The sequence below is a fragment of the Lagopus leucura genome, unplaced genomic scaffold, assembly GCF_019238085.1.
Source record: "Lagopus leucura isolate 7727_CA_CO unplaced genomic scaffold, USGS_WTPT01 Super-Scaffold_741, whole genome shotgun sequence".
Lineage (NCBI taxonomy): Eukaryota > Metazoa > Chordata > Aves > Galliformes > Phasianidae > Lagopus > Lagopus leucura.
In genome coordinates, this window is record NW_024962256.1 from 7,466,525 (window position 1) to 7,525,246 (window position 58,722).

A 58,722-nucleotide genomic window follows, 5' to 3' on the forward strand; every position below is an offset into this window, starting at 1 on the left:
CAAGGGATGGAAAGCCTCTTTGCAAGGACAGGCTGAGAGATGGGGAAGAGAAGGCTCTGGGGAGACCTGAGAGTGGCCTTTCAGTATCTAAGGGGAGCCTTTAAGGGGAAAGAGAACAGACTTTTTAGCAGGGTCTGTTGTGATAAGATGGGGGGGGGGGAAATGGTTTCAAACTAAAAAAGAGACAATTTAGATTGGATATAAGAAAGAAGTTTTTTCAGTAAGGGTGGTGGGGCAAAGGAACAGGTTGTGCAGAGATGTGGTGGATGCCCCATCCCTGGAGACATTCAAGGTCAGGCTGAACCAGGCTGTGAGCAACTTGATCCAGCTGTAATTGTCCCCGTTCATTTCAGGGGAGTTGGACTGGATGACCTTTTAGAATTCCTTTCCAACTGAAAATATTCTATGATTCTATGATTCTTCTTTCTCCCTCTTACATTTAATCATTCTGTTTTGTTGTGTTCACTTTTGAGTCAAGAGGTATTTGAACATGACTATGGCATCTGTTGACAAGTTTCTACAACATTTGCAAGCTAAAAAAAATTACATAACTATTTCATTGAAGTCAGTAAGGCCATTCTTGGCATGAAGTATTTCTTACGATTAAAACCAGCAGATGTCAGCTTTAAGTCACAGTCTCCTATTAAATACAGCACAAGAATACTGTTTATTGTAAATGTTACAAACTTCAATGTACTCCCATTTATTATGGGAGTATTAATACTTTTACAGTGGTAACCCCTCAACAACGTAAACAGTATATAGAGTACTAAGGGTTCAGTAATTAAAAGGTTGACTGTCTCATAAATAATACATATACATTTCATATGTACATAAACGTCATTACTTGGTCTTACCAAATTTCACCTAGAGGCTGCTTGATTGGTGCAAGAGTGTGCTGACTGCCACAGGCAAGCATAGTTCTAAAGGACTCATTTTGAACCAGCTAAGGCAGGGTTCAGGAGACAAAGCCTGCTGAAAACAGCTGAAGATGGGTGTGTGGGTCTCACTGCCTTGTTGGGGTGGGTTGCACAGGATGCAGATTTTCCCCATGTCCCTGACCAAGCAGGAGCCGCGTATTCATTGCAGTGTAGTTCTGGACCACGAGATGGCTCCAAGCACATACATTCAAACCTAATAAATTCTCAGATGATGTACTTGACACAATTTCGTTAAATGGCAGCTACACAGATGTGCTCGTACTTCCGTTTTAGAAGAAATGTTCAATTAGGCATAATCAGGAGCCAATGGTAGGCACTTGTATAGACAACTAACAGAACTAAACAGAAACATTACAATTTGCTTTTATAAATGTTTAAATACTACATTCAGGGCAATTAAAATGGGGACAACTACATTGTGCTGTCTGAAATTTATGATTCCTCTGAGCTCTGCTCTCTGAAGTTCATTTTGACCATCAGAATACCAACTTAGCAAAGAAACAATTGGCAGCACATTTGGCAGAGCAGACAAGCCCACTGATTCAGGGAACTTCCAGCTGCCATATGCATCTGTGCAGGCATGTGCTGAACAAATAAAATTTTCAGAAGATTCTTGATTCTGGTTGTCTTAAACAACTCCTCCAGGACTCTGGAGCTACGTGAATATAAAATTTACAACCAGGGTATATAGCATAGATCAAACTCTCCAAAGACCAGCAGCGGTACTGAGGTTTCTATCTCTCTCCTTGAGAGGTTGTTGTTGTTCCAGAACTAGAACATAGCCTGTCTCTTCATTGACACATGCTGATTTCTGAACCTTTGGTACCTTAAGACATTTGTCTCATATTAAGGAAAGATTGCTGCTTAGCCTTAGAAACAGGTTTTGTTTGTGCAAATTAAACTTCTAAATCTCATACAAAAGCCATGCCTAGCTTCAGGGCTCACTTCAAACACCTTGCATGGCTTTGTGTCACAGAATCACAGAATTGTAGAAGTTGGAAGGGACCTCTGGAGTTCACCTAGTCCAAACTCCACAAAGAGTCAATGCCCTGGCTTCTCTGTACCGTGAAGAATCCATATCACGTAGAGGTAGCACTAAATTAAAGCTATACAGTATGTCCCATCTAATATCTTTGTAAGATACTATTGCATGCCGGAGGCATAATTCTTACTTTCTGAGAGGAAAGTACACTTGTTACCTATTTCCTCGATGGGGCCATCATGAGGAAATATAAAAGAAAGTTATCTGCTCTTGCATACTCCTTTTTATATATAAGGTAATAATAACCAGTGATTAGCAGCGAGGTATTTACTCTGTAAAAAAAAACTCAGTAAAGTTATAAACAGTAAGGGTGTTTGGCCCACAGACAGTACAGTTGGTTCAGGAATTCTAGAAAAATTTATGTTATAACTTAAAATTCTGGGTTTGGCTTTCCTTTCTGGATAGTCTTTAAGATCTCCACCACAATCTCATTAGTGCATTCTGAGTGCACATAAAGGAATGGACGCTTTCCCCTGTTGAGTAACATGGTCCTGATGTGGTTGTGCAGACCTGACCTCCCAGTGCAGTACAAACTGTTCACATAACCTTGCCCTAGGCCACCAGTTGAGGCATTCTGGAGATGTGCTTTTTACCACAGAAATGAACACAAATAAATAAATAAATAAGGAGGCCAGTTGTTTCCAGAATAAGCTCTCGTAATTAAGAAATGACTTATGCAGATTTAAGAGTTTCCCATGAGGTACCCATACATATACATAGAGATTTTCTCAGAAATAAATGATGTGTTTATACATGCTCCAAATTTCTTATTCTTGTCATTCCTTGTCATTTGTGTTTAAGTAACAGAAAATGGCAACTGACAGAGAGAAGAGAGCTATGGAATGACTGACATTTGGTAGAAGTTCAGAGGAAAAAAGAAAAGGGACTCTTGTTGGTTGGTTGCACCTCTTTGCGTTAATCGAAGAGTTTCACACAGGTAATAATGGCAGATTTGTAGCTTGTCATTCAACAATGACATCCTAACACCCTGATCCAGAGGAAACACAGGCTTTAAATGGGGCTTTCATTGATACAATTCTATGATTCTAACTATGACTTTCATTCCGTTATATTTTGATATGAAAAACAAAGGTAGCTTAAAAAGCAGTAATCTGAATTCTGAAATAACATTGCTCTTCCTCTTTCTTTTTGTTTAAATAAATAAATAAGTAATGCTGTTATCCCTTCCCCTCCTCAAACCTACGGATCCTCCAACCTGTGGTATTCTATCAGATTCAAATGCGTTTCTTCAACATTTGAAATGCTCCAACTGTTTGTTCATAGACGAGCTTATCTTCACCTGGGCAGCCTGGGAATGCTTGTTTTAACATAGGTAATACTTGTCTCTGATACAAAACCATGAACAGATGTATAAATGGATTTGGTCTGACCGCATTTAGGCTGGGCCTGTGATTTTTCTCTGACTAACCAGGGCCTGTAGCCACATGAGACAAAAAAATTTAGTTTCACATCACCTTCTAAAGAATCCTTTATACAAAAGCAAAGCCCTGTGACCATCAGCCCACGAGGCTTTATGGACTTAAACGTATCTCCAACTGAAAAAAAAACAAAACGAACCCATCAAAAACAAGAAAGAATGAGCCAGACAGCATTATTTCAAGCTTGCTTTTCTTTTGTGCTTAAGATCCCAGAGGTGTCACAAGCTCTCTGGAAACAGAAAAAAAACCTTGCAGTTTCAGTTGTAACCACCACTTTGGGTTTTGTCATAACTCTTTTGCTGCAAGTATATTATTTTCCACGCACAGCTTTTTGGATGGGTAAAATTTACCTACCTTGATGCAAAGTCAGTCTTTTTTTTTTGAAGCTGAATTTAGCGTGGGCTGCAAGGTGTGGCACCAAGGCAGGTGAGATCAGTCATACATCATGCTGAACTGAAAGCTGTAGCCTCCAGAAACACAGGATGAGCCATGCAGCTGCTTATGCCACTGACCACCTCTCAGTGGACTGCAGGCGGCTCAGGCTTTCCTGCGAGTGCACAGCTGAGAAAAGGAAGAAGCTGCTTTCTCCATTCTGCTCCCAAACTGGAGCCAGTACACACAGGGAGTCTAACCCTGAATCGTAGAATGGCTTGGGTTGGAAGGGACCCCAAGGATCATCAAGCTCCAACCCCCTTGCTACAGGTAGGGCCACCAACCTCCACATTTAATACTAACCCTGGTGAGAGAAAACTGCTGGCAGCCCCAGCCAGCCATCTGAAAGGCTTGATAGTGGGACCAGCTCTCTCTCCTTCGCAGTAACAACTAAGTCAATTGCATTAAGCACATATGCTATGCCTATGGTAGGGGTGGGACGAATGGTAAGCTGAGTTGTTCCCACTGTGATTTGCTGTGAAAATCTGTAGCTGCAGCACAGTGACTCCACACTGCTCCTGCTGCAGGTTGTAGCCTGAAGTCTGTTGCCTGCCAGTTATCTCTCTACCTCCTATTTGGTTGAAAACTCAGAACAAGTTCTGTTCAGCAGCCAGATATAAGCTTAATCTAACTTCAGAAAATAAATCAGAAGTATTTAAGCTTCATAAATCACCATCAGCTAATGCATATTAGAGAATCAGAACGCTGCAAGTAGATAGCTGCAGCAGGATAACTTTTGTTTCATTTCTAATTTAGAACTGTTATTTATTAGCTCTGCTGATACGACTTGAATGATACCAAACTTACACCAATCTATCAGGAAAATCTGCTTTTCTGTAGTACTGCAAGTACTGTATCAAAGCCAAAGGGACTGGAGGATCCACAGCCTAGTGAAAAAAATATATATAATAGCAGGAAAAAAATGCAGAGGGGAAAAGATGTGACTGTTTTCCATTTAAACACCATATAGGTGGTGTCTAGATACTCAAGTGGGGAAAGCACAGCTGGCCCATTCTGCCACCTGCGTGCCCCATAGCTGGTGTGGATCTGGTAACTACAGAATCACAGCTCAGGTTGAAAAAGACCTTAAAGATCATCGAGTCCAACCACAACCTAACCATGCTACCCTAACTCTAACAACCCTCCACTAAATCACATTCCTCAGCACCACATGCAGATGGATCTTAAATCGTTCAGTGACGGTGACTGAACCAGTATCGCCTGACAGTCCCTGCAACTCCCAGGTTACATGGCTGGCTTGATTTACACCAAGCATGTGGCTATTCCCATAGATAAGGGCTGATTCTATAAACATTGATTTTTCTTATGCACACCTACCAACAACATATACATGAACTCACCAGTCATTTGGGGCAGGAACTAGAGAAAATACAAATATTCAATAATAGCATACAAACCAATTGCATGTTTTCTCAAAGGAAGGGGAGGTGTCCTTTAGCAACAACTTGTAGATTTGACATTTAGCTTTGTTTCTTGAAACAAATCGCTTTTTTTTCTTTTTGGTGAATTGAGACACGCATGGGAGGCAGATCTCTTTTAAGAAGCACAAACATTTGAAGTGCTGTCTCCAATGGCAGTCATGCACCTGTGTTTTCTAAGCTGCTGCCACTCTCATGGCTGTACTGCTTACATGATGTCAGTATGGAGCTCCTTCCACACAATGTTCCACGATAGTGGTAAGAAAGAGCTTTTCTGTGTGGCACTTGGAGTTCAGTGCCTCCATCTGATACATATAGCAGACAGGTTCAATAAAGCCCCTCCAGCGTATAACTCCTGAGCAATAATCATGCAGTAAAATGGATTGTTTCCCTAATGCAGTGCTGATGTTTGCTTTGTAACTATGTGCAATATTAATAGCTATGAAGGCTTTCCTGAAGCACTTGCCTTCAACAGCCACAGAAAAACAGATAATTAAAAGCACTCAGATGTGAATTAGTTTGATTTAGTGCGGTCAGCCTGCATTTTTCTTACAATAAAGTTGATTAGGATTCAATCCTAAGGTAGTTAAACTAACCTTCAGCAAACGTAGGCTAAGGCAACACAAAGATCATGGAATCATAGGATGGTCTGGGTTAAAAAGGACCACAATGATAATCTAGTTTCAACCCCCTGCTATATGCAGGTCACCAACCACCAGGCTGCCCAGAGCCATATCCAGCCTCCAGGGATGGGGCATCCACAACCTCTCAGTTTTGGGACCAGGTGGCTCCGAGCTTGCCGTGGGGATGGGGTGAAAATGTTGTTTTGTCACCTGTGTTCCATGCCAGCAATTTGCAGTCCCACATAGCCACTATTCTGCCTGCTCATTGAGCTGGACTGGTTCTGGGGATCAAGGAGGAGAGCTGATGTACTGCGTAGAGCCTGACCGGCTGAGGCAGAGTGCCACCCTGGGTTATTTGCATTAACAATAGGCAGTAGAGTTTAAAACAACATTGATACCTGAACGCGTGGAACTCCTGTTACACACACCCTGCAGGAAATGTTCAAACACTGCAAATCCTTTACACAAACATTATGTAAACACGCCAAGCTCGGTGCCGACATGGGAGGTCTCGGATGGAGCAGCCCGTCTCACAAACTAGCAGCAGTTATTAGGAACAGCAGCTGCTACCAGCACCCCACTATTTTGGGGGCGTCCATCTTTTCGGGAGTGCAGCGTTCCATCCGAAGTCACACTGTGACTCCTCATATGAGCTGTACTCTTCCGGGGGGGGGGACAGAGAGAGAGAATTTCGCAGCGGGCAAAGAGTTAATTTCTTTCAGCTGAGGCTTGGAGCGGAGGACTGCAGTAAACGAGGCAGAAGCAGCGCATCTCACTTCTCTTCCAGCCCGTCCAACAGCCTCGGGGCGCTCTCCTTGAGGCGGGGCATCGATCCCGGGAAATCCCCAGGAACCCCCCGGCCCCCGCGCGGGGAGACACCGCGTGAGTCACCGGGACCCTCCCCCCGTGCTGCCGCCCGCCTCTATCGCGGCGTCGGTGCCGTCAGCTGGCGGCAGCACCGTTCCTCGCCGCCCGCGCAGCCCGGCCGTGAGGATGGAGGGACGCGGACCGCACCTCGAGGGGCTCCGAGCGGCGGCCACGCTCCTTCGGACCGAGGGGGAGAGCTGCCGGACGGCGGCGTGAGGCGGCCGAGCCGCCCCGGGTGCTCCCCACCCCAAGCGGGGAATGAGAGGCGGCGGCGGCGGCGTGGGGCTGCCGGAGTCCGCCGGGACGCACCATGCGGGAGCTGGCGATCGAGATCGGCATACGGGTGCTGCTTTTCGGGGTCTTCGTGTGAGTAGCGGCCGGGCAGCGGGAGGGGGTAACGACACCAGCGGGTATCTCTGGTAGTGCCTCAACTTTACTTCCTTGCAGCCGAGAGGCGGAGGGGGCGAGGGGTTGGCAGCCCTTCAGCGCCGGGTAACAGCCGTCAGCCGCCCCGCAGCCGCTGTTGGAGCTTTGGGCGAGGGGAGATGTTGCTGTTCTCGTGGACAAAGTGAGGGGGAGTGCTGTGTCTGGGAGGGGGGTTTAGTCCCTGGAGGTACGGGAACACTGCTGACCCGGGATGATGCGCTGCAGGAGATTTTTAGAGAATTATGTTCCTTACGTTTTGTGGGAGAAGTGTGCAAAAATCAACCTGCCAAAAAAAAAAAAAAAAAAAAAAAAACACCAAAAAACAAAACAAAAAAAAAAACCCCAACAACAACAACAAAAACCCAACAAAACAAACCCTCTACCCTACTGCTGCTGTCGCTTTGACAATTATAGTTGCATTCACGTCTCGGCAGCGGGAGAGCTCTGGTTGGCACGGGGCAGGCTCCTGTCGTGGAGAGCCGCCGCCTGGAGCTGAGTGAGGTGTGTGTAGTGGGGCTAGAAAGGCACTGCCGCACACTGCTACGTGGGAACACAAGTCATGACAAGTATTGGTCTAATATTGAATGTGGAGTTTGGTGGCCCTGCATGTGGCAGGGGGGCTGGAAATTCATGATCCTTGAGGTCCCTTCCAACCCTGGCCATTCTCTGATGACAGTCTGCTTGCTGAAAGAGCAGAAAGCAGTTCCGTGTTATTTTGCTCCCTGCCCTCTCAGAGCTATACCCGTTTCTTTTTTTTTTTTTTTTTTTTTTTTTTTTTTTTCTGACGGTTCTCCATGCATTGGAGCAGTGAGATGTTCAGTTTTCATTTAAGCTGGCTTGATGTTGAAAGATGAATATCCAACATCTGAAGCGTCACAGACCAGGTTCTGCTGTTGCCTGTTTGCCTGCTTAGCAGTGGGTTCAGATTGTCACAGATGCGTACAGCAGTAGTGGGGCATCTGTTAAAGCGCAGCACTGACTTACAGCTGCAATGCTGGCATGCTTTGATCTGATTCCTTTCTGAGTCTCATGGTTAATGAATAACTTGCCCACTTCGCTACTAGTTGAATTGCTCCTTGTTGCTCATTTCTCTCTGATCTTCTTTTTTTGCATCAGTATATTTGCAATGTTTCTAATCAGTGTCATCCTCTTTTTCTAGGAAAGACTTTCTTTCAATAACCTGAGAGGTACCTTTGATACCTTTCGATTCAGTTGCATCTTTACCTTAAAAGTAGTCCTGCTCCTTTCAGCAGAACTCTAATCTGGAATGTGTGTGATTACAGGATGGGAGCAGACCTCAGGATGCAATGCCACATCAGGGTCATGCCTTTTGTTTTTGTAATTCAGCACTTATTTTGTAATTTTTGCTGTTCTTTATGCAGTTGTTTTAAAATTAACTGAATGGGTGGCTGAAGGAAATGCTTTTGGTGGAGTCACTGCAGTGCCGAATGGCTGATGCCTGTGGAAGCAATTGCCATGTTTCCTTGTGGCTCAACTCCTGCCTGCTTGGAATTTTGCTGAATAATTTAGATGTTGTAATAGGTCATTAGGAGCATTAATTGACATCTAAAACTAAACATTCCCATCCGGGTTGGCATTTAGTTTCATGAAGAACTGCACTTTATTTGTTGGCAGTGATTGCAAGAATATAAACTCTAAGTAAACAGAACCAATGACTTTTATAGTGAAATAATTTTAACATTAAGTATATTTTTGTTGTTGAAATTGCTACTGCTATTTGGTATTTCCCTCAGCTTTTCAAAGAGGCACTTATCCTTTGAAACCCCTTTGTGTTTGTTGTTTTCTGTGGCTTTATAGACAACAAGAGATGCATTTTTATGGAGTTCTGAGTTCATTGAAATATCTTTTCAAGAACGAACAAATACAGATGAAGTTGGAAGCCTTGGGACTGGGACCCAGGCAACAGCAGCGTAAGCTCTGCTGCAGAAACTGTTTCTAGGAATGAAAAGGCTGTGTGGTTCTGTCCTCCCTTGGAAAGGAGTGCCATTAGCACCAGTGAGTTGAGGCCAGGTCTGAGATGCTAACAGTGGCATTGGTGATTGTTGACCAGGAATTGGGCTGAAGGGAATTAGTTCATCCTGAGAAGATGTTGATCAATTGGTTGCTGCAAACCGGTGCTGGAAGTCTGAGCTTGAAGAGAATGGTTCCATAGTTATGGGGTGGTCATGTATGCCATATGTGCTTCCCAGATGTCTCTAGTTTCAACCTACTGACTAATACAACTCAGAATGATACATTGGCATATTTTGTACTATAAAAAGGAACAGGTGCATGTTATGTGTTATAGCTTTACTTGGTGATAAATGTGATTTCTTAAAAATGGAGGTGTCAAAACTTATGCTGATTTCTGAAAGTAAATGTATTGCCAGTTTGAATGTATTTTGCAGCAACAACAGCCATATTTTCTATCCTTGAGGCTGGCAACTTTTTTTTCTTTCCCCAGAAGCTAAAATTACCAACTTTGCTCGTGTCACTTGGGGCAAAAAAACCCAGTACTTCTCATTGATGTTCCCTTCTGTCACAAGAATGTACAGCATTACAAGTTATGCACGTTTTTGGTGGTTGTGTGTTTGTTTGGGTGAGTTCAGCAGGTTTTAATGATAACAACTGACTCAGTTCTACACGTTGTGTTCTTAGTAATTGTGAAGTGTTCACTTAGCAATTAAAGACTGGCTTAGGTATTGAAATTAAGCAGCTCAAGCTTCTGTGCATTAAAAGAGATCTGTACTGAAGGGCATTTTATCCCTCAGGATTTACTGCTGTTGAAGAAGAGATTAGTTAGGAGAGATTTATTTGAGGACCTACAGCTGCCTAAGATTCAGAAGCGGAATTTAAAAACAACTGGTTGCAGTCAAAAATGTACTTGATGCCTCCTTGGCTGGGAGGGTAACTAGATGTTGAGTTCCCTCCAGCAAAGCAGCTCTCCAGCCATAAGTCACAAACTGCAGAGAAATCAGCAATATTTCTGTTCTACCCTACAGCTTTTCCTCGTTCCTCAAGATGAGCAAATTCCCGTTTAGTTCCCAAGATACTCAGCCTTGCACCTTTTGACTGAACTGAACTGTTCCTAATGAGCATAGATGGTCTGCTGCATACCGGACAAAGAAAATCCTCGCAGTGTAATTCAACCAGTTATTACTTTATGCAGCTTCACATGTTTTTCAGTCAAGCTTTAATCAATTATCATTTCATATTTTTTGTTTTAGATTGTTGTTTGTTCAGAAGTATCTGAGAGTGCATAACTGGATTTTTGAAAGAGATTTTTTTCATGTAAGGCATGGGAAATAGAAGTAGTCTATTGACTATAAAAAATGTTACAAATACTGTGTTTATAGGAAAAAAAAACACAACACAGTAGTTTAAAGAATGATATATGAGCTTGCATCCCTGTTTTCTTCATTTTATTTATTCCTGTGACTTAGAGCACTTTATGATGCCTGACTGATGCTAAACCACATTAAATGTGATCAGTTTTTCTGCTCCATACAGATGATGGCATTATTGAATGTCTGAAGAAAGCAAATTGTTTTGACTGACTTGATTGTATTAAGACGACTGAAGAAAGTATTTGTGAGCCAGCACAAGGAGCAATGTCCTTAAAACGATGTTCATCTTCTCTAAAAATAAAGAACACACTGAGTGGTAGCTCTGTGTAAGCCTTAAATTGCCAGTAAGGCTGTTTCTATTTGAGTTGTTCACTTTTAGTTATCTTCTACAAGGAAAACTTTTTTCAGTCATTTCAAGACCACGATGTTGTCCTAATAGTAAGATGAAAGAATTTGTGTGTCTTGTGGTGTTTTTAGTGCAGTGACTTCTGGTGTCAACAGCATATTGCTTATGTTTCATGAGCTGTCTAAATGATGAAAAAGTCTTCCAAGGACTGCTTCATCAAACTGCAAGCTATTCAGTGAGTGTGATGTGATTAAAATATAAATGTCATTCAAAGTAATTGGATGTCTTCCCTCCAGCACAGTTTCATTAATAGACTCCCTTGGGGCAGTGTGTTTATCTGCAGGCTGATATGTGAATTTACACACACGTGAGTGTGCAGTGCTAACTAATACTGATGTCTTTTGAATGTGTGCTTTGTTCAGACTCTGGCTTAAGTAAATGCAAACTGATACAGTGTATGTTGGATCTCTTCAATTGTCGTTTTAGTTGAGTTATGAATGTGCGTGAAATGCTTTAGGCTGGGAGGCACTTTCAAGCAGCTTTCTTTGTCATGGGTGGGGATCTGGATAAGTTCCCTTCAGAAATGACACTGTATATTGTCTTGTTAACACAGACAAAAAAATCAATTAGCTGAGGCAGTTCACAGTGCTGCCTTCCTATTTTCCTGCAGTTGGGGTTTGCCTTTTCTATGTAATTTCTGTTGAGTTATGGAGCATAGACTAAGCTGGAACCACTGAGCACTTGGAGGTAGCATAAGCAGAACGGTACCGAGAAGCAAAACACCAGGCTGCGACATCAAGATGTTTCCTCATGTTGACACAAACTGCACAAATCATTTGGACCAAGAACGCAAAGGATGCTTCAAGGGTAGGATCTATAGGGGAGCATTTCAAAGAGAAATTGGTATTTGGCCACATGAGCTTGTTAGCCTGTTTGAGTCCTATTTTTTTTGACCTTAAGATTTGACTTGGTTTAGAACCTGGTTTTTGATCTCAAGTCATGGACTTCTCTGTACCTTAATGTCTCTTCTGTGAAGGGAGAATAATACTTTTTTCTGACCCTTGGTTCATTTAGATGATAAATTCTTTATTGAAATGCGTGTGGACAGTAGCCAGACCCACTGAGCAGTGAATTTTCTTGGAGCCTTTTCAGAGTTAGTTTCGCAAGTAGTAATGATGATGGGAAGTGAGAGTATCCACACGCTTGATTACTGCCTGTTTAAAAATAGGCACTCTACTGTAAACCATAATTGAAATCATGCTAAAGTGAGGGAATCAGTAGCCCGGGCTGAGCTCTCCTTCACTGAGTCTGGTTAATGCGCAGTTAAGGGAGAGACTGGCTTTAAAAAAAGACCTTAGCTTCTCTGGTGCCTGTGATCTGAGAGCATATATCAAAGGTTGCACATGGAGCTTCAGAGGCTGCATATGGAGCTTGAGCAGCAAGCAACAGGCTTGTTCTGTGCTCAGCAGAGTTCGGGATGCCTTTGAAGCCATAGGAGAATTAGAATGCCATGGAGCTTCTTTAACTCACTGATACACCACAAAGTAACCTGATTTTTTTTTTTTTAAAGCTTCTCTCAGCTATGTCTCCTTGAGAAGGTTATAGTAAAACAAAAGTTCATAGGTACCCGTTGTGCCTCATGTACTACAAAGCACACAATGCAATGGCTGTGTGCCTGTCCCAATATAAATGAAATATCACCAAGCTAACAGAGACAACTGCAGTTTGGTCCTCACAGAGCTGAAGCTTCTGTTTGCACTGTTTTCTTATTTTATTTATTGAAGCTAGAGTAGTATTGTACTGACTTTGATTTAAAAAAAAAAAAAAAAAAGTTATTCAGGAAAAAACTGTACCCATAACGTGGTTCTGTTGGGGTTTTTTTTGCTCTCTTTTTTTTTTGTGTGTGTGTGTGCAGACTTCTGTCAGTTCAAAAGATAAACGAAAGAAATACAAAACAATTTCAATACTTTCTTACTGATTATGCCATTGAGTTTGTTTGTCTTACCTGAGTACCAGGGAGCAAAATGGGATTTAATGTCAAGAATTCTAATTTTCCTGTGAATAGGGCAGGGTTCACAGTTTTGTCCACAGCTAAACTCTCACATGAATCCATGCTGAAAAAAGGTATTTTCTTAAATGCCAAAGCATCTGCTCCAGATTTTTGGGGAGTAACTGGTGACTGTGTGTCTTCACAATGAATCCTATGTACTCACTGGCTTTGGCACTTCACTCTCAGCCTTAGTTGAGGACTTTTTATAGCTAGAATTTTACTAAACCTGATGTGGTTCCGGTAAGGGAAAGCTTTCTTTAAAAAATGGAATTTTATACTTTGATCTAAGCACAGTCAAGCTGTACTTTCTATGAAAGCCACTGCTGTAAGGAATAGAGATGTGCTGCAGTCTTGTTGCTGAGAATGTGCTTGTGCATGGTTTGGAGTTACCATGCCACATCTTTGGTCTCCCAGTCTGATGATGATTTTGAAAAGTCAGTGCTCAGAAGCAGTTGGTAGAATCACTGACACTGACAGTGGATTAAAGACTAGATTTAGTGTATTTCCTGTGGGGTTTTTTCTTTCCTATAGTGGGCACTCTCCTGATGCTGAACAGATGTTTTGAGTACAGTATCTGTATTGCAAGGACTGATGGATCCAAAGAAAGTAAAGGCAACACATGCATCCTTTTTAAAGTATTGGTTGTGATTGGTTGATAAACATCAGGGATTTGCTTCTTGAATGACTAAAGAAAGACTCAATGGTTTCTGAATGAGAATAACAGCTTTACATATGATCCAATTGGATTATCCTCATAGAATAAACAAAATTGTCATCAAGTGTGGCACTTGAAATAAACTTTTTATAATTTCTTAACTTTTTAAGGTATTTTAATTCATGTTTTTCCTTCTCCTTGTGAATTTGAGATTGTTATGTTCAGTCATTACCGTGCAAGAAAATCTGTGACTAATCTATGGGATTCTGAAGAAAACCAGATCAGGAAAACTGTGCAGTTGTAAACTAAATTGCTGCAGTCCCTGTGTATTCTCTTAATTTGTAATGCAGAAAAATAAATTGTTTTTGGCCTTTACTACTACTAAATATCTCCCTAGTTTAAATACTGCTGACTTTTAATTAAACAGCTAAAATTGAATAAGTGTGATGTTGGGTGCTTTTTTTTTGTTGGTGGTGGGGTTTTTCATGGTGTTTTTTTTGTTTGTTTGTTTTGAGGTGGAGGTTAGCATAACAGGATTTGCAACTGGCGATTTCATAAGAAGTGGCTGATAACTCATGCAAGTAAATTTGAAAGCATCAGGGAGGACTGAGATCATAGAATCATAGAATCACTAAGGTTGGAAAAGACCTAAAAGATCACCCAGTCCAACCGTTCACCTATTCCCAATAGCTCCCACTAAACCATGTCCCTCAACGCAACATCCAGCCTTTCCTTGAACACCCCCAGGGTCGGTGATTCCACCACCTCCCTGGGCAGTCCATTCCAGTGCCTGACCACCCTTTCTGAAAAGTAATACTTCCTCATGTCCAGCCTGAATCTCCCCTGCCGTAGCTTGAAGCCATTCCCCCTGGTCCTATCACTAATGACACGAGAGAAGAGGCCGACCCCCAGCTCACTACAACCTCCCTTCAGGAAGTTATAGAGAGCAATAAGGTCTCCCCTGAGCCTCCTCTTCTCCAGGCTGAACATTCCCAGCTCCTTCAGCCTCTCCTCATCAGCCCTGTGTTCCAGACCCCTCACCAGCTTTGTTGCCCTTCTTTGAACACGTTCCAGGGCCTCAATATCTTTCTTGCAGTGAGGGGCCCAAAACTGGACACAGTACTCGAGGTGCGGCCTCACTAGTGCTGAATATAGGGGAACAATCACCTCTCTGCTCCTGCTTGCAACACTGTTTCTGATGCAAGCCAGGATGCCATTGGCCTTCTTGGCCACCTGGGCACACTGTCGGCTCCTGTTCAGCCGAGCATCAATCAATACCCCCAGGTCCATTTCCTGTACGCAGTCCTCCAGCCACACCGCCCCAAGCCTGCAGCGTCGCCTGGGGTTGTTGTGGCCGAAGTGCAGGACCCGGCATTTGGCCTTGTTGAAACTCATCCCATTGGCTCCAGCCCAGCTCTCCAGCCTGTCCAGATCCCTCTGTAGGGCCTCGCTACCCCCAGGCAGATCCACACTTCCAGCCAATTTGGTGTCATCTGCGAATTTACTGAGGGTGCACTCGATGCCCTCATCGAGGTCATCAATAAAGATATTGAAGAGGACAGGCCCCAGCACCGACCCCTGGGGAACACCACTCACGACCGGTCGCCAGCTGGATTTGACTCCATTCACCACCACTCTCTGTGCCCAGCCCTCCAGCCAGCTCCTTACCCAGCCAAGAGTGTACCCATCCAAGCCTCTGGCTGCCAGCTTCTGCAGGAGAATGATAGGAGATGATAGGAGGGTATAGAGAACTTTTTTTCTTGGGTGGAGGTGGGTGGGGGAAAAGGTGGAAATAATTGAGCTGTTGAGTCTAGAAATGACAGTAATTTCCTCCTTTAAGAGGCTGCTGTAGAGACATGTAAAGAGAGCAAACTGCTTTTCTTGTTCTTGGGGAACTTAAAGAAGGGAATGATGCAAGGAAACTTAGGTGGAGTGTGGAGATGTACAACCCGATTCTAAGGACATCTGAGTGCTGGGATGGATTACCTGAGGCACATGTGGAATCTGCACCACTGGAAACTTTTAAGAGTGACTTATTCTAAAATACATCAGGAGTGGTTGGTTGGTTTTTAATCTGAATTTGAAACTACGTTACTGGAAGGAGATAGACTTGATGGCCTTGTAGGCTGACATGAAGTAATAACTTAGCAGACTGCGACTTGTTCTGCCTGAGCATCTGTCCCAGCATGTGGGAGAAGTTGAGACATTCATGCAACGTTTTGTTTTTGGCTCATGCTGATGGGCAGAGAAGGGAATGGTATTACTAATACCAAGTTACCTGGAGAATACTTCGGCAAAGATAGAGCAGAAGCTGATGATCCCTCATGGCTGGTGGGCATTGCCATGTCAGATACCTTATTCTAAAGATTCTGCACCGATAAGACTGTGAGGAAAATGAAATTGTAGATTACATGAAATATTTCACATGCAATCATGCATTTCAATGTTTTGCTGTATTTTGAGTCAGATGTTTTACTGCTGACCTCAGAATTGATAACGGAGGACTGAATGTCAGCTCAGAAATATGTCAGCTTTGAAGGATTTGTGGCACCCTACCAAGTATTGTGAAACCTTACAAATTGAAAACAGCATGGAGAACATCATTTGATACAAAGTGTTATATATTTTCATTAGCTGCTCATTTCCCCTAATGGGAGAACAGATCTGAAAGCCTGACTGTACTCTCATGGGCAACGTAGAAGGTGTTAATAATTTTATTCCTCTCGTGTCCAAGGTGCTTTATAGGAGTGTAGCTCTTGCTATTGGACTTCAGTAATTGTCACAAAATGCTAAAAGTGATGTTCATATTCCTTGTTAATATATCTTTTTTGGATCATTATTAATGCTAGTCTCTGGAACATGTAATTATTCATACAAGTGTTTTTGGAGTGAGTGAGTTTACTACAGTTGGATTTAATTTTGATTTTTGAATATAGTTAGGCAGGTCTTTTTTCTTTTTTTCCCTTGGACAATAATGAAGTCATTGCATAAAACAACTTGAAAGGAAAAATGGGAATAAAATGATTTGTAAATTCGCATTAAGTTTAGTGAATATCTTGGCCCAGAAAGTATCTCTTGAATTATCCTGAAGTGTTTCATTTTATAATCTGCATTTTTAAAAATAAGATTAATGGGGTTTGATAGATTCCCAAACGAAACAATCTGTTGTGGTTAAAATGACACGTTCTTGCTTGACCAGGAATTGCTATAACACTGGGATAATTGTCTGAGGAACTGCTGAGAGTTGTTTGGCTAAAAAGCATTTGAGATGATAAAATCAATCATTAAAATGAATGGAAAGCAAAATTTTGATCGTCTGCAGTGTATTTTGATTCATTACTCAGATACTCGCTTGGGTGATTTTTAACCTGTAATATGAGTTCTACTCTTCCATTATTTACAACGGTGTAGCACTGCAGGCTTTGAAACTTCTGCTGGCTTTGTCAGTGTTTGAGCTACTGAAGGTTTTTCTTTTTCTCTCCACATCTCCCCCAAAACACACGCAAACACATGACTTCTGTGAAATAGCTTTTGTAATAGGAAATACGTAATAAAAATATCGTACGAGGGAACAATTAATACCCTAAATTGTGCTTTCATTAACAAAAAAAAAAAAAAAAAAAAAAAAAATAAGCAAAGAAAAGAGTATGCAGTGGGTTTAGTGGGTTTCACTTTGGTATCTATACCACTGTAAGGCTGTATCACTGTTGATTGTTTCTATTGCAAGTTGCAGTACTGCAGCTCTACTGCATTGACTTAAGTGTCGTGCTCTGTCAATAAGGAGCTGCTGTAACTTGCTTGCCTTGTGCTTGATCTGCATCCCTGTTGCTGTGGGAGCAGGGATCACAAGAACTGAGCTGCTTTTTCACCTCAAAAGCTGCTAAATGCTAGACCTTTTTCTTTTTTTTTTTTCTGTAGTATTCTTCTGAACGAGAAGGAAAAAGAGGCAAAGATCACTTTCCACGTTATGTGAAAGAAAACTTTAAAATATAAAAACAGCCTTAATATGCCAAAGTGACTCATTTTACAGTGCTTTCTTCCTGCTTCAATGTAACCACTTGTCTCTTCTGTTCAAAGCTGCAATGCAGCATGACCAGCTATTCCCAGTTTCTTTCACTGTGCTCATTTCCAAATATTCCACTTCTCTAAGGAAGAAATGATGGCAAAAAAGGTTGCATCTGAGCTGGTTAAGTATTCTAACTCCCTGATGCCCAACTTTTTCCTAAGCATGGAAAGTTTCCAGACTTAATTTCTTCGTTCTGGCAATAATGCTCAGCTGTGTTTAAGGCTAAACATGCAGGCAGTACACGAGCAAGGAGATTGTGGAGACTGGAAGCTCTCTCTGTTTGGTTCTGCTGGTGGCTTGTGGTGTTTGTGTAATCCTTTCTCTTACTTCGTAGGATTAGTGTGCCTGAGTTAATGTCACAAGGGAAATGTCCAGAGGTAGTTCAAATGCTATGGTAGAGAAAACAGTAGAGGTACAATTTAGGGACTAAGGAAATTCACATTAGATTCTTATACTCCAGGCTATTCTCTTTTCAGTGTTGTGAAAGAATTGCTGGCTCACTATTTTGTATTTTCTAAGAGCATTTACATATAATTTATATGTAGTCTCATAAGCAGTGAGACTCCTGTCATTTAATTCATATCATTTCTTGAATTTGGGCTAAGCTTGGGAGAGAAAATTTGAGCAGAAGTATTGGGTCTGGTTTTAATGCATTTCTTCCTTATATTCAGTTTGGGTGCACGTAGCTCAAGTCATGCTGCAGCAGACTTGGGCCTGATCCCAGGCACAGTTGGTGAAGCCTGAGTAAATACAGCCTCAAATAGCACATCAGAGAAGGGTCCAGCGGCTCAAAAATACTTAGAAACTCCGTTATCTTGTTAGGCACATTGTTGAAGAGCTCATCTCACACTGTAGTTGGTTTTGTTGGCCAAATTATAGTGAAGTTTGCTTTGACTGGGGTCCCATGCTAGCTGCAAGGAGAACAGAAAGCAGGCTGGCCATTTGGCTTTGGAAGGAGGTAGCACCCAGACGTACATCTGCTAAATCAATGGATATATGAAGCAAATCTATGCTTTGTTAGTATGATTAAAGAAAAATGCTGGAAACTCTTTCACCATCACATCTGGAAAATACGACAGCCGTGATTTCATACATTTATATCTATTATATTAATCTGCATCAGGATTTATTTTAAATCCCTTACTCAAAATGATTTCTCATGTCTAGAGGGCTAATGTGGGCATATGTGCTAATTAAACATAACATTGCAATTGCTAATTTAAAATATTCAGAAATCTTTTCCATCAGGTGATAGTGACTCATCCAAAGCCAAACCTACCCTGGAGAAAATATTCTCTACTCGCCATTAAATAAAAACAAGATGTAAAATGCTTTTAAAATTATTATTTTTATTTTTTCTCATATTTCCTTACACCTAATTTTACTGGATTAATGTCTGCTCATTTTCCTCCTTATTCCTTCAATTCAGTTCTTAAGTGCTTTCTAATTTAATGCTTCTGTTGATTTCTGTTACTTGTGGGCAAGTCTTGCTAGCTTGTTTTTGTGTTTTAAATGAAACAAAGTTTTCAAATGCATTACTCGAGACATACTGTTTCAGGAATGTTATTAGGCTGACACTGTTCTTCATTCGGGATATCTGTAAGAATATTAGGACTGCAAATCATTGTTTTGCTAGGAGGAGAATAATAAAGGCAATTTCTCAGGGGTATGAGAAGATCACTCATTCACTAGACAAATGCCACAGGAGGAGGCATTTGCTAACCTTAATAGCATCTATTGTAATCTACAAATTAAGCTGCTAAAATAAGGAATATAAGGTATGCAGTGTTTGGAGACACTCAAGGTCAGGCTGGATGGAGCTCTGAGCACCTGATGGAGCTGTAGGTGTCCCTGCTCATTGCAGAGGAGTTGGACCAGATGGCCTTTAAAGGTCCCTTCCAACTCTAAGGATTCTATGTTACGCTAGCTGTATTCACTTTCTGACAATACTCAGTCTTTGTGAATGCTACTTTACAAACAAAACAGAGGGTTTCTGCAAGTATTAGGAAGGCAGCAGATCCTCCCACTTCTCTAGCAACAAAGACTGCCACTGAATTATTTTTATGGCATTTCTGGTGCATATTGTCTACCCTGTATACTGCAGGACATTCAAACCCAATAAAGCTTCATATTAGGATTATAGAATGTTAATCAAAAGTGACAGGTGCTTATAGTGCATGGCCTTGTATTGGGAAGTATAGAACGGCGTTTTAGTGCTCAAAAAGGTAGATGTGAAACTTACCTTTTATTGGTACAGCTGCTTCCTTATTGCTTCTCAGTGCAAGTGTAAATTGCTTAAAATGGCTCAGTGCAGTTACAGTATGATGGGTAACATAACAGGTTTCCATCAAAGTTTATGAAGAATCAATAAAAACATTAATTTTGTTTCCCAAGTATATACACTAATGCATGTAAGCAGCAGTATTTGATTTTGCACTCCAGCCACAGACTGTGTCAAGCTTTTAATACTTTCTCTTTCTTTGGAAGAGTCCACTAAATAGTTCTAATTTTTCTTTAATAATATTGAGAAGGAACAAGAATGGTTATTCTCAGGGTGTTTTTTTTTGGGGGGGGGCCCCCCCGGCGGGGTGGGGGAGATTTTGTGTTGGCTCTTTTTTTTTTTCTTTTCAAGATAACAAGATACAAATGTTTTTCCAGCTACTAGTGTGTGTCAGGTAAGAGCAGATCAGTTAACATCTCAGGTCCAGATGTGAGCAGACAATGTGCAAAAGCAGCATTCAGAGTGATACACCCAACTGGTGTAAACAGTGACAGCTTTCTGTTCAACCTAGATTGTGTACTTGTACTCCCTGCAGGAATTCCTTCACAGCTGTTGTGCCCTATGCTGTGCTGTACTTCATGGCACTTCTTTAGCGACTTTGGGGCTGCAGTTTAGTTTCAATGAGTTTCATTTGTGAGAATGTTTCAATGAGTTATGTATTGTGCATATACTACTGTAATTAGGAGAAGCTGTACGGAGCCCTCCCAACTTCTGTCTTGCTGATGCCACTCGCAGCTGTGCAGCTTTAACTTCAGGACAACTGATTGCACGATTTAAGTTGGCATGTACATGATAAAAGCTTTTATTACTGGATCTGAGACCTGTTTTGGGAAATGTTCTGAGAGAAAAGCATTCATGAAAGGAAGTCTGTGATGCGGCTCAAGCAGCACATTCATTGCTAATTTGTTTTGTGGGGAATTTGGAAATGATGGTCAGACCCAAATTCATTTTCACAAGTCCTTGACTGTGATTTATAAGGGGAGTTGATGAACACCCTGCACCTTTGCTTCTCTGCTTGCTCAGATGACAAACGGGATTTAAAAAAAAGAAAAGAAAAGAAAAAAATTAGGATCAGATCTGCTTGTCAGAGAATTGGTAATCAGTTATCTGATATCAAAGTCCGAGTGCCAGCGTCGTGTTTGTTCTCTTCCCATGCTTTATCATGCCTACAATATAATCCTAATGGTGGGCCCATCCATCCTGTTCTTGTTGGTATATTGGGAACATTTGTGCTGCAACATTTAAAGGTTTCTACCTTACCAGCTTTACCAGTGCAGTGCTGCTTATTGCTCTGACTCTGTTCTTAGCAACTTCCAAATGTCATTACTTTTTGTTTTCTTGCTGCTGAATGCCACAGGATGGTAGCTGCTACAGGAGGCATTTGAAGCGCTAAGGTAAGGTGCTAAGCAATAGTTTGCCTTTATGGAAGATGAAGAGCATGGTGGAAGCACAGATCGTAGGGTTTGATTCACACAGGGTGTTCAGTGTTTGATTCATTCACTACCACTGAGTTGTAACTTGATCAGTCTGTGGTGTGGTACTTGCATAGAAATTATCTTACAGGGCTATATGTTAAATGAAAATCTGGGTAGTGTAATTTGAAAGTGCGCTTGTGTCCTTAGGAAAAAAGGCAATTTTTATTTAGTGTAGTCTTTTAGGCAGTAAGCTGGGATGCCCAAAGCAACTTCAGGCACTTGGGTATGTGTTCATCACTGAGGTTTTTCATCTTATTACCATTGGTTTCTCTTACTTTCCTTTGAAAGTGACGTTAAAAGGCTCTTGAAGTTAATGGAAGTTCTTTATGCCTTCAGTATATGCTATCAGACCGACCTATTCAAAACCATGTTTAATAAACTGTTAAAAATGCTGAGTAAATATGTAAATGTGCAGAAAATGTAAAGGCAAGAAGCTAATAGTGCATTTTTATCTACTTAGGCAACTTACGAAGCTTCCTTTGTATACCTGCTACCAATGGGCACTATATCATTGAGTTTCTAATTTCAGCTATAACAGAAAATGTGTAGAAATTAGCTTTCTTTATCCAAAGGCCACATCCATTTCTAACAACATCTAATCATTTAAACAAGCTTGTGTTAGCTTATGAATAGTAATAGACTAAACTTCTGGTTAGATTGAAGGAACATAAATCACTAAGTGTCAGGCAGCTTAGAAACTAGTATGTCCTCATGATTGTTTAATAGAGTACAAAGGGAATTGCCTTCAAGCTAGTGGAAATCTTGTACCCAGTCGCCCATCCACAGTGCTTCAAATAAAGAGGAGAATTGTTCTCATATGAATTTTGGTTATAAAAATTTAATTAGCAGCTGAGTTCATTCTGAGGATGGAAAAAGTGATTTCTTTTGATGTAGTCACTTTCCTTTGACTGTTTACTTTTAATTTCTGTATTGCTCACACAGACATAATATGCCACCTTCTATATCTATATTTTTTTTCACCTTCAATGGTGATTTTGAACTATTTTTTACACAGCTACAACATTTTTGTTCGTTTGCATGTTTCTGCATAATATTTGACTACTTTTCTTGGAAGACAATTGATAACACAAGTAAGAGAAAAAAGTGGATACATAATCAAATTCAGTAGGTGATGGATTAAAAAACTGCTACTACTAAATAAGATGATAATTGTAATAACTATTACTGACATTGGTAGATTCGTTGAGGTTAATCTTTTTCTCAGAAGATTACAGGGATAATATATAATAATCAGAAAATCAGTATTCAATTGGAATTAAATGCTAAAAAGATGAAGATGTGAAAAATAGCATGTGTATTATTTTGCTTTTAAAGAAATGATGTATTTTCAGGGTCATTATGATTCCTCTGAGAATGATGACATCAGAGAAACAAAAAATAATCAATTTACTTTATTTTGAATTTTCTTACAGAATTAGGAGAAAAGAAGAAAGGACAAAGAAAAAAACATTTAACTCATTTAACATCTGCTCATACTATCAAGTGTCATCATGTCAAAATAATTAAATCCCTGGTCTAATGTGACACATTTTCTAAAAGTGCGCTGGTTTTTGGAAATACTGAGATCACCTTGAAGCATAAATGTTTGTATTTGTTTATTCTTCACATTTTGAAGAAATGCTTTGAGGTCCAGATACGTCAAAGGACGTTTTTCTGCTTCCAGGCTTTTCATGGCATATCCATCAGCTCTGAGATCTATTTCAAAACAGACATCAGACCAGCAGATGGCTTGGAGAGTATGTCAGAAAAGATGCAACGATCTGAAAGATGTAGTCATAGGATTGTAGAATCGTAGTTTGGGTTAGAGAGGATTTTAAAAGTTGTCTGGTTCTCATGTCCTTTCCATGGGCAGGGACACCTTCCACTAGATCAGATTGGTTAAAACCGTGTGCAACCTGACCATAAGCACTTCCAGGGATGGGGCACCCACAGCTTCTCTGGGCAGCCTATGCCAGTGCCTCAGCACCCTCCTAGTAAAGATTTTTTTCTTATCTCAATTCTAAATCTATCTTCTTTTAGTTTAAAAACATATTCTTGTCTATCACTACGCACCCTGGTGAAGAATGTCTCTCCATTTTTCTTGTAGGTCCAATTTAAGTATTGGAATGCCAATAGATAATTTCTTTTTTTCTTTAGGCTAAATAACTTCAGTACCTTCAGCCTGCCTTGTAAGGCTGGAGACTATCTCCTGTCTTTGGACCTGCTGTAAAATATCCATTGGTATTGGTGGACCCAGAACTGAATGCAGAGCTGCAGATGGGGTTTCATGAGAGCAAAGTAGAGGCAGAGAATCACCTCCCTCACCCTCTGATCATTTTTCTTAAAAGAGCAAAGATCTTCATCAAAATGCAGCCCATGATATGATTGGCTTTCTGGGCTGCAAGTGTACACTGCTGGCTTGTATTGGTGGATGAAATACTCAACACCTCCAAGTCCCTCCCTGCAAAGTAATCCATTTATCACTCAGTGTACAGATGTTTGGGGATTGCCTTGACCTTGCACTTGGCCCTGTTGAATTTCACATGGTTTGCAGAGGCCTGCCTCTGAAACTTGTCAAGGTCCTTCTAGGTGATATTTCTTCCCACTTAAGTGTTATCTGCACCACAAACTTAGTACTTCTTGAGGTATACTCAATCCTGCCATATATGTAATGACTGACGATATTAAATAGTTCTGGTCCCAATGTGGACCCTTGAAGGACACCACTCATCACTGCTCTCTACCTAGACATCAAACTATTGACCACAGCTCTTTGAATGTGGCTTCCAGCCAACAGGTTTCTTTTCATCATACAGCTTAGAGACAAGATTGTTGTGTGGGACTGCATTAAAGGCCTTCCACAGGTTGAGGCAGATGACTTTGCTTCCTCTTTCCTTGTCCACCAGTGCTGTTACCGTTGCAGTTTGAAATGCCCTTTGTCTTTGGTAACTGGTACGTAATTTCTTCAGTGTAAAACATCTGCTGCATGTGATTTTTCTACTTCCACAATATTTTGCACACTTTTCCCACAGGAATAAAATGGGATAATGGAACTTCTTTAAAGTTGTAGAATATAGACTTTTAAAAACCATTTTCCTGTATCAGTGAAGGTTTTAAAAAGCATTGGTGTAGGATAGGAGTGTATTATAAAATTAATTAATGCACGCTATATCGTAATTAATGCGAGGTAAAGTTTTAAATGATCATAAGTTTTCTGTTTTTTTTTCTAATTTTTTCATTTCTAATTTTTTTTAAAAAAATATATATATATATATCTTCAATTGTTATTTTCAGTTTTACAGAATTTTTGGATCCATTCCAGCGGGTTATCCAGCCGGAAGAGATCTGGCTGTATAAAAATCCTTTGGTGCAATCAGACAACATACCTACTCGTCTTATGTTTGTAAGTACTACATTTCATGATTGTTTGATAGCTGTAAACTAAATCCACTATTGTTTGATAAGCAGTGAGAAAACCTTTCATAAGAACAGTTTGTCCCTTTAATTCTAATGACCATTATTTTCTAAATCAGGAATGTCCTGACTAGCTAAATATGGTGAATTGTGGAGAGTGTCTAAAAACCAGTAATACCAGATTGACAGAATTTAGGAATGTTGAGTCTTAAGATTAAGATTTAAACTAGTGTTAAGTAGAGAGATTCTAGAGAAACAATTAGAGAAGCTTTTAGAATTAGCTGGTTGTGTGACCTCACTAAACCTTGTTATTAGGTTAAGTGCTCTTATTAGGTTAAGTGCTTGAGTTTTGGAATCCAATTTGCTTTAGGCGTATTAGGCGCTGAGTTATTTGTTTCCAAATTCTGTAGACAAAACCTTTGTTTTGGCATCTGCTAACAGTCCTGAGGTACCAGGAGTGTATTAAATGCACATTATTGCTGCTACTGTTCTTCTGGTGCCCCCCAGCGTGGCTCATGCTGACATGCAGACTGACTGTCTGATTTCTACTGTTGGTCTGGTTATCAAAATTCATGAGTTTGGTAAGTTTCACTAGCAATATTGATTAACTATCAAATAGGCTATTCGTAAGAGAGTAGTAAGATAGACCAGTAAATAAATGCTAAGAAATTAGGGGATATAGTTTGGCTATTAAAACAACGAGGTCTGTCTGGAGAACCTTCTTCAGTCCACATTTTTAGGAAGGGGCATGGCAGATGATGTCAAATCCTCGTATCCTTGTGTTTAAATGATTTCAGTGAAGCCAGGGTTTTACTGTTCAGACGAAGTACCTGAATTCAGAATAAACACAAATCAGATTTGTAATTTGCCTTTTTATTTATATATTTTTTAAGCCTTAAGTTATGGAATGTGTTAATTAAACATGGAACAACTGAAACGTGTTTCCTGTTTATGAGGCAACAATATATTTCAGCCTTCTAAGACAGTGGCTGAAGACCAGGTTTTAGGTTCACTGACTTATTTATATTGCACTGAGAATCAGCTCCCTTAAGTACTTTTTCAGCCTAGAGGGATGAATTATTGTTATTTTTTTCTGGAATGGAAGACACCTGTTTAAAACAACAGCAATTAAAATGAAACATGAAATCATTGTGCTATGAAAAGACAGACTCAGAGTTTAATTTTGCTATTTTCTCTTAGGCTGAGTATTACCTTGCTGCGTGGTTTGTCTGATCTCTGTTTATAACTAAAGGCTTTAAGGAGCAAAAGTGAATTATTGTACAAGAGATTTCTTTGGTGATGAAACTATTTTTGAAACTGGTTGGAGTAATTATTAGTCCTTCCTCTGTACTCTAAGCAGATCCACTGGGAAGCATAATTCTGAGATGTAAGCATAGCACTTAGGCTTGTCACCAGCTTCACACAGAGCCAGCTCTTGGTGTACTTTATGGCAGCTGGAACTTCCAGGGATCTGTGTCAGTAACTTTTCTGAAATCTGTGTTCTTTCTTTCTGGCTCAGACCACAGCAGTATCTCAGTGAACAGTTCTTGTTAAAACAAGAACCACAGAACACTTCTATATGGTTTGTGCTCTTTCATTAATTAAAGAAGAAGAAAGAAGAAAAGTCCAACCATAACATTGATCACAAGCTCTCATTATGTAAGGAATTTATTGCTACTAGTGTTATACTCCAGCATTAAAATATATTGCTATGGCTTAACAGAAGGCAATTTCTTAGATATTATTTATGAACTTCTGGGTTTCTTTTATATGCTTAGAGCTTTGCATTTAAGATAAATGTTGTGAATACTCTAAATTCTGATACTTACCAATCAGAGGTCAGCTTCATCATCAGGCAAGTCGTGAGGACTTGAAGACCTGAGCCTTGTTCTGTCTGTGTAGCATTGAATATTCCTTGTCTTGTAAAGTGCAAGGTACTGTTAACTACTCTTGATGCATGGAAGTATGAGGAAGCCCTTGCCTCAGAATATCTTCAGCCAGAAGGGAATGAAGTGCTTGTATTTATATTAAAAACACTTGCCATTCTTTAACTTAAGCAAGAGCATGGAAGGTGCTCTATGCTTTTGGCTTCCCTTTTTCCCAGTGAGAGTGCTTTCTGTTTTCACCGCTCTCCAGATACAAGGCTTGGAGCCTCTGCCTTATCCACCTTCATCTGACCTTGCATCAGCTGTGGTTTGTTCCAGGACCCTGTTGGGAAAATGTAAATGAATCACCAGGAAAATGAGAAAAAAACGGATGGCCTGCCTCTTATTCTTCTTTTCCTTCCCATCCTTTGATGATACAGGCTTTGCAGATAGCTTGCAAAGTGCTGGCAAGAGAAAGGAAAGAACAGCAAAAGAAACTGCACAGTAGGACTGAATAGGAAAACAGGTCTGAGCCTAATGCTTTGACCAGCGTGACAAATGCCAGTGTCTTATGATTTCCATTGTCCATCTCCAAACTACCATGCTGTATTGGTGCACTGCTTTCTTCTTGCTACACTGCAGTAGTCCTAAGGCAAAGGGACTCGCTGGATTTTCATGTAGAATGAGGCTCACACCACAGCTCTGTATCCCATGGGGGATAGAACTGGAGTAGTATGAAATGTGTCAGTCACAGCAGTCACATTTGGCTATACAGTCACAACTTTCTATGCAGTTTGCCAAGAGTGGTGTGCGAGATTCCCTTGAAAAGTAGGATTTCTTCTGCCATGCTGTTCTCAGGAGGGCTCTGAGAAGGCCACTGAAAAATCCTATGAGATCCTGAAGCAAAACAGTATTGTATATCACTGCTGTTCCATGTGCAAATGATGCTGTATGTGGAAGTGGGTTTTATCAAAGTAGATGGAGTGCTTCTCCGTGGGATGTAACTGTAGCGTATCTTTGGCTTGCTGGGATGAATAACAAATGAGATGGATGGGCTTTTTGTCTGTTTCAGCAAAGCGAGGAAATGTGTCGGAATATTTCACTGCTAGAAAATAAAACCTTACAGAAATGTATCTGAGGTTAGTGTTGCTCATCAGGCTGCTACTAAATCTGTTATGGATATGAGCCATACAGAATCATTTTACAAAATAAAGGAAAAAGGAATCCTTTTGGTAAGCCAAAACTTTCTGTGCACATTTTGTTGCAGAATAGAAAAAACAAACAAACAAACAAACAAACAAACAAAACCCTTCAGCTAATGCTTTTGTGTGAGGAACAGCATCTAGTTCTTTATGTTCTTTATCTCTCTACAAGATCCATATGCTTGTAAAATATGGGGAATTCTGTAGTTTTACTAGATTTCCAAAGACTGATTGTGAAGTGTCTTGAAACAAGTTGCTACTTGAATTCTATTCTTCGCTGACTTTTTGCTGCTCCAGCTTGTTCCAAAGATTTCTAAGTCCATTAAGCCACATCTACAGGCCTGTCAGCCTGCCTGTATTATGATGTGTTCTTCAACAATGAAATGGGGATATTTTTCTTCTTTTCTTTCCTGGTGGCAGTCCTTACTTTTTTGAATAAAACTAACAATTCCAGGATCTGCTTTAATTTTTGTTTTACTCCTTGCCTCTGAAAGCAGATATTGAGCTATTGCTGAGTGTAGGAAGAAATGAATGTTTCTGAAGTAGCATAACTTAGGTTAAAGCTCCCTTCTGTCTCCAGGCTGTGTGAGTTTCAAGTGAAAATTATGTTGGTTTTTTTTTCTTGCGGAAATATGTGGCTTTCTTTCTAAATGTAAAAAAAAAAATAAAAATAAAAAAATTGCATGGCTCACAGGCTTAGATAATGTTCTGCAGATGCAGGTGAGGGGAATCTTGTCCAAGATTCGCTACCAAAGTAATAAATGCTGAGTGCTGAGTATGAATCAACATGAAAAGTGTAAAATGGGGATTAGGATTAATCTGTGTCATAAAAGGAAGAAAGGAATTGCAGATCTTTGATCGTGTTCTGAATCAATGTCTCTGTGTTATATTTCAGTGGGGAAGTAAGTTGTGGTTCAGTCTCAGTAAAGACAGGATAATTTTAGTCGGGCTTTGGTTCCCCCCCAAGTGCCATGTAGAACTTACTTTTTGCCTTATTTAAAAGTGTCATTTTCACTTTCCTGCAAGTGCTAGAAGGCTTTAGAAGGACCTTGATTTGCTTTTAAAGAAATGTGATTGTGAAGAAGTTTGTAGATTTCAGACAGGATTTTTGCCTACCAGACTGTCTTTTGCCTCTGTGGTTGAAGGTCTGAGACAAAAAAGATGGAAGGACTAGCTAGAAACAAACTCAGGGTTTAAATGGGAAGCTACTAATGATAAATTCCTTGGTATTATAGTTGAGAGAAACTGGTTTGTGTTCCTAGAGAAAGCTGGGATGGGAGGACAGCCTGTAATGTATTAGCACTGCACTGAGTGGGATGCTTTAGAGTTAACAGACACGTTTAATGTCAGTCATCAACTATAGTCCAAATTGTTCTGTGCTGATGCAGATGCTCTTCAGAAAATCAAATACAGTGTTGGATTGGATAGGGTCTTGTGGAGAGCACAGACTGGTTGAACTGCCTCCTGAAGCAGTACTTAGTGTGGAAGAACATGTAGGTTCTCTATGGATCAGAGTGTTAATTAAGGGGAATTCAGAGAATTGAGAGTTGGTTGCTTTTTTCATTTATGAAGCTAACACTTTAAATGCAGCTCCAGGCAATTGCAAATCAATTATAGCTCAAAATCATATTACAGTTTTAATGTATTCGTTGTCCTGTAGTTGCAAAGACGAATCATCCCACTTTGCTTGAGGTCAAGAGTTTGATGAAGATCATTCAGCCTTCCTGCTTAAATGGAGCTAACTGGAACTAATTACTAGTCAGTTGGACTGAAAAGTAATCGATGCTTACACACAATATTTGTTACCTCTTACAGGCAATTTCATTCCTAACGCCACTGGCAGTCATTTTTGTGGTGAAAATAATCCGGCGGACGGACAAGACTGAGATTAAAGAGGCTTTCTTAGGTAACGTATGTCATATTTCAAGATGGAAGTTGTGTGATGTTCCTCAGAGATCAATTCCAGTTGTAGTTTGAGTCACAAAGAAAGCCTGTCTCCATTGCAGTCCATTACAGTAGGTTTCCATGCAGCTGTAGCTGCAAGCCTCGTTGCGATCTTTGATTTTTTTGTATGCTTCTAAATGTATGGATTCTGTGCCTTTCTTACAAAGCCTAGCTAGCAAAGACCAGAATTTTATCAGCTTGTTCTTTCTCCAGGTGCTCTAGCACAAGTGTGAGAAGATCCTACTTCTGATTTGGTTTCCAACAGTCATTTGTAGTAAATTCTGAAATGACTTATAGTGACATTTAACTGTCAAGTCTATTGAGTTGAAGTAAGCTTCAATAACAAATCATGTATGGTAACAGTGCTGAGTTTCACTTTCTGTGGTGTGTGAAGAAAAGGAGCTTTGGATTAATTTCTTCATCATTTTTTCTCACTTTTTTAGAAGAGGCTTTTGTTTGTTTTGTTTTGTTTTTTTTCCTTCTGTTGTTGTCTTCTGTTACGATTCCTTCTATAGAACCCCTGAGAAATCTCTGTTCTCAGGTCCATGTTCTCTGCTATTCTCACTTTAAGGAAGCACCAACCTTGATGGTTCTGCAAGGTATCCCTGTTCAATGAGTGCCATAGATGTAGAGCTCCTTGTGGCTTAATTATGCTCAAGTATACTGAACATTGATTTGATTCAGTGTTTTCATTCACCAGATTTGATGCATCTGGTGATGTGAGGCTGATAGGAAGATTCTTTAATTGATAGCCTTAAGGCAAAAGATAGGTGCTGAGATCTTGCACGTAACATCCATAACGAACGAACAAGAAATCCCTCAAAAGGTGAATTTCTTTAGGAATGAATGTTTAAAAGGATGTGAAAATGCTTTGCTCATCATGTAGGTTAGTATAAGAAAGATAATCCAATGCACTGAGGCTAAGCAGCAGTTAGCTTCCTGCTATAGGTGCCATTAATCCTTTCTCTTGAAGTGCCTTCTTGACAGTTGTGCACCTTATGGGTGGGCAGTGTGAATTTTTCCTGAAGTAAATAAAGTGAGGGTAGATGTAATTTTTTTTTTTACCAGCTTCACGCAGACATCTGATGATTAGATTGCCACTGTAAACGATATGCAGCAATGGAAGAAGTCTGGTTCATTCAGACATGTCACAAACAATGGCTTAATGAAAAGACATGAAAACGTGTCTTGGAAAGCAAGTGTCTGTGCATTTACCCATTTTTAAAATAGAGGATGTGCTGTGACAAAACTGTTCATATGCATTTGATTTTTTTGGAATTTTGCATGTTTTTCATGATATGTGATCACTGTAAATAACCAAGAGAAAACCAATTAAGAGGAAAAAGAGCATGGGCCTAAGTAGTCACTGTGAACATAGGTGCTGCAAGTGGAAGACTGTTTAGAACAATACCATTGTCTCTAGAATTTACTTGTTCTTTTTTTTTTCTTTTGTTTTTTTTTTTGCTTGCAGCTACTGTTAAAATCTGAAAGTCTGAGAACTCTTATTTTATCGTGATGGAGGTCCTCTTTTTTTTTTTCTTTTCTTCTTTTTTACCTAAAGAAAGATCCTACAACACACATCTTTATGATCTATAATATCCTTAGGCAACAATTTTATGGAGGTAGGATGAATGCTGCTGAAGTGCAGCATCTGGGGCAGCAGTCCAATGGGAAAATAGCTCGTGCAGCTGTCACGGTCAAAAGCTCTATTACTGCAACTGTTCTGGAAATCAAAGATTTGCCTGATTTATTTACTTATACCTTATTCTGATGAGGAATAAAATTCAGTGATGCGTGTCCTTTAACAGGGAGCTATATTGAGGACTGCAGCATTGGGTTAGTTTTATACTAAAAGAGAGTGGATCTAAGTGCCACTGAAATCAAGGCTGTAATATCTGCAGGCTTTAGATGAGGTTATTTGGAAAGTCTTGGGACTTGGCATGTGAGTACAAATAAAGAATATCATCCAGTCATACCTAGGATGAGAGCTCCTATTTATTACTCCTGTTTTATTAGGAAAGTTGGTAAATCCTAGGAGGGAAAATGTTGAGATTTTTAGTCAAAACATCCACGTCCTTCTGAAAGAAAAATAAAAGATTATTCAGTTCTAATTTTAGCCAAAAGGGTGTTATTTAACTTTAAAATAGACTGTTTCATTGGGTCATAGATATGCATATAGCCATGTGTTTTTATTTATGTATACATAACTTTAGAAGAGGTATATACAGGAATACTTTACCAAAAGAGCATAAGATTTTAATTTGGTAAATTACAGAAGTGATAAACACAGGACTGATTCTCTAATTATTGTTACTAATTGATGGTTTGTGTCTGTGCAGATGGCATGATAGGAAAATCAGGTTTTGAAGAATAAAAGCAGAACAAAGAAAGTGATTCTTTGGGGTCTACCCTAAGTATGGGTAATTCAGAAAAAATACAGTTGGCTTCAGAGCTCATTCACTTTTCAGTTCACTGATGGTTTCGGTCTGTAAATCAAATGCTGGAATGCTACAGTATATAGCTTGGTATTTATGTTGCTATTGTTCTGTTGTGTTTTGTTTTTTTTTCATTCTGTTTTGTAGCTGTTTCCTTGGCTCTAGCTCTGAATGGAGTCTGCACAAATACTATTAAATTAATAGTGGGAAGGTAAGTCTTGTCATATTATAAATGATGGCTTTAACTTTTAAAGAAACTAAGAAAGAGTTGTCAGGTACAATACATCTTAATAAAAATATAACTGCTGCTCCAAAGCATATTGAGTTAGCAGGGGTCTCTGGAAAACTGTCCTTGCCCTGGTACAGGTATTGTATAACTTTATTATGTGACATCCAACTGTGATGGGAATGTGTACCCTTGTGTTGTGTTATTTGTTTGATCAGTTGGTGGATCCAGACAAATGAGGAGTCTGAAAGGAGAGATGTGAGCATACACCAGTTCATTATGTTGGTAACGCAGAAGGGTCACAGTATGTGGGAGTTTAGATGCTAGTGCCACTAGTCTGCTGGAACAGAAATCAATTGAGCCTTGATATAACCCACTGCCTGCATTTTATATGAAGTATTCCGCTCAGTGTGGTAACAGCAGAACTTAGAGCTGAGCAGTGAGCACATTCCTTGGTAGGCCGTTCTTTAAGTGTAAATTTGAATGAAGGAATCAAAAAAAAACTGTAGCAAGCAAATTTTCTGGAAAATAATTTTCAAGTAGTTTTTGGCTCTTTATCAAAAATTCTCCTGAAAAGCATATAACTGACTTGAATTTGTACATCGTTTAACTGATTAGCTTCAGCTGTGTTGCAGCATTAAGTATTTGTGCTTGGTGCCTGATGGACCCTCTCTGCTACAGAGCTCGTGCCCTGACAATAACAGTACTTGGCACTTTTATTTTAAGGAGTGCTTTTGCAATATAATTAAGAATGTCTGCAACATCTTCTTCAGGCAGACGTGAGCTCATTTTGCCTGCACTTCAAGGCAGCTAGCTGCTCTATCAGCTTGTCTGTGAATGTGGTCATTCACCTTGCTTCCTGCAAGGTTTATTAGCTCAGTCACTGTGATACCAGCCAAACCTATGTGCTACTGCTTAGCTCAGAGCAGGGCAAAAGAATCTTGGTTTGTTCAGTGTATACACAGAGGCAGCATGGAGGCTGGCAATAGGAATTGGTTGTTGTTCTGGTGACAGTTTCATAACCTAAGCTGTCCTGTTCTCAACCAAGCCTCAGCGTGACCTATGCAACTTTCTGGGGTTTCTACACTACTTTTCTCTGTCCCTGGAAGTGTTATGCATGACTGATTGCTGCAGGGAGGTGCAGCCTTACATGCTCATTTTCAGAGCTGAGATCCTGCGTGCTCTTTCAAATGAAATATGCCGTGGGGAGAGACAGGCTACAACTTCTGTGCTGGAGGACTCCCTGAGGGAGCCTGCCTGCAAAAAATTTGCCTTAAATTGATTATTTCAGAAAAACGAAACATTTCTGCTTCTGTGTTAAAAGCAGGAAGAAACCTACTCAATGTGAAATAGGCAGTGAATGTAATAATCGCTTTGAGGTTTATGTGTTACTACAGCATTTATATTTTTAATATCCATGGTGTTTTTTGTAGACCGCGTCCCGATTTCTTTTACCGCTGCTTTCCAGATGGAGTAATGAACTCTGAAATGCACTGCACAGGTGATCCAGATCTGGTGTCTGAAGGCAGGAAAAGCTTTCCAAGTATCCACTCTTCCTGTAAGTTCATTCAGATGCAGCGTTTCTTTTGTGAAAAGCTGTATTGTGTCTATGTTTTGGAATGACTCTTTATTTGTTAGATGGTGAGCTTGATTTTTGCTAGAGGGGTGCTTCTGTCTTCAGTCACCACTGCCACAAATTTCCTTCTCCTTATCTTGAGAACCACTTGAGAGCCGTAGCAGGACTATCAGTAGAGTGAAATATTATACAGGGTTAAAGAAAACAGTGCTGTTCTAAGGGGTACCTGTTTCTTAATGCAGGCTTCTATGCATCCAGTGCTTGTATAGAATATACTGTTATATTCCACTGAAATATGAAATGTGGCAGAGTGTGTTTGACCAAAGTAGTTTTGACAAGTATGAGTTAATATCTTGCAAGTACTAGATCTACTAAATCTTTTTCTTTCTTCTCTATTTTTATAATATTCTATTACTAAAATGCTTTTCTTCATGGGAAGTTATATGCTTGGAGGTGAAAGGGATAGGAAGGAATACAGAGACAGTGTGGTGCATCATTGTGGTGCTGTTCATTGTAATGAACTGGGTATGAGATGGGTTCAAGAAGTCTCCACAGCTTTAGAAGTTATCATAATTTGCTGGTAGAAGAATGAATTCCTGTATTCTTAGTCTTTTGACAATATCCACGTTATCCACATGGGATATTATGGAATGATCAGCTGTTCCTAGCTAGTGCTGTGAACTGGAAGACATGTAGGTGACTTTGTGAAAACTCAGATCTGATTAAATTAGTTATATTAACTCCGATGTTACAGAGGTTCCTTCCTCTGTCTTGCAGACCTGACTTCTACTGTGTTTGATGTCAGAAGGTCTCATAAAACTTCTTATGATGTGTAAAATAAATTTATTACTACAAGGTTGGTTTATTGCGTGTGTTTTTTCCTTTTTTTTTGGCCGACGCTGTTTGTTTCTTGCACTGTTAAATTTCTGACAACTGCCAGTTAAGTAGCACCAATGCAAACCTTTGGAGTTTGTCTTCCTGATCTTCTTTCGAACTCATAACTTCAAGTTGTGTAACTGAACAGAGTTACATAACAAGTCCCTTAATGAGATGAATGAAATTCTAGGCTGATCTTGTTTCCTTTTTCTTGTTTGAGTTCCTGAACAGTTAAGAGAGTACTAGATGTTTGTGGCAAGCTTATAAGCTTTATAGTCTTAAGTGGTAAACCAACCCAGCTGTGTCAAATTTTGTTTATTAGTTTTGATTCACATTAGAGAGGCAGTAACAGATTATATTCTATGCCACTTAGAACAAAAGGTACTTACTGCTATCTTTAGACTGTCTTCAGATGCTGACTGTCATGTTTAATTGCAATTCTCTTGGTTCACTGTGTAACAACAAAAGCTTAAAATAATTAGAAGTACACACTGATGTACCTAGAATCTGCAGGTTACCCCACAATAAACTGCAAATGTTATAATTGCTCACTTTATTGCAGTGTAGCAGTTTACTCCTTAGGGCTGCCAAGTTTAATCTAGGGAGATGTGTTTGGGTGTGCTCAGTCTGGAAACAGCCTGTGTGTGTGTGTAGTGCTCTGAGTTGTTCTGACCCATGTCAGAGTTCTCTTATCAAGGCTGCTTGTCACCTTGCATGGTGTGCTGTCGCCATGCCAGTGGGGCAGCTCACAGAACGCACTGTGAGGTTTTATTTGTAACTGCCATTGGTTTTTATCAGCACTGAGTTATGTTGCTGCAGCTCACAGAAAATTCAATAGGAGTAGAATGATGGCCCAGTGGACTTAGATTAAAAAAAAAAAAAGAAAAAAACATTTGAGTGGCTTTCCCCTTCCCTGACTAGAACAATATTAGCATGTGGCTGAGTTGGCTTTATTTCCTGCCGCAAAGCCTTTCGTTATCATGTGATGAGAATGAGGAGATATTATATATGCAGTAGCTTTTATCTGTTCGTAAGTGTATGTGAAATTAAGGCAATTCTGAAGTTGCTTGAAGTACTTAAATATTATAACATCAGGCTCCAAATAGTTAAGTCTGATAAGGTTATGTATTTTGAATCCACACGTATTTTATTCTCCTAATGGAGAAGGAAGCAATTGCAAATTGATATGCATGGGATGCCATCCCTTTTGCCTTCTGTGAAGCAAAATTATTTAGATGGAGGTTTTTTTCATTAGTATTTTATCAAGAATAATTTATACTTGTGGTAGTATTTATTTTCTTGATAGACATGACTGTGGGAAACACATTTCACTGCCTTCCTGGATGTGTGAAGCAATGAGGATGTTCAGGATATTGTCACCTCTGTTCAGCATTTGTTTCTGTAATTCTGCATTTTCAGTCTTTGGCTTTGTGTAATATGTAAACTACATTTCCCTCGTCTTTGTAAAAAGAAAAATAAAATAAAAATTATTCCCTCATTAGCTTTAAAAATTTACCCTTCCTGCCTTCTTAACGTGCTGTTAACTGCAGGTTTTCCTTCCATAAGTTCAGTACAAGACTTTTTTTTCCCTTTGCTACTTTTTCCCTTCCTACAGCATGAGATCACCACAAGATAAAGTGAAGGAGTTCCATTCTTCAGATTTCAATTGTCCTCTGTTTGGTGTGGAATTTGTGAAGTGACAGCAAAAACGATTTTGGTTGCTGTTTTTTGATTTGGTTACTGTTGGCTTTTTTTTTTTTTTTTTTTTGAAGAAATTTTAATGGGAAGAATGAGGGTTGACGTGAGCTCCAGTACCTCTTCTGGAATTACATTTAAAAGTAGCCAGCTGTAGGTTGGTATTTTCTACTTAACTGGAACATGGGAAGAAAATAAATCACAAGTGAAAGCTTCCAGACTGCCTGTATAGAAAGATTAGAAGCTTTAGTAGAGAGCCATTTTCATCCTGAAACTCATTTTTCTTGCAGTGCTCCTTGGACAGGCTGTCAATCAAAGGCTTTGTTATATCAGGATCTAAAGCGTCAGCCATGCAAAATGTGGCCTTTAACAAGAAAGTCTGTGTTGCTGTGACTGTTGTATGATAGAAATGCACTACTGGGAGGTGTAACAGTAGTGGCAGTGCTGGCACCCCCAGATGGCCAGACCTGACCTTGTGTAGTCAAAAATAATGTTGTGAACTACCTGTGTCCCGCTTGTGCCCTGAAGGAGAGTTCAGTTTCCTCGTTAGAGCACAGATAATCTTTTTGTATTTTTTTTGGTGTTTTTTTTAATTTTTTTTTTTCCACTTAAATTCCCTTGTCTGTCATCTCCCTTACCAAGCAGGTTGTATAAAACGAATTAAAAAAGTGTGGAGCACAGACTGTTTTGTAAAGTAAGAGACTTTCAGACTGATGTGAACTGCATCTTTGCCTGAAATGAAAGGTATTTGAAATAGGAAAAGAGGTTTTAAGCCCTTTGTGTTCATACTCCATTAAGTGAAGAAGCAAAGAATGCAAGCTGAGATTGGAAAATTTTACAAGTTTGTTTTTTTTTTTTTCTACAGCAGTTTTACAAATGAGCTGCAGATCTGTAGCTGATATGCCATGGTTATGACAGGAGTGATGGTTGTAATGTAGAGGCAGATGAGAAGAAGACTGTGACTGCTAAGGTAGCTGTGGTGTTGTTGTCTTACCAATCAGGTGCCTGTAAGATGGGAAGAACTGAAGGAGCAAAATCATTTTTTCACTTTATGGTTCTGATGATATCACAAATATAAACTGGTCCTGTCAAATATTGTGGGTTATGTGTTGTTTTTATTTTGTGTATTTTCTCCTACTTTAAATGAGAGAGCTCAATTAAGCTGTTGATCCCTTGCTATGCAACAAACAAAAACAAATAAAACAAAAAATTATTTGCGAGCTTGTACACAGGTGGCTTTTGAGAATATTTCCTGCCATTTATGTCTTTCTGGAAGGTTTGACCAGGCAGTCAGGCACCCTGACATCTTACAGAATTAAATCTGGTATTTAGGTATATGCATAGATTCACAGATAATGAAGATAGTAAAACCTTCTTGTATCATTTGTGCTGTGTCAGTTCATTGCCACATGCAGATATTCATGACAAATTTAAAAAACATAAACATTTTGCTATATTAATTTTAAACATTTTATATTGTAGCATTTTCCTACAGCTGAAAATTACCTTGATTGGCATGCGGTTTGTGAGCTTCCTGTAGGATAAATACTTCCCTCTGGTCTAATCTTGAGCCACCTAATTGGATATCTCTTTTATGATCTTGGTATCTCATTTCTAATTGCTCTGAATTCATCATGCTAGTATGATTTTCTTCTATTAAGCTTTGGTTGAATATTATGGATTACTGCATGCTCCAGTAATTTTCTGCATAGTTTTGAGTTTTTTTTTTTCCTTGTTGTAGTAACTTCCTTTTCTCATCAAGAATGCTAATAAGAGATCCAGAAAATATTTTTGGGCTGCTGCACTGTGAAGCTCTCCAGGTATCAAAACCATTGGGAAACATCTGATCACTTCTAAAAATCATCTTTGACCAAAACAGATTTCAGTGTAAGAACATGTGCTTATCTAGGCTAGATACATTTGGACTATTTGTACACTGACTGATAATTGATTTTAAAGTATTATTTTCCAGTAACTAGATTTCTTCAGGTGGAGAAGTTGAGTGTTGTGTGTACGATGAAAGTGGTGAGTTGCAAGTTGAGGGATACTGTAAAAGAATGAAAAACAATTATCACAAAAAGCTTGTTTTAGAAGCACAAATTCATAGAAATCCACATATTTTTCCAATTACTGCCTGCAATTAAGTCCCCTAAGCTGCCATCTGTGAAGATTTTGATTCAAAATTATGAATCCAGATCATCTCCTCAAATTGGTGGTACCAAGTTTTGCACTCAACTCTGAATCAGAACGAGGAAGACCTGCCACGTGGCATTTTAGTTGCATCTTTGACCCAGAATTCGTCATTGAAATGAAGATATGCCAGCAATGCCAAGTACAAATGTGCTGTAAATGTGTATTATGGGTCTTGTGTGCCTATGGCTGTGAATGATGTGGACTGGGATGGCAGAGGGTTGAGAGAAACAGCACAGTGAGATCAGTGTGGGACTCTTACTGTCATAACCTGAGTTCTCTTTCATGTGTTGAGTCTTTATTGGGTACTCGTAAGAAGATACTTTTCTGGGAGTATTAAACTGCTAAATGTACATCAACTTTCAGCCCACGGCTTACAAATACCTCACAGTCTCCATAGACAGGAAGGAAAATAATCAACAAATGGTCAATTTCTGTTTTGGCTTTATCCATTTTCTATTAGAAATTCTTCTTTGACAAGTACTGTTTCTTTCATACTGTGTGGTTTTTTAGCAACTTGCACTTTCCTTACAAAAATGGCCTATGTGGTGATATGCCACTGTTTAGGTAATTAACATTTTCCATGGCCAGATTTGCAAGAGTTTCACATTTCAAATTGTAACATTGCAGGGAATTGATTTTTAATTTCTCTATTCAGGGTGAGCCTTTTCAGGTATAAACTCATTACAGATTAAGGTAAAATGTCCTTTTGCAGTGTAGAGGGTAATGTCAGTTTTTTTGCAGTATAGAGGGTAAATGATCAGAATCAATGCCAGAACTGAATTAGCTGGGGAATTCTGTTCTATTAATATTTGTCTTGCTACATCAAATAAATGATCAGCAAACAAAGTTAATGGGAGCAGTAATCTAAGAATTAGAGTCTTGATACCTACCGTACACTTAAGTACAGCCACTGCCTTTAAGAAAACTTTGCAAGTGGAGCATGTAACACGATGTAGATTCTATTTATATTAAAAATAGGATATGTACATGATAAGAGTATTGAATGTGATGTCAGCCATGCTTATTTGGTGGGAGAAAGAGCAGTGTCTCTAGAAAAGAAACAATAATAGAGGAAAAAAAAAAGGATCATTATTTTCTGCTGGCCTAATAAATGAGATTATATCCTTGGACCATTTCTGAATAGTAATTTTCTACTTTAAGTAGCCAGATTCCATTATGAATGACTGCAGCAATTGCTCAGCCTAGTAACAAGCTTTAAAAAAAAAAAAAAAAGAAAAAAAAGAAAGAAAAATTATTCTGCAGAGATATTCCAGTCCTATCTGTGACCAAGGAGAGAAAAGGAGTCCCAGCTGCCTTTTCTCATTGCATTTCCATGTCTGCCTTCACAAGGAATATCAGCCCCCACATCCTATTAGGAGTATGTATGCCTTTCCTTCCAACTCTGACACATTTCCTAGAAACAGAGTTCCTATTAAATTTCACAAGCTATCAAGACTGTATGTTGAATTACTCAGATGCCGACTTACTGAGCAGCTCTAATGTATATTATTGTATTAATCAAGGTTGCTGTCTAGCTGCCATTTTCTTTCTGCACAGATATAGCCATGTAGCTATGCTGTTGTTAATACCACTTATTTGCCTGAGGCTATACCAAATCTTAAGGTGAAAGGGAACATCCTTATCTTTCCATTAATTTCTCTGAAAATGGTAGGCTTGCTTTCAAGCTGCATGAGGGATCTTTGCTTCTCAGCAGCACGCAGCCTTTTTTGTTAAGATGGCTGAAAAACCTGAGGTGTTACATCTCTCTGCTATCCAGCAACATTCACCAACCTTCTGGAAGAAAACGTGGAAGTAGTGTAATTCTTCACAGAAGTAGCATGTGATTTAGCATTATCAAAGCCTACATGAGACATCAGAAAATTGTAACTGAATTGTACCAGATTTCTTGGTCTCAGGACTGTGATTTAATGATTTGCAGTCCACTCTAATTTGTGATTCACATAGGAAACCAAAAGGTTTTAGGAGGCTTTTGTTTTGTTTTTCCTAATCTCCAGTTCATGTAATACAGGGAATTTAGGAATAGACTGAGGCTTCAAAGGAGAGTGAGGGAAGAAAAGGGTTATCATCTTGCATCCTAGGTCATTAATGAGGAGTGGAATGAATGGCTCTTAAGAGCTGACATGGTTCTTCTTCAAGAGCTGGAGAAGCAAAGTGAAAGAAATGAGCTGGAAGTAAGAGTCTCTGAATTTGACTTGGATAAACATGTTTTTGCAGCAGCTGTTGCTGCTTCTTGGTTATTATAGCTGTTTTTTCCTTCTTGGTCATTACAGCTGAATTTTCTTTCATCAGTGTAGAGGAAAAGCTTTCAGACTAATTCTCTCCATTCTTTTGCCTAACCTTAAGCTTTCAGTAAGGTTGAGGTACATGCTTGATTTCATAGCCTGAAGAAAAGGTTACGGTATTGTAGACTTCTGCTGTGCACAAAGCTAAGACCATTGTTCTTCTGACTGACCTGTTCAGCAAAAATGACTCTGAGTTACTCTAAGGATCTGAATATCAGTTTTAGCCTGTGAACTGTGATGACAGCTCTTCTGTGGAGCAAAACGGGTCAGAAAGCTCAAGAAAATAAATGTATCAACTCAGACCTGAAGACAGAGGAGGCTGGTGCATAGGGTTCTGTGATTTATTTTGTCCAGGAATGACTGTATGAAGCTCTTAATTTTGGATAGGATAAATTTCTAAATCTTTAGAGACTCCATGTAAGACTTTCTGTGGCACCATTTTCACTCTGATCAGGCATGTGCTGTTGAAACTGTTATGACAGTCCCCTCTTGCAGCACATTGCATTATGTTGTTGGAGACCATGCTAAGACTAAACAAAAAAATAATAATAAATAGAACCCTCAAAATTGAATTAAAATGCTGAAATGGGAGGCACCCTTATGTAGAGGTGTCTGCCTGATTTATCAATTTATAGGAAACTCAGTAATAAAGATATTTGATCGTGTAAATGTATCTGTTGAAAACAAGGAAATATTAAAAATCTCTCGAGATAAATACTGTGTGATAGATGGCATGAAATCAAGACTGTAATTTGTGCCAGAATGAGAGAAGTGCAGAGCATCTACAGAAAGTCCCATTTGGGTTTTGCTATTACTGTCAGTTCTACACAGAAAGAAACCAGCTATTACAGATAAGTGAGCAGATAGGTAATATTTTTTTTCCTCCCTTTTGCAGAGAACTGAGCAAATAATGAAGTCGCTGCTTTATCTAACAAACCCTACACATAAAATATTGATGCTAAACATTTTTAAAGTGAACACTGCTTTGTAGCAGTCAACTGATTTCCTGTATTTTTTCTGGTGATTTTTCTCTTGAGACTTTTAGTTCTCGCTTGTTTTCAATCTAAACTGTGATTTTACAATTTTCTGTATTCTGTTTGAGCAGAAACTTTTGGAAAATGATTGTGTTGGAAGTTCCATATCATGTTGGAAAACCACTCAAGTTGAACATAGAAATGAAATTGCCAGTGAAAAATAGCAAAGGAGCTCTTTTTAAAGAGGGGAGAGGGAAAAATGCATGGGTGGTTGTACTGAGAGAGTTAAGTAAGGAAATCGGGATGGTTCAGATAGTTTTTTGATAGCAAAGCAAATTCTACAGACTCAGGTCTGTGTGTAATTTAAATTGGTGAAAGGTGCTCAGTGATGCAGTAAGTCCTCTGTCATATTATTAGTTATTTTATTCTGCATTTTATTAACCTGGCTTCTCTGTCTTGCCTGCTCTGGCTGTCCTCCTCTGTGACTTCCTTGAAATTAGTAAGTTTGAGTGGATGAACGCAGCAAGGTCCTGTATTGAATAATGGAAGTATCACATGCTGCAAATAAGAAAAAAGTCTAAAAGTAGGAGCTCAAACATATTTATGTTATAAATATCTCTTGGAGTAGGAGACTTCTTGGTGTAAACCTGCCATCTTAGATATGGAAAATCATAGCTGTTTAAAAAAGAAAAGAAAAAAAGCACTTTTGATGTTGACTGGCAGATTGTTTAATATTTCATTTCTCCTTTATCTCTAAAATTATCTGTTCTGCTGAATGTGTTCACGTATGTTTGTGTTGTATTTGTGGTGTGTCTTGCTGTGTCACTAAAAAAAGCCCCAAACAACCCAAAAATAGGAGGAGGCAGAGGCTGGAAAGTATTATGTCTTTTAGGTGAACAGTGGACAGCCACTTTCTCTTCCCCTTTCTCAATAAGTAACTGAAATTAGTTAGTTTTAGAAAATAAAGTATTTTTACATTTTAAAAGACATTCATTTGTTTGAAAAAAAAAAAAATGGTTGGTTTGATTCAGAGTGAAGGAATTATTGAATTTCAATAGAATTGTTTGCTATGCTGTGATAATTTGTATCAAATATTACTGCAGTACGTGTAATTATAGTTGGGTATTTAAATTTCAACTGTTAATTATCCTTAGCTAGCAATTTCATGGAGGATAATCATATTTCCTTCAGTTGAGAGTGAACATTTTAAGTAACAGATGAGCTACAAGCCACAGGTTTTGGCAGTAATTGCTGCTACTCCCTCTTTTCAAGATAAATCTCTTAATTAACAACTGTACAGCAGTGCCTCTTTGAAATATTTCATCCTCTTATATAAGTATCTTGAGAAGTAAGGAATAAATGTCTTAGGCAAGAAAAAAAAGGTCCCCTGTGGGGTTTATTGGCTTCTTAATTCAAACTGTAAGTATACTTGGGAATGTTTGTGTTTCAGGTTTTTACCTCTTTGACATATTTACCTCTCAGCACTCAAAGGCTGTTTGAATTCATGAGGGGCTTAAGAGACAAACTCCGTAAAGCTTAGTTCTCCAACACTACTAATAAATCAAATCCTGCTAGTCTGAGATTCAGATTATGTACATCTCAAACAGATCTCCAAAAGACTTATTTTTCTTGAATTAAAAATACAAACAGGCAACAGCTTTTACAGCACACTCCTTGATGCTCTCTGCCATATTGTGTTGTGCGTTTGGTGGAAACACTCCAAACCTCTGCTGTAAAGCTTTTCTGTCCGCTAAAATACTCTTCAAATTGTGTTTTGACTGTATTTCACATGCTGATCCATATGTCCAAGAGAGATTGATGCAACTACCTGGCATGATAAATGTGATAGTAAGCAGTTGAGCAGTATGTCATCCATTTACAAGGACAATACTGAAGATTTATGTATGACAGAATGGGAGGTAAGAAGTTACCCCATTCAATGTGTGGCTTGGTATGTTCCCCTTTGAAAGAATGTTGAGCTATAAAGAAAAACTTGTCCATGACAGGACTTATTTATACTTAGTTGCCTCATAAATCCCACAGTGACAATAATTTGTACTAGAATTAAATAGCTGATGATCTAGAGCTTGTGTTTAGATGCTGTATTTATGCTAACAAAGAGCAGAAAAAGAAAATTATCCTCTGGCTATCATAAATGTCAAGGTAGTAGGCATTTAATTAGAGCTGACCTGTTTGAACTACTCTACAAATCTTGTCTCAGTTTTAATATTTTTTTTCTGGAAGAAATTAGAGGCATATTTTCTTTATTTCATAAAGGGATGCAGGTCTGATCTAACAAAATTCAGTCAATCCATGGTTTTCCTTATGCCTGTAAGGAGATAAATGCATTATCCACAGACCACACTAGAGCGGTGCCGTTCCCCAAATGCCATTCTGTCCTGGATTTAAATCCAATATCAATTCATTAGTTGGGTTTAATTTCACCAAGTGTGACTGAAAAATGTGGAGATCTCAGTGATGAGTAAAGAGTAAAAACCACACCTTGCAGAGATGTATTTTAGTCTGGCTCAACTGTATGAAGAGGGCTGAATTCATCAGGTGATCTGTTGTAGTGTTGGATGCTAAGGCTGCTGTGCTTAGTGCCTGAGTGCTGTCCTCTTTATGTTCAAAGTAATTCCAGAATCTGAGACGTTTTGGGCTTTGTCTTTACTGTGTTCTCAGAGAAAGGGAATTTGTTCAAGGTTTCTGTCATCAGAATTGGCAAAGGAGTCCATGGAACAGGTTCATCTCTAGGACTTTCTGTTAAATACTGAAATTAACAGAGCAATTCAGAAGAACTTCACTTCTTTTTTTTTTCTAGATGGGACGCATGCCCTGAGACCACTTTAGATATTTCAGATGTAGTGAGATGTCTTGAAAGGTTCCTGTAAATTACATATCAGGCAAAAAAATGCACAAAGAAGTTTCATGGGAATTCCTTGCAGCAGTCCTGACAAAGCAAGCTAATGATTTATAGTCTGCTTACTTACCTTTCAGATAATATAATTCTCTCTTTGTTCTAACGTCTCTCTGTTTCCAGTACTTCCTTTTTGTTTTCCAGATCCTTGCATACTTTTGTATTTTGTGATGTGCTTTTCATGTTGCTTCTGCTAAACTGTATTTCTTTGTTGTTGTGGAAAGAAATTAATAAAGTTGAGCCACAGGGAAGGTGATTGACTATCCCACTTGGAAAAACAGATATATATTTTGCCTTGTGATAATAAGCTCAAAATGTACTCTGGGAATTGTACTCCTATAAAATCCTCTTTGAATTGAATTTCGGCATTAAAATTTATGCAGCCATTTGGTATCATGTTTTCCTTCAGGAAAGATAAATATTTCAGGCTTTGAACAGTCTGAAACTGAAAACATTCACCAGTTGCCCCAGCTAGAATTGTGGCAGGCTGCTGTGCAATTCCTGTGAAGAATAGTACGTGTTTGAATACGAAAAATATGCAGTAATCATTGCAAGTGTAAGGCATTACAAAGAGATGGATCATTTTCTCTGACAGGCCATTTGTGATGGTTGTTTTGCAGTTTCATAATTTGTTGCCACTGAGATGAGTTGGGGGTTTGTTTTTTTTTTTCTTTCCAGATTTTAAGCTGTATCATGTAAGGAAGACACATGCTGTGTGTTTAGCAAAGCATCCACTGAAACCTGAGATGCTGAAAGTCCTCAAGTCCTTCATTTTCCAGAAAACACTCACAAAAGCTATTCATTTTTAATGAATAATTTATTTGGGGGCTTTAGATCAGATTCCTGTTCACGGGTTGTCCCTGTATGCCTTTTAACTTGATAATTGGTTTGCTCCATACAGATGGTTTTTTAAACCCACCTACATCCCCTGAGAGATTAAGATGTCGGAATGGGGTTTGCTGTGCTCCTAGATGCTGTCATTCCCTTTGCTTCTTCTCCGAACCTTTTTTTCAAAAGAGAGTGACAGAAGCAATCTGAAAAGTTGAGTCTAACAAAGCTCTGTGCATTCCAATAATGATAATGCTGAGACAGAGCTCTTTCTGATATGCTTCAAGCACCATTACTCTGTAGTTTAAAAAATGTGCCTTTGTTCTTTTCTCCTCATTGAGCACTTAATTAAATATTTCTGTCTGGAATTTGTGTTAAGTATATCTTAAGATAATGCTGTTTTAAATTGAATCAAACTGATTTTCTCATTTTCCCTTGTGCCAGTGTCTCTAAAGAGGGCTGGTACTTTATGCAGCTCCTTGCTTTATTTATGTAAACAGAGTATTGGTTTCTTCCAGATCGTAAGAAATTAACATAGTAGGAGTATTAGCGTAGATGAGGAACATTGCTGTGCCTCTTTGCCATCTTTCTTGTTCAGAATGATGACCTTTATTACATTAGACAATTTGAAAATACGTATGTAATAGAGTAGGTCATCTGATACGTTTTTGCAGTTTTCCTATGATGCAGTGAAATACTGAGTCCAGCCTGCATGGGGGGAAAAAAAAGGTTTCTCAAGTACGTTCTACTGACTGACCAGTTCTTCAGTGTAAATATCACCTGCAATCCTAGATTTCTTGAAGAGTAAATTGTTTGTTCAATGATTTTGACTGATCATATCTTCAAAATACAGCCATCAAGCAAAGTAGCCTGCATGGAGTGCATAGCAGTTGAGTTCTTTCATAGAATCATAGAATAGTTTGGGATGGAAGAGACCTTAAAAATCATCTAGTTCCAACCCTACTACCAATCCCATGTAGTGCATTAATCTCAAACAGTGCTGGCATCAAGGTATCAAGCTCCACAGCTGAACTGCATCACAAAAAATACATATATATATATGAATTTGGCTTTTCTTGATAATTTTCCCATCTGCTAACCCAGAAATGTTGGGATCTTAGCTTGAAACCTGCCAAATTCAGATGCATTTGCTTTAAGTTACATTCACTGACATGGATATCTTCAGAATTAATTCATTTCCCTTATTCTTTCCTATGGAAGTAGAAAAAAGAACTGCCATTCTTAGATGGTGATTAGCATTAAATTAGTTCCACACACTCTACTGTGTGGAAACAGGAGAAATCCTCCCAGATATTTTGAAGACCTAGCAGATAAATGTGGAATGAGGAACCATGGCTTCAGAATGTATTGTTACGTTTATGATAAATAATCTCACATTCCCAAGTATTTAGCTGTTAATTCCGCGCTCTTCTCTGCTGATTGCGCTATCACTGTGAATATGGGGTCAAGCAGCCCTTTCTGGATGTGCACACTCCAGGGTAAGGAAAATCAGTCTTATAATATTGTAACACAAAGCTGCTTTGCAAATTATTATTTTCATAGCTACGAGCTAGAGTATCATTTTGGTACTTTTCCAACTTACATTGGGCTTAAGTTCCCTTGCGGGAGTGTGTGTGAGTCTCTTCTTTTTCACCTTCAGTTTAGAGGAACACAACCATGTGTGGCAAAATCTGGCTTTGTGTCTGGTTCAAAAATATATTCTGTGGATGTTCTCTGTTCATTCACAAGCTCTTCTTTGTGGAAATACTTAGGTATGTCTAGTTAGGCCCTAAATCCTAACTGTATTACAGTATGGTTGTGTATTGCCATGCATATACATCTTCCAAGATCAGAGAGTAGTTATTTATAATTCAAGGTGAATAAATGAATAAATAACATCCACAGAGACTTGAGTCCAGAAATCATGAAAATGTGTGTAGCTACTGTGGCTGAGAGTGTTTCTGTGTGCTGCTTCACCTCTTTAAAACATTCATTGCAGCAAACTGTGTGCTTTCAATGTAGATTACTGTGGAGAAAAGAACAGTTTCCATTCAGCAGTTCCATCTGCAGCAGATGTTCTTTATGATGCGTGCAATTTTCCTGCTCAGTCTCAGAATTACATTACATTGTCCCATACCAAAAGGAACCTCGCCTTAGTAAGAGTGTTACAGTAGAACAAATTCTTAAGGTGCTGATCTCCTCAGTCAGTTTACTGAGAATCCTACAGTGTTTCATCTTTCACGAGTGATTAACTATCGAGGAAGATCTCAGCTTAAACTCCACTTCAGAAACAAATGAAGCAGTTACCTTTAAAGAAGAAAGTTCTGTTTTATGCCTTCTGTTAACTGGGGGCTAAGTTAAGTTGCTGAAAGGCAACGCAGTGCATTTTGATTTCGATGGATGTTGCTGTAATATTCATTGTAGTGCTTTTGCAGGTCAGCTCTACCTTACCTGAATCACGAATATGAAACCTCAGTTTAGAAACTAAGGTTTAGGTTGAAGAACTTAAGGCATGAGCACTTGTGAATTTAAGTGCATAAGGAAAAGATTTCTCTGCATTCTTCATTATCTACAATATTGATATGGTCGTGATAAAATTTGGTTTTTCTGTATAGCAGAGGCATTAATGTACAGAGGTACTTCAGTGTTTTTTTTCTGTTCTGATCCCATGAGAAGCTCCTACACCTTGTAAGACTTTTTTCCAATAGAGTGGAAATCTGAATGAAATGCAGATGCTGTTTTGTTTTTGTTTTGTTTAAAAAACCTGCTGCTCTGAGGATGTGTCTTGAAAATACATTCATTTCAAGAACACCATGATATAAAAATGGCAGAAGGAATGATTTCTTCCTGTCAGATAGATGGTATGAAGGGCAAAGCAAATGTATATTGCACTTGCAGAGGACTGAGCATAAGAATGTAACCCAATCTGCAATAAATCTTAGATTTATTCAATTGCTCAAGCCTCTTATATTTTAAGGTTTGCCTCCCACCGTCCTCTGACAAATACTGAATCAGCACTGGTTGGAAAAGCTGCTAGGAAACAAAACATTTGGTGTGTTGGTTTGCTGATTAATTAGCATTCTCTCTGTCTCTCTTTATCCAGTCTAAAGAAATGATTTATTTGTGTGTTTGAAGATGAAGTGCAAATCTTCAGTAATTGCATTTAAACAGCTGTGTGGTATAAACTTATAAAACCATTGTGCAGTCAGCTAAAATAGTCCATCCCATAGATTCATCAGCAAAACAGAGTAATTACTTTATCACACTTAGCGTTTGGGAACATGAGGACAAGGGCATTTAAAAAGCCTTGGCAGATTAGAAAAAAGGCACGTCTGACCCAGCACTGAAGGCAGAAACTCAGAATTTTCTATTGTGAATGCAACTTATCTTTTCTCACAGAGCTGGGTAGGTATTAGAAAGGTAAAACATATAGAAGCAATCAAAAAAAGGATTTTGAATACTTGGATAAATATTAATAATTTTGCTGTCAGTGCTTTATGTGCTTATGCTCCACCCCTGATGCCCTGGAGGTGTTCAAGGCTGGGTTGGATGGGACCCTGGGCAGTCCGGTCTAGTGTTGGATATGGAGGTTGGTGGCCCTGCATGTATGTGACAAGAGGTTGCAGCAGCTTCATGATCCTTGATGTCCCTTCCAACCAGGGCCATTCTGTGATTATGCTCTATGTTGGTGTATGATTGTTGTGGACATTCGCTGTATTTTGCAGGGGTACCTGTTCAGCAGCAGCACTGATTTTTCTACAGCTATAAAATGCATTGAAGTGTCTAAAAACAAACGAACAAAACAAAAAAAACCACAACACCCCACTTGCATTCTGGAAGGTGAAAGGAAAAGGAAGGAAGTTGAGCTCAGAAACTTGCTGTGTTCTGTAATTGCTGCCAGTTCAGTGTGTTCTGTAGGAATGTGTTAATGGAACTTAAAATATCATTTAAATGTAAGACAATTGCATCCTTTTCATTTTCAGCTTTGAGCTTGAACTTTTTACAATAGGTCTCGAATCATGAAAGACGTATTGAAGGTTTAACATGAAAAGGCTTTTGTGACTCAAGTTATAAATTCATCCAAATATCTGACTTAATGTATTAAAAAAATCAGAGATTCTTTATGCAGCCACTTTCTCCCCCAAAGGAAAAAGGTGAATTGCTAAAGGAAAAAAGAATCAATTGCTATTGGAAATGTGAATGGCTAGAGGTAGCACAGTATTTGCAGACGCATTGGATTATATAAGAGCTCAGTACAGATCAGATGGCAGTGGCTCTACATTGCAGTGTTTGCTTCCCTGATTGCTTGCATTGCTGCAGAGATAACGCCACTGCTGTGGAGAGCAGATGTACGTCATGGATCTGCACATCATCTTTGCCCATTCCGTTCATACAGTACTGCTGTGTGGTTTTGTGGCTGTTTCTAATATTAATTTGTACAATGGTTGACTTTTTTGTGAAATAAATAAATAAATAAATAATGTATTTTCCTAGAGCATAGGCCATGTTCTTTTAAAAGTTATAACTGCATTGTTAATATGATTATGTGGAATCATCATTTGTGTTCTGAAACTCCCTCACTTCTCGTAGATGGAGCTTATTGCCATCTCAGCTTGGCTCCTCATCTCCCCCTGTAGAGACCATGGCTTCTCTGCAGTAGAAGGATTCTACTGTCAGATCTGAAAGGATAGTATGCTACACTGTATTTATGGCAAATTACTGTAATTCTGCATTTTTCTTTCAGTTGCATTTTCAGGCCTTGGCTTTACCACCTTCTACCTAGCTGGAAAGTTGCATTGCTTCACAGAAAATGGCCGGGGGAAGAGCTGGCGGCTCTGTGCAGCAATACTGCCACTCTACTGTGCCATGATGATTGCTCTGTCACGTATGTGTGATTACAAACACCACTGGCAAGGTGAGCTATGGAGATACTTTTTCATGTATCTATATTATTAGCTTTGCATTTCTGTATTTTTTTGTTTGTTTCATTGAAATCATGTGAGTTACAATGCACATTATTGCAGACCTCTCTTTCTCTTTGGCTGACACTCCTGAATTTCTACCTTTTGGTTTCAATTAAGTGCAGCGTTACTTGGTCCCACTGAGCTCTTTCCCATCTCATACAGAAGTCCCCATACCAGAGCAAGACATCCTATTACACGCTTTTTTTTTTTTCCTCTGGTTTTGTGTTTGTGCAGCATCTTGCTCTATCATAGCAGCTAAATCACAATCCATTAACCTTGACATACTCTTGAAGGAATCTCTTAGTTTCCTGCAGGGTTCTTACCTTGTTCCAGGGCTTGCTGCACTCGGATCAGAGAGCACGAAGCTGTTAGGTTTCTTGTGCTCTGTGTGAGACCTTTTTGAATTAGTTTAACACAAATGAATATGAACAGCAGCGTTCGGGTTTACTCTCTAGTTCTGGATGTGTGTTTGCATAGTGCACTACATCTTGCCAAGAGTAAGGATTAGGATTTATGTACTGACATGTGCTCTGAGGCACATTATTATGCTGTATTTTATATATGATGGATGGAAACTACACCCAAGGGGTTGTATCTGTATCCAATTACAGGTGCTCATATTTTTGTTTCTGAAACTCAATCTGGAAACTCAGATAGCTCTTCCCAAGCTAGAATCGTGCTGGCACACAATGCTCTGCAGGTGACCTGTGCCCTTAGCTGGAAGAACTATCTTCTCAAGGGAGAGTCATATTCGCTTTGTAACATGCTATGCCAAAGCTCAGGCCTTGTTTTTCATGCCCAGCAGCGTCATCCAATTGTATTGTATGTGCTGTGGTGTGTGAACAAAGGCCATCAATATGATGTCCAAGACGGCATACTGTAGGTGAAAGGTGGAGTAGAGTATATGTAAATTACAAAGTCAAGACTGAGAACATTAATATTAAAAGATTTTAGGAAGCCCGTTAAGTTTGGCTAGAAAATGTAGCATTCAGGATTTATTGTTGAAATAGGTGAATATTAGAATATTTCATTATGAATCCTGAATATACTGACTGCTTTCAAGTCCCCATGATCTCCATTTAGAGATTCTTTTAAGGAAAGATAACTGCTGAAATTAAAAGAATATTCTTTTTCCTTTACGGGCAAAGGAAAAAGGTAGAAAGTCTGGTTTAAACATAGGTCAATCAAATGCTTTGTATTTACAGTGTTCCTTACAGTCTGTCCATTCAGTGGTAACAAGACTTTGTTGTTTTCTTACCTAGATGCTTTTGTTGGAGGGATCATTGGCCTCATTTTTGCTTATATTTGCTACAGACAGCACTACCCTCCTTTGGGTAATACAGCTTGTCATAAATCTTACGTCAGCCTGCTAGATCAGAACTCAATGAAGAAAGAAGAGAGACCTACAGCAGATAATGCTACTGGCCTGCCTCTGGAGGGAATAACTGAAGGTCCAGTATGACTAAGAAATGCAAAATGAACTTCTAGCCTTCTCACATTTTCACTAAGCTGGTCTCTTAACACAGTGTTTCTTACCATACACTTGGTCTGCACTTCTTTTTTTTTTTTTCGTTTCCTTGTTATAAAGACAAATTGAACTTTTTTTTTTTTAATGCCATAGTATCATTATAATTTTAAATTCTGAGTTTCTGTTCATATTGATTGCTGAATTATCTGTTTTCAGTCTACTGCAAACAGATAGATTATTCAGGGGAAACAGGACATTAAAAGACAATCCCACAGGGAGATTGATCAAGAAAGTAATTTTAAAGAAGATGTGGTTGAGGATACTGTAGATCTGGAAACAGATTTTCTTAAGTACTTTGTATCTCCTAGAAAGTTTGATTGTCTTCAGCACTCACTCACTTCAATGGGTGATGAGTATACACAGCACTTTTCATCAAGTGTTCAGTGTCTGTTCTGGCCAGATGTTTCTTTGTGTAATTTAATAAGTTAGGGCATCATCCTTCTGTTTATCTTGTTGCCTTCTAACACGATAAACTCCTTATGATGGGAGGACTTTGTATTAAGCTTTGGGAAGGTCATTCTGAGCTACTAATCAAGCAGCCGACAGGCATGAGTGGTTACAAATTTGTAAGAGCCAAGCCTTGTCACATTAATAGTTTTAGAGGATGATGCTGATATTTGAGAAATTTCACACTGTTAAAGTTATCAGCTTGCAATAACGTGTGTTCATAGGATGGATCAGAAACTTGGTGTTACATCATTAGCAATTCTTTGAGAGTGCTTGCAGTAATTGCCATCAAAACAAAGTGAAAGTAAGGAATATTCATGACATTCAACAAGCTGAAGTCTTTAAAACAAATTTAAAAAGATAATAAAGTTTGAGGATGAAGAAACATAACGGTTTTGTGATTCTCAGTGTACCACATTCATTTGTGCGTAGTGACTCACTGCAGCATTGATGATCTGAAGAAATGCAAAGAGATTTTCATTTGTGACTTTGGGTGCACGACCATGAATGCTTTTGGTGGTTTCCAGCACTGTAACATATCCAGAGGAATGCTGGCAATGGTGTTCCACTTTAACCATTCCACATTCGCAGCTCATCATGTTCTTGTGCATGGTATTTGCAAAGGTTGGCTTGGTACCTGAACTGAAACTCTTCATTCAAAACAGCGTTGGTACAGAGGATGACCAAACAACCTTAGTTAATTTATTATTATTAGGATCCAGTTTTGTTACGTATGCACTATGCAGTATACATCACATTCCTGTGAAATGATATAGCTTTGGATGGCAGATTGTCAGATTCCAGAATCTCTTTTTGTGGATATCCTGTGAAAATAGAGATAGGTATTTTAGACCATGTCCAGGCAGTTGAACATTTCTTAACAGGGGCTGCTACTTAAAGCAATCAAGGTAGTGTTGACCAACAATCATTTTTACGGTGCTTTAGACTGGAGGAGACTGCTGCCATAATTATAATTTATGTGTTCCTGTTGGAATTTGTATTGGCCTTGTAGGCATTTTGTGATTCAAACAGCTCAATGTGTTTATGTAATGCTTGTCATTTACTTTTGTCAAAGGTAATCTTTGTAGGCTTTTGTTTTGAGAAGAGCAACTTCCTGATTGGCAACACTTGAATTTTTTATGGAAAACAAGGAAATTAAACTCCCTTTTAAAAATTGTAGTAATTGAGAATACAATGATACTGTGTATAAACATATGAGATATTTGGAAATTTTTGTAAATAGGGAGTCACGTGAAGGGACAAATTCTAATAGGCATAAACCCAGCAGGATTCTGCAGAAATTAGACCTGATCTACTGATACTGGTTTGGCTGCATAGTCAAACAGAATGTAAGAGGCAGGATTTTTTACTGACAGTTACAGTATTCTGAGCTATAGAGTAGACAATTGGCCAAACCTAACTGTCTTTCTGGTGTACATGTGCTGGGTCATGAAGCTAGCAAAAGTGAAGCAGAATTGTGCTGGCGTTGTACGCGCATTGGATTTAACAAAACACTTCTCTGGTGTAATTAAGACCTTATTGTAGAAATCCACAAAGATTAGTGAAGGTTTAGTCTTTCTACAAAGTTTTTAAACCATCCTATCGAGTTCTGTAACAGTGATACCATTTTCTATTACGTCATATGGGATGACTAAAAGAAAGCCCTGCAGTAAGGGTGTTGTCTTTTCTTTGTATAGGGCTTTGCCATTAGCTTTTTCTTTCAGCAGGAACCTTAGTCTTCCAGGTAATATGCAAATGTTAAAAAAAAAAAAAGAATCTTAAAAGTAGAAGTTTAATACTGATGCATAGTGCATTTTGCATGTTTTTATATAGATCTGGCTTATTCTCAAAAGTGAGTGGGGCCTCCTAACTGTGCTGTTCACATTCCCAGTGTTTTAATGGCTTTTGATACAACTAGGTGATTTTCTTTGGGTTGAGAAGTACTTGTGTAGACCTTAAATGAGTAGTGGCTGTTGAAAGATTGGAATGTGAAATGTGATGCAGCATTGATACTATGGTGCAAGAGTAATTGGTGAGCTTTGCAAAGCAGGAAAGAATAACAAATTTTAATGTAATTAAGTTGAAAGTCATAATACAGACAATGTGAAAGCTTTGATTAAAATGTAATTAAAATTATGAAAGACATAATGAGGTGAAACTTACAGCGAGATCTGTAAATGCTGTAATTACCAGTGTTAAGTCAGCGTGGGGAAGGCACTTTTTGTGGATCAATGTATTTTAATCTCATGCTTTCTCAGTGTGAAGGATATGTAATGTTGTAATGCACCAATAAAACAACACATGAATATGGGTTTGTACATCTGAGTGTTACCATTTTTTATCAACGTAGTTTAATTAATAAACCACATGGAGTATTAGCAAAAGAAGCCTTAATGTAACTGTTATTTATGCACAATAGCAGTTCCAAAAGTGATTATTGTTACTAGCCTTTCTCATTTAATCAAAATATGCTACCCAACATCCATCCAGGAAAATGTACAGTGTAAGCCTGCAAGGCTGAAATTTTGAAATATTAAACCAGTAGTCTGCAACAGGTCCCTTTTACCTGTCACCTTGTGTATCTCAGAAGTTATTGGGAATGCCATATTTTATAAAGCGTGGTTAGACTAGGAAAAGGCAATGAGATCTAATAGAACACAGCAGAAATATCCTGACACCAAACATATGAGATTGCAAATCAGTCAGCAGAATGTCCCTGCACTGTATGCATATCTCAGACAATGTACTGCAAATAGAACTGGAGCACAAATGCTGATTCATTCTCAGATTTCCTTGTGTGCAACTTAATCTGGTTTCACCCTTGCTTCTTTCTCCATGCATAAAGCACCTGAATTACATTTAGTGTGAAAAGAAAGCCTCCTTTTCCTTCTTTCCTTCATTGATTAAAAATAATTTCTGGTGGATATAAAAATAAATAAAAAAAAATGTATTTTTTAATTTATTTTGCTAATAATAAAATTCCACTCATTTCAGTGGAAATTTTGTGGATCACTAATCACATCACATCCAGTAAGTGACATAAAGCCTTCTTACCATTTCTGTTCATGCTTTTACATTTTTAGGATGATAGTTAATGAAATATTGTAACTTTTGATGATGATTTTTCTTTTGGTAACACATTCCTCTTCTGGGTTAGAGATCTGTTGGATTGATCTATCCTAATGCAAAGGGAAAAGTGTTGACCATGGCAGCATTAGGGTGATGAGAGGGAAGATACTTGTTTTTCTTGCTTTTGAAGTTCAGTATATGTAAAGGCTTGCATGTAAGATAATCATTTCTGTGTCACCTAGCCTGCCAGTGTTATTGCACTACAGTAGCGTTGTGCTTGCTGGGACAAGGGCAGGACCTGGCATTGAAGAGTTACTCCATGCTGATTTTCACTCAAAGCAAGAAAATGGAATTTCTGTTCCTCCTAGGATGCAATCCTGAAAGCCCGAGTAGAAGTTGAGTACCACAGTCAGAGAAAGAACATTGCTTTGAATTTTCTTTTTCTTGTTGCCTCCATGGCAGCAGCCTGGAACATCATCAATGGAAAACCCACAATGAGCACGTTAAAATATTAACATTAAACATTAAAATAACATTAAAATAACAATACTGGATGGATTTTCCCCAGTATACTGAGATGAATTGAGATGCTTTTAGCACATGCTTGACACATCCCACCATTGGCTGACTGCTGGAGGACTTTTGATAAAACTTGCAGAGATGGCCAAGAAATGATTGTTCAGACCACTCAGGCCAGATGTGGATCTTGATTAAACCCAGAAACCTCTATGAAAAGCTTGAGCTGAAATAGATATACACGGACGTTACAGAAACTAAAGATCTGCCCGTTATTATTTTGCTGCCAGCTTCTGAGAAACCTTTCCAAAAAAGTTTCCCAAAAAAACAAAAGGCATCAGTGGGTAGTTTGAATCATGCAATCTATGTAGCGAGGCATGAATGGGGCATGAAATAGAAAACTCTTGCTCAGTGCTTTGACTTGATAAATAGATACAGTGATGCATAGAACCAGTCCACATGTATTGTAGAACTTCAAGCATCAAATCATCCAGCTCTGCAGACCTTAAACCTTTGGACTGAGTTTCTTGTTAGCAGACCAAAAAAAGCCTTCAATTTCACTGGCAGCTTTACAGCTGTTACCTATTATACTAGAGACCTATTGGAGTTTAACACTTGGTACAAAGACTGAATTCACATGGTCTGAAACAAGCTTATTTCCAGGAATAGATGGGGCTGGGCACAACGAGCCTCTTCTTTTTATTTTGGTATTTAGATATGGTTTGCTGTTATTTTAGTATTCTGTTCATAGGCATAACTCTGCCTTTCAACAGCTCCAAGCCCTGTGAGTTTTATCCCAGTGTTGCCACAATTCTGGTTAGTATCTCTCTCTCAAAATGAGCTTCTGACACCATTAAGAAAATTAAGAGCAAAAAGATGTCAATAAGATAAATGCCCATTTTGTAATTCCTGGAAGAGATCTCAGCAAAGGAACGTTTGAGTTACAAGCCCAAAGACTTGCCTGGTGCCTCTTGCTGAAATCACCATATTCTCACAGTTCTCCTTGACCTTTGTATTCAATTCCTTCTGCCAGTGTAATTAGGAGAAGGGAATCTCCACTTGAGATTGTACAATGTGTACAAATTATTGATATTTAATGGAGTTTGGAATAACTCTGTTCTTTATCAGGCAGATTTAAAATACATTACTATTGTATTAGTCTGAATTCTGTGCACATGATTTCTTATCAGCATTACAGATAATTTGTGAATATACAACTGCACTTCATCTTAATTTCCAGTTCTACCAATTGAAGCAATAGTAAAAGGTTCAGATTCTGCTTCTTATCGAAGCTAACATAACACTCCAGCAAAGCAAAGGAGAAGAACATCTGAGCAGTGCCCCAGTGTTGTCCTTCAACGTAAGAGGTATAAATCTGTCATTTTAAATAGGCTACAATTAGCATCTGTAGCATTCTCCAACAAAGAAAAAGTGGCTTAAAACATCCTCTGTATCACTGAATGTGAGAAGGACTGGAGTTGTCTTCCTTAAACAGATCACAGAACAAAAGGCCAGACATATCTTTATGATGACCTGCTTGGAAAACAGCAATTCCATTTCACACAGATGTGATGGTTTAGAAAACAGTTCTAACTCCATATATCAGCTAATAAAACTGATGGTTTTAACACTGTATTAAGGGAAGAAGCTTGCAGCATCTCCACACACATCATTCTACAGAGTCCTCTGTCAGCCTATAGAGCCAGTTTCCACCTTTTTGAGGCTTCCAGGTCACTCATGTCCTACAAATGCCCACAGTAACAGGATTGTACTCAAGTGGGTGATTTGTTCCTACTGTGTTTGCCCATATATTCTCACCTGGTCTGAGAAACATTCACCCAGATTTCAGTACGACACGGGTTCAGTTCACAGGGGAGGTAGTCCCATTTTAATTTTTAGCACTGGGGAGTCTCCTTTTTAATTTAATTTATTGTTTTAATATGAAAATAAACCTCCTGTGCTACAAACTCCCAGATGAGCACAGCTGATGTGAGTATTCAGCTCAAGGCAGGTGGGAACAAGCGCAACCACAAATAGAAGCTGCATCAACAAATGATCCAGGAGCTTGAAGTTTGGAGAGTGGATAGAGAACTGACCTACGTGGAGCAGGAAGAGCTTCTGACTAGTAAGTGCATTTATGTTCTCTAGGAAGAGAGAAACTTAGCCTTTGCTCTGTTTGGGAGTTCCTAGGACAAATGCAAATAAAGTAGCTGAGAGCTGGAAGTTTGCAAAGCAGAGAGGTGGTGAAATTACAGAGCAGCTTTTGAGCGAAGGAGGGCAGCAATATCAGCCTTGTTCTTTTGCAGATCTTTTTGGAGGGC

General features: G+C 39.0%; 1 protein-coding gene across 1 annotated transcript; it reads left to right on the forward strand.

Moving 5' to 3' along the window:
- The first annotated feature begins 7,093 nt into the window (after window positions 1–7,093).
- On the forward strand, window positions 7,094–52,452 carry PLPP4 (phospholipid phosphatase 4). Its single transcript, XM_042863854.1, has 7 exons — window positions 7,094–7,149; window positions 24,724–24,832; window positions 29,726–29,816; window positions 32,437–32,500; window positions 33,949–34,073; window positions 50,622–50,792; window positions 52,104–52,452. The coding sequence occupies exons 1-7, from the start codon at window positions 7,094–7,096 to the stop codon at window positions 52,301–52,303; spliced, it is 816 nt and encodes a 271-aa protein (XP_042719788.1). The 3' UTR covers window positions 52,304–52,452.
- Window positions 52,453–58,722: the final 6,270 nt, after the last annotated feature.

What these genes read in the sequence shown, in the direction of transcription:
- PLPP4 (XM_042863854.1), top strand. Translation starts at nt 7,094, where the DNA reads ATGCGGGAGCTGGCGATCGAGATCGGCATACGGGTGCTGCTTTTCGGG. An exon ending in GATTAAAGAGGCTTTCTTAG is followed by an intron (nt 29,817 to 32,436) that starts GTAACGTATGTC and finishes TCTGTTTTGTAG; the next exon opens with CTGTTTCCTTGGCTCTAGCT. An exon ending in TCCAAGTATCCACTCTTCCT is followed by an intron (nt 34,074 to 50,621) that starts GTAAGTTCATTC and finishes TTTTTCTTTCAG; the next exon opens with TTGCATTTTCAGGCCTTGGC.